The sequence below is a fragment of the Pelophylax lessonae genome (assembly GCF_965119305.1).
Source record: "Pelophylax lessonae genome assembly, chromosome: 1".
Lineage (NCBI taxonomy): Eukaryota > Metazoa > Chordata > Amphibia > Anura > Ranidae > Pelophylax > Pelophylax lessonae.
Window position 1 is genome coordinate 656,604,532 of NC_138768.1, and position 72,089 is coordinate 656,676,620.

The 72,089-nt window shown below is 44.0% G+C and overlaps 1 pseudogene across 1 annotated transcript; it reads right to left on the minus strand.

Moving 5' to 3' along the window:
• Window positions 1-28,090: 28,090 nt before the first annotated feature.
• LOC309544760 (E3 SUMO-protein ligase ZBED1-like) lies at window positions 28,091-30,148 on the minus strand (annotated as a pseudogene). Its single transcript has 2 exons — window positions 29,277-30,148; window positions 28,091-28,757 (listed from the first exon to the last, which is right to left on the minus strand). The product of its transcript is annotated as an E3 SUMO-protein ligase ZBED1-like (transcript).
• Between the last annotated feature and the right edge of the window lie 41,941 nt (window positions 30,149-72,089).

Genomic DNA, 72,089 nt, shown 5'->3' on the forward strand with positions numbered 1-72,089 from the left:
TTTTCAGAAATACTACCTGTACCTTGAGACACACCAGAGAGGCAGCGGGAGATTAGGGAAGTTAACAAGTGGCTGAGGAGCTGGTGTAGTAAGGAGGGTTTTGGGTTCCTGGAGAACTGGGCCGACTTCTCAGTCGGCCACCAGCTCTATGGTAGGGACGGATTGCACCTAAATGGAGAGGGTGCAGCCGTACTGGGTGAGAAGATGGCCGAAAAGTTAGAGGGGCCTTTTTAATGAATCTTTATTTAGTGTACATGAGAACAAACAAAAATGAGACATCAACAACAAAATGCAGAGTAGGGGAGGCAGCATAACAGAGCCACACCCCAGGGGCACAAAAGTGCAATATGGTACATAACATATGAAAAAGAAGTAGCGTGCATCAACACACCATAGTGCAAACCATCCTTCAGTGGAAAAAATAAGAGGGCGGCCTGCCGGGTGCTACGCGTCGCGGTCAGCGTCAGACATCTGTGGGTCCCAGAGGGTGCAATAGCAAGCCCGAGGGAGCTCCAGGCGGAAGCACGCCGCCGGGGGAGGGGGGCATCAGCCTTCATCAAACCGCCCCCAGTGCGACGACCCCAGCCGGTCCCCCCCCAGGCACCTCAAACCTCCCCCAACTAACCGCGGGGGGGGCAGTAGGCGACTGGGAGGGACCACACAGATGAGCCGCGCCGACCTAGGACCAGCTCCGTGGGGAGAGGGGCCAAAGGGAAGGAAGACGCTTCGTGTCTAACTCCGGCAGACCCTCCAAAACACTAACTATAATCGCCCACTCGAGGTAGATGGGGCAGCATGTAGGGAAAAAAAACAAGGAGGAAATCCAGAAACAGGGATACCGGAGAGAGGAAACCAGAGGGAAGGGTAAGGAGAGGGAGAAAAGGAAAGGAGCCTAGGGAAGAAAAAGAAGGAAGGGGGAGGGAAAAGCATACCTGCCAGAATCCGGAGCACTGCCAACACCGCACCACCACGGGATCCTCCATTCCGTCTGAGAGCCAAGGGCAGCCTATGGGAAGGGCCTTAAGGGCTGGGCCTGGGAAGGGCTGCTAGGGAAGGGTAGGCCAACACCAGCAGGGCATGGTCCAGGCTCGAGGGCAACGTGGACAGACCACCAAAGTGATCGGTCCACGGCTGCCACCATGAGTCATTGTGCTCCCGTGTCCCACGACATCTAGCGATCCAGTCCTCCGCATCTCGGATAGTGTCCACCATCTTCCGCCACTCCGCCCTGCCCGGGACCTGCGGCCGCTTCCAATAAATCAGAATCAGTCTCCTCGCAGCATTGAGGAGATGGGGTAGCAAGCTACGTCTATAGCGGCTGAGCGGCATGCAGGGCATGTGCAGGAGAAAATGGAGGGGGCTAAATGGCCCATCCAGATCCAGGATAGTTTTGACCTGGTCTCGGACGTCGTGCCAAAAAGGGGCGATCACCGGGCACTCCCACCACAGATGCAGCAGGGCACCGGTACCACCGCAGTTTCGCCAACATGCAGAGGAAGCCGAGGGGTAGATGCGTGCCAAGTCCGCCGGCACTCGGTACCAGCGCGTCAGGAGCTTATAATTTGTTTCTTGCATCTTAGAGTCCGCCGAACTCGAGTGAGTCAGTTGGAAAAGGCAAGAAAGCTGGGCAGCAGTAAATTGCATTGCCAGGTCCCGCTCCCAAAGCCTAGTACATATGGGCGCAGAAGCGGAGGATGCAGCTCCCAATAGTTGGTACAACTCAGAAACCATGTGAGGGATGGGGTCGTCCTGAATGAACAGACGTTCAAAGGGTGTAAGAGATGCCTGAGGACGAATCGCCGGGCCGTGGACAGCGAAGAAGTGGTGAAGCTGCCTGTACCTCCAAAAATTCATAGGGGACCCGCCGTGAAGTGCCTTCAGGAAGTCATAGGACAGGAGTTTACCACCTTCCATCAGTTTCCCGCAACTGGCGTTGCCATCATCCACCCAGGGGTCAAAAAAGGCCATCTGTTCCCCCGGGGGGAACCAGAGATAACCCCCCAAGGGTTCCAGTGGGGACACAGGGTCGCCAGGTCCAGAAGCTTATTCACATGGTCCCACACTTTCAGCGCGTGGACCGTGAGGGGGGAGACATTGTCTGACAGCCCCCAGTGTTCCCGGGAAAGCCAGGGGGCATAGGAAAGGTTCCTACCCGCCATTAACTTTTCGAGAGGGGCCAATAGCTTGGAGCGTGTGTGGAAGCGCCAGTTGAGGATGAGCTGAAGGACAATAGCGCAGTAATAACGCCGCACATCCGGAAGGCCAAGGCCTCCCAAGTGTTTAGGACGTTTCAGGGTGGCCAGGGCAATGCGGGGGCGCTTACCATGCCAGTCGAAACCCGTAATTAGGCCGTCCAGAAGCCAGAAGACTACGAGGCAAACTACGAGGCAAAGGTATAGGCAGCATCTGGAGGTAGAACAACACCCTGGGGAGAACATTCATCTTAATAATGTTTACCCTTCCTAACCAGGTAAAGGCCGTTTTGGTCCAATGCAGGAGGTCTTGTTTGATGTCTGCCAAGAGGCGGGGGTAATTAGCCTTGTAGAGTGTGTCAGCGCGGTCTGTAAGCTGTATGCCCAGGTACGTCAGGGAAGAGTCAGTCCACTTAAAAGGGAAGGCGGCCCGGAGGGAAGCAGACAGGGGTGGAGGCACACAGATGGGGAGAATCTCAGATTTGCCAAGATTAATCTTAAAATTGGAGACCAGGCTAAATCGCTCAAGTTCTCACATAAGGACCGGCAACGAGAGTAGGAGATCCGTAATGTGGAACAGGATGTCATCGGCCTAAGCCGAGAGCTTATGCTCCATTGTCCCAACACACTCACCTCTGATGTCCCCGTTCGCCCTGACCTTGGCCAAAAAGGGCTCCAGGACCAGGGCGAAAAGAAGGGGCGAGAGAGGGCACCCCTGTCTGGTGCCATTCCGGATCCGGAATCCGGCGGAGAGACACCCATAAACTCGGATCTAGCACTAGGGTCTCTATATAGTGCCATGATCCATGCCAACATGTGCGGCCCCAGGCCCAACGACTCCAGGACCCCCTTCAAATAAGTCCAGTCCACCCGATCAAACGCCTTTTCGCCGTCGGTCGAGAGGATCAGGTAGGGCGGGGAGTCAGAACGGGTGGTAGCCCAGTGGATTAACTGTATCGCCCGGATGGCATTGTCTCTAGCCTCCCGACCAGCAATAAACCCGGTCTGGTCTAGGTGAATAATCTGGGGCATAAGATGTTTCAGGCGATTTGCCAGGAGTTTAGCGAAAATTTTGATATCCACATTAAGCAATGAAATGGGGCGGTAGCTTTGTGGAGCCATGGGATCTTTGTTAGCCTTCGGGATCACCGCAATGTGGGCCAGTAAGGCTTCCGAGGGTATCTCCCCGTCTGTGGCCAGCGAATTGAAATAGTCACACATGGGTTTCTGCAGGAGAGGGAGGAACGTCTTGTAGTAGGCCTTCGTGTAGCCGTCAGGGCCAGGGGGTTTTGCCGTTAGGCAGGGAGAGTATTGTGCGTTCCAATTCATCCAGCGTAATGGGAGCGTCCAGGTCAGAGCGCTGGTCAGAGGACAGGGAGGGGAAGACATGGTCTGAAAGGTAGTGGGCGTCAACTTAGTCGTGTGGGAGTCCGCCGTGGTGGAACCGGAGAGGTCGTAGAGGTCCGCGTAGTAAGCGCAAAATTGGTTAGCAATCTCCGAGGGTTTAATAATGGGGTCGCCGGAAGGGGAGCGTAGTTTTTGTACACACATCTGGGCACGTTTCCGACGTAGGGCTCGGGAAAGCATGCGGCCACACTTGTTGCCCTGTTCATAGAACTTGTGAGAGACATGACGCAAGTGGGCACGGGTATGCCTGTCTAAAAGACGTGAGAAGAGGAGGCGTAGTTCGACCAGTTTAGTCAGCGCGTCGGGGGTACCCGTCTGCTTATGGGAAAGTTCAGCCTGCTGTAAAGAGGTCAGAACGCGGTTAAAGTCCGCCTGGTGCTCCCGTTGGAGCTTAGCGCCCAGGGAAATGAGCTCACCCTGCACCACCGCCTTGTGTGCCTCCCATATCAGCCCCCCACTCAGATCCTCAGACGCATTCTCCGCAAAATAAAACCGCAAGACCTCCGAGACCCTGGAGACCACCTGCGAGTCGTCCAACAAGTTTTCGTTCAGCCTCCAGGTCCAAGACCTAGAAGAGCCATGGGGCAAAGATAGCTCCGTCACGACCGGAGCATGATCTGAAATTGTAATGTTACCAATGGACGATCGCAGGAGGGACTCCAGGGTGGGGTGATCGATGTAGATGGCATCGATCCACGTATACACCTCATGCAGAGGAGAGAAGTAGCTAAAGTCTTTGTCCTGGGGATGAAGTACCCGCCAGGAGTCAATAAGGAGATGGGATTGAAGAGTCTTGCGGTAGTGTTTCAGGAAGGAGAATGAGTGGGAGGAGCGACCATGAGAGGTGTCTAGGAGTGGATCGGAGCAGACATTGAAATAGCCGCCAACGATCAGGGAACCTTCCCTAAACGAGGCCAGGCGTTCGAGTGTCGCGTCTATAAAAGTGAGCTGACCCGTGTTGGGGGCATAAACAGAAGCAAATGTGTACATCTTACCCATGATCGTGCCCTTCAAGAACACGTAGCGGCCTTGGGGGTCTACCAGGTGAGCCACTGGCTGAAAGGGACATGCCCTGTGCATAGCAATAGCCACGCCCCGGGATTTGCTAATCGAGGAGGTGCTGTGGAACCACTGAGTGAACAGGTTGGAGGGAAGCTTCGGGAGAGATCTAGGGGTGAAGTGGGTCTCCTGTAAGAGGACCACCTGTGCTTTGAGCCGTTTCAGCTCCCACCACAGGCGGTTGCGCTTATGCAGAGAGCACAGCCCACGGACATTGTATGATATTACCTTAAGCGACGCCATCAGTAGACAAGAGGAGGAGGAGGATCCACGGGAGGCAGCAGGCTCGACTCAGAAGGCAGGGCAGCGGTCGGATCCAAGGTGGCAGGCACGGCAGGGGAACCGAAAGAAATAGGGAGGAAACAAAAGTGAGAGGCATGAGAGACCAGGAGAAAACATGTAAAACACAAAAAACATACAGAGCTAACAGAGCTAGCCTATAGGCGAGAAACCATCTAAGGTTCCGACCAAGGGTGGGCCCCCTGAGGGGGACACATCCTGGGCCGGAGCCATCGTCCAACAAAGGGGACTATAGAACCCGTAAAGGTAGGGCCTACAGGGGGGTATCGTGGGCCAACCACAGAGGCGGGGGGGAGGCACGGCTCCCTAACACAAAGGAGGGAACAAGGGGGGATACCCACCCCACACCCGCCTGCTCAACACTAGTGTGTCACCAAACCCAGGGACCGTGAAAAGAGTTCAGGCCAACCACACCCGAGTCCGAAGCAGTCCCACCCAGCACAAATCCAGGGCAACAGGAACAGGGCCCCGAGTTAGGGGGACCGGGGGCCGAAGCAGTAGGGACAAGGAGCCTCAGTCAAATCAGAGGGACAGGGAAATAGATGCAATGGGCCATCCGGGTCCCCGGTCAGGGATCCTCAGCCGGGGCTGCGGAAGGCAGCACACCCGTGGAGCGCGGGCGGTTCCGCTTGCATTGTCTGCGAGAGGCCGACTGCCAGGGCTGGGGCAGAGTCACTGCAGGGAGGTCAGAGACATTTCTCCAGTTGGGAAAATCCACAGGGTCCAGGTCCAGGGAGGACAGGAACTCAGGGACATCATCCTTGGTGCGGAGGGTAGCCGAAACCCCATTCCTAGAGGCCTGAAGATAGAATGGGAAACCCCAGCGTTAGGTTATGTCAGCAGCATGGAGGGACTCCCGGAGGGGGCGCAGGGCCCTGCGCTGCATCAGCGTGCGACGGGACAAGTCTTGGTAGAAATACAGGCGGGTACCATCAAATTAAAAAAAGGGCTTGGTGCGCATTTTCCGCATGATGCTGTCCTTAAGAGTGAACTTGTGGAGTTTGCATATGATATCTCGTGGATTGTCCATGTCTTGTGAGGGAGGCCGCAGGGCCCTATGAGCTCTGTCAATCTCAATTGGAGCAGTGGCGGGGAGTTCCAGGATGGCTCGGAAGACATCAACCAGAGTGGGAATGATGTCTCTCGGCGCTGTGGCCTCAGGCAGACCGCGGATTCGGATATTACCGCGTCTACTGCGATTCTCAAAGTCGTCAAGTTGACTCAAAAGGGCCTCTATCCTCCTATCCTGGTCCACACACTGGGCCTGTAGCTGGGAGATGACAGGAAGGGCTGCATCCAGTCTCTGTTCCACCGTTTCCAAACGGGACCCCAGGTGGGATGTGTCAGTTTTGAGCTGTGCAATATCCTCCTTAAAGGCAGTTTCCACCCTGGTGATAAACCTGTCCAAGTCAGCCTTAGTAGGCAAGGCCCAAATGTGCTTCCTCAAATCCCCATCCCCTAGAAAGCCAGCTGTCTCAGAGCCCCCTCCCTGGGACTCCTGAGGGGAGGGGGGAGGTGGAGGGGAGAGGTGTACTCACGGACCGCTGTGGGGAGAGTCCCTGGTCAGTGCTCCACGATGGGCTCGCCTCGAGGTGTGGAGAGGCTGGTGCGGCCAAGCCGCCATCTTGGATGTCCGGGCCTCCCTGCCATGGGTCTCTGGGAAGAAGGCAGGAAGGCATCCCTGCTTGGACCATTGGGGTCGTGGAGGCTGTGAGGCGGTCCGGCGGCGCTGGGGCATCACTAGGTGAGTTCTGTGAGCCGGGGGATCCCGGGTTGCTGGATGATAGCGGTGGCGGGTGCGGAGCTCAGGCAGCGTGCGTCCTCACTCCTCCATAGCCAGGCCACGCCCCAGTTAGAGGGGCTTTTAAACTAGGTGATGGGGGGAGGGTACAGATGTAGAATTAGCCAGTGGAAAGCAAGATCCAGAGGGCAGAAATGGGGACATTAGCAGTAGGGTGTTCGGAGCTCCTAAACCCAGGGGGGGTGTGGGGAGAAATCACAAGAGCAGCCTAAAAACATCAAATGAGGATATATGTAACCGGTCAAAATTACAAGGCTTGTATACCAATGCCAGAAGCCTGGCCAACAAGATGGGAGAGCTGGAGCTGCTGATGTTTGAGGAGGACTTAGATTTTGTGGGGATAACTGAGACTTGGTTTGACAGCTCTCATGACTGGATGGCGACCATTCAGGGGTATTCCCTTTATCGCAGAGATAGAGAAGGTAAAAAGGGGGAGGGGTATGTCTGTATATTAAGAACAGTATACAGGTAAATATGAGGGATGATATTAATAATGGAACTATGGACAAGGCAGAATCCCTATGGGTAGAACTTCAAAGGGAAGGCACTGTGGGGAAAGTAATATTGGGCGTATGCTATAGGCCCCCCCAACCTGAGGGAGGAGGGGGAGGCGGACCTCCTTTTACAAATAGGATTGGCAGCAAGGATGGGAAATGTCATTATAATGGGGGACTTTAATTATCCAGATATAGACTGGGCAGAAGGAACCGCGCATTCAGCCAAGGCTCGGCAGTTCCTAAATGTTTTGCAGGATAATTTCAGGGGTCAGATGGTGAATGCACCGACAAGAAACAATGCAGTTCTTGACCTACTGATTACCAACAATACAGACCTGCTCACGGATATAGAAATATGGGAGAACTTAGGAAACAGTGACCATAGGTCAATTAGTTTCAGTATCAATTACAGTAATGGGAAACACAAGGGCAATATAAGGAAACTGAATTTCAAAAGAGCCAATTTCCCAAAACTGCGCTCTCTGCTAGAAAATATCAAATGGGATGGAACCCTGGGAACAAAGAACACTGAGGAAAAATGGGAGTGCTTCAAAAGCATACTTAACAAAGGGATTGACCAGTGCATTCCAAAGGGAAATACATTTAAAAGAGCAAAACTAAACCCTGGGTGGCTAAACTCCAACATAAAAATGCATATTAATGCTAAAGGAAAGGCCTTCAAAAAATACAAGACTGAGGGGTCATTGGCAGCATTCAAGCATTACAAAGAGTGTAATAAGAAATGTAAAGACGAAATCAGGGCAGCTAAAATAGAACACGAGAGACGTATAGCGGAAGAGAGTAAAAAGAACCCCAAGAAATTCTTTAAGTATATAAACAGTAAGAAAGCGAGGCCAGAACACATTGGCCTCATAAAAGACGATAAGGGAGTTTTGGCCACAGAGGACAGGGAAAAGGCGGTAGTGTTAAATAATTTCTTCTCTTCAGTCTTCACAAAAGAATCGGGGGGGGGGGTTACACTAACCCAGCTTGTAAGGCCAAACTAAACAACACACCTCAGGAAATACTGCCGTGGCTAACAGAAGATAGACTTAGAACTAAACTAGAGAAACTTAACATAAATAAATCACCGGGACTGGATGGCTTGCACCCGAGGGTTCTTAAAGAGCTCAGCCAGGTGATTGCCAGACCATTATTCTTGATCTTTAATGATAGTTTACAGACGGGCATGGTGCCAGCTGATTGGAAAAAAGCCAACGTGGTACCAATTTTTAAAAAGGGGTAACTATAGGCCGGTCAGCCTAACATCAGTAGTCTGCAAGATTTTGGAGGGGATGTTAAGGGACCACATACAAGACTTTAGTAATGAAAACTGTATTATTAGTAGTAATCAGCATGGATTCATGAAAAATCGTTCTTGCCAATCTATTAACCTTCTATGATGAAGTGAGCTGCCACCTAGATAAAGGTAAGCCTGTGGATGTGGTGTACCTGGACTTCGCAAAGGCCTTTGACACCGTTCCCCACAAACGCTTACTGTTCAAACTAAGGAAGGTAGGTATGGACCATAAGGTGAGTACCTGGATAGAGAACTGGCTCCAGGGGAGGTTGCAAAGGGTGGTGATTAATGGGGAGTACTCAGATTGGGCGGGTGTGGAAAGTGGGGTCTCCCAGGGTTCTGTCTTGGGGCCAATCCTGTTTAATTTATTCATAAATGATCTAGAGGAGGGGATATCGAGTAAAATCTCAGTATTTGCGGATGATACTAAACTAAGCATGCCAATATCTTCTGTGCAGGATGTGGAAACCTTACAAGCGGACCTAAACAAAATTATGGGGTGGGCAACTACATGGCAGATGAGGTTCAATGTTGATAAATGTAAAGTAATGCACCTGGGTGCCAGAAACCAGAAAGCAAGCTACTCACTGAGGGGGGAACCTCTGGGTGAGTCTAGGATGGAAAAGGACCTGGGGGTACTGGTAGACAACAGGCTTGGCAGTGGCATGCAATGCCAAGCCGCTGCAAGCAAAGCCAACAGAATACTGGGATGTATAAAAAAGGGGATTCACTCCAGAAATAAAAAGATTATTCTTCCACTCTACAAGACTCTGGTCTGGCCACATCTGGAGTATGCTGTCCAGTTCTGGGCACCGGTCCTCAAGAAGGATGTGCTGGAACTGGAGAAAGTCCAGAGAAGGGCAACAAAAATAATTAGGGGAATGAAGGACATCAGCTATGAGGAAAGACTACAAGCACTGAACTTATTCTCTCTGGAGAAGAGACGATTGAGGGGGGATATGATATCAATGTACAAATACTGTACTGGAAACCCTAGCATATGGAAAAACATATTCAGAGAAAGGGAATACAATAAGACGCGTGGCCACTCACTAAAACTAGAGGAAAGGCGGTTTAACCTTAAAATATGCAGGGGATTCTTCACTGTGAGAGCAGTAAGGATGTGGAATTCTCTTCCGCAAACAGTCGTATCAGCAGGGAGCATTGACAGTTTCAAAAAACTATTAGATGGGCACCTTAAAGACCGCAACATGCAGGGGTACACAATGTGTGGTTAACAGTAGACACACACACACACATCATAGGTTGAACTGGATGGACTGATGTCTTTTTTCAACCTCACTAACTATGTAACTATGTAACTATGTAACCTGATCTAAATGAATGATAGGGAAGATAACTGACTGAAGTCTAACCGCTGTTATTTTTGCATAAATATTAGGATCAACCATAATTAAAGAGATTGGGCAATAACTTATACATTCAGTGGAATCTTTCTGGTCTTTATGACTAAGGGTAATATGGGCTTCCTGGGATTGACAGGGGAAGGAACATGAATCAGAAATCAAGTTAAATGTAGTGTCTAGGATAGGGGCTATTGTCCATCACGCTATAGCGGCCTCCCCAGGGGGCACCAAAAGTGAATAATAAAGCTTAACAATATTTCTATAAATAGTCGCACACCTCATAAAAATGTCTATACTGTCATTCTCCTGCTCTTTAATAGTGATGAGCCAAAAAACACCCCTGTTCGGTTTGCACCAGAACATCTCAAACATCTAAAACAGGGGAAATGTTCTAGCGAACATGCAAACTCCATTAAAGTCTATGGGACACGAACATGAAAAATAAAAGTCCTAATTTTAAAGGCATAAAAATGAAAAATTCCTTTAATTATCGTGCCTGGGGGGCCCTCTTAATGTGCCTGTAAAGTGGAGCATTTGTGCGATGTATGTAGCCTGCTGCAGCAATACTGACATTTCTAAAGGAAAAAATTTAATTTAAACTCCATACCAGACCCTTATCCAAGAACACAGCCTGGCCAGCCAGGATGGGGGTGGGGGCGAGCGCCCCCCCTCCTGAACCATACCAGGCCACATGCCCTCAACATGGAGGGGGTGGGTGCTTTGTTGTGCCATGTTGATGGGGACAGTGGTCTCTTCCCGACAACCGTGAGCTGTGGTTGTGGGGGTCTGATGGGGGGAGGCTTATTGGAATCAGGAAGCCCCCTTTAACAAGGGGGCCCTCAGATCCCGCCCCCCTATGTGAATGGGTATCGGGTACTTCGTACCCCTATCCATTCACTAAAAAAGTGTACAAAAAAAAATAAAGACAAAAGCCATTTTTAGACAAGTCCTTTTTTAAAAAATAAAAATACAAAAAAGTGTCTACCCCCGATGATCAGTCGCCCGCCCGCAACCGAAAAAAAAAAAAAAAAAGAAGGCCCTGCCTCTTCGGATGCTTCCCGGGCTAATGAGCTGTTTGAGTTTGACAGCTCTTTTATAGGGATCTGACGTGATGAGCTGCCCCATAGTGCACTGCTCAGGTGCAGTAAATAAATGACATGATGTCATGTCATTTATTCACTGCACCTGAGCAGTGCATTATGGGGCGGCTTCCAGATTCCGATAAGCCTCCCCCCTGCAGACCCCCACAACCACAGCCCATGATTATTGGGAGGAGACCCCTGTCCCCATCAACATGGGGGCAAGGTGCTTTGGGGTGGGGGGGCAGAGCCTCCCCTGCCCCAAAGCACCCACCCCCCCATGTTGAGGGCATGTGGCCTGGTATGGTTCAGGAGTATTGGCCAAAGGCATCTTCTGGAGCATAGCTTCCATACCGCTCTTAGTAGGAAGTAATTGAAGATATTTCTCTAACATGTGTGGAATTTCTCTGGTTGTCACTGCCTGAATCTGAGCGATGATCTGCACAATTCTGCATCAACTTCTCCCTCACTGTCTACAAAATGGGCAGGTGATGAGGCTTCATACTCTGCACAACAGGTGGCCACCTTAGCTAAGTGACGGGATTGCCAGAAGCTTGATGATTCATGGAAGAATTCTCCAATATTAATGCTTTTATCGCCTGTTGATGCTTCGATCTAGTTCCCATGCTTTTCCTCTTGCCAGATTTACTCATGGCTGAGCCTGATGGCAACTTATAGATTAAGTAAAGATTTGCAGGCAAATCATGTTCAAGCAGTGTGTTTTGCTATTTATTCACAGTGTGCTCAAGGGGCTAAGTTAACAGACAGTCTGTGATATAAATAAATAGCAGTGGCTATATCAGAAATATTATTTGAATATTGTTATTTTGATATTACACTGGTATTATGGTGATGTACCATTGATTGTACTCCTTTGTTGTCCTGTTTGATAATTACAATCAATTCTAGTCTGTTCCAGCAGGGGTCAGCATTCCAACCTTCAACTGTCCTCTGCACCTGATCTAAGCCACCTACTATCCCCAGGAAGACCCGAGGCCAGCAAGACAGACAGGCAGGGTAGATAGAATGCAGGAAAGGCATACATGCCCGTGGTTGACCAGGCTCAGACGCACCAGCCGCCAATAAACACCAAGAATCTAAAAGCACCAACAAGCTCCAAGTGAGGTTAAGTGCAGCAGATGACACTGGACAGATAGAGAACCCCAGGCAATCCAGACACACTGGCAGAGCTAAGTCTATATGATACCCACGTGACAAGCTTAAATGTCAAGTTTCCCAGCAATGTCCCAGCATTGTCGGTCCGGTTGTGGATAGTAGACAGGTGGCCGTAGTCGGTAGCCACCACAGCTGGTTACAGGCTATTAGCGGGATCAGGTGCAGCAGTATAGAGGCACAATTGGGGGTAATAGTGTGGAGAAAAATTCAGTTATTCACCACTTAATTCCTGCTGCCAGCTTCACATAAGCAGGAGCTGGAGCAGGAGCTGGAGCGGGAGCCATTGGCAGGCACCTCCCCCTTGGATTTTAAGCCTGCATTAAAAATAATGTATCAATTAAAAATGGGAAGCATTTGAATCCCTGAGACTTTTTTTATGTTGTGGACGTTTCTGGGAGATTCTGCTCACTTTCTACTCACTTCCTTCACAGTCACAAGGACAAGAAGACCTAGTGGGTGCACAGCCAGTAACAAACTAGTGACAGTTTGCTAACCTATCCAAAACTAAAAAAAACTACATTTTATCTGGAGGTGGAATTTAAAATACACATGTAGTAGAGAAACCATTGCTAACCTTCTGAAAATGGCAGTTTCCTGGCTGTCTATAGCTGAATCATTGAGCAGGAACAAATATAGAAATTGGGATAGTCAGAGTGCAGTCAGAACTCTTGAACTGCATATTTGAGCGGTTTGAGTGACTCTGAATATACTAAAGCTCTTAGGTTGGCATAATAGCTTAGATCAGCATTGTGGCCTTTATACTGCGCCAATACAGGCTTACTTTAACATGGATTCTGTTCTTGTGAACCTGAGAGGACCATTAACATTATGAGAATATCTTTTGAAGAGGAAAATCGAAAGTCATTGGCTGAAATGTTCATTCCCACCTTTTGCTCATAACCTTTCTTTTAGATAGCTGATTCTGACCTACACATCTACGGCATGCTAAAAAAAGGAAAGGACGATGGAGCTTCAAAATGTTTATCTATTTGTGTATAATTATTAAACCAAGGGAATACCAGTTGAATATATTACAAATGGACTTATTAATTTCAACACTGATCTTATTACAGATGCGTAAGTTAGAGACAAGTTGAGTAATATTGATCTTGTTGTAATCACATTTGCCATAAGTTACAGGAAAAAGAAGCATGTTGGTATGGCCAGAAATCTAAATTAAAAAAAGCTAACCTCAATAAGCTTTGGTCCTTATTGCATGACATTCAGTCTGACTTAATATTTGTAACAAAGAGCACACAAGTCAAGTGGGAGCGCTTTAAAAATGAATTAAACAAGTGCATTAGTCATTGTATTCCATTGGGTAACAAGCATAAAAGAACAAATGAAAACCTATGTGGTAAATGATAGTGTAAAAAAAAAAGCAAAAAACAAATCATTGAGAAAAAAAACCTGGCCCTTCAAAAAGTAAAAAAGTAAAAGGAACACCTTTGGCATTCCAGATTTACAAGGCATTTTAAAAGAATTACACTGGAACAATCAGGACAGCTAAAAAAAATAAATAAAAGAAACACATTGCTAGAGCAAGTAAAACAAGTCCCAGAAATGTTTTCAAATATATCAGTATAGAAAAGGTTATGAAATGTCTAACGGAACACGTTGGGGATGCCCCCTATCCCCCTAATCTTCGTTCTAACCATGGATCTGTTACTACGTTGGTTGAGACTAAACCCAGGTATTAAAGTGATCTCAGTTTCGAAGCACACCTACAAAATTGCTGCCTTTGCAGATAATATACCTCTATCCCAAATTTACTTAAGGACTTTTCCATGTTCAAAGACCTTAGCAACCTACGGATCAACTTTTCAAAATCAGAAGCCTTAAATGTCACCTTGAATCAAGACCTACTCAAACAATGTAAGTCCAACTTTCATTTTAGTTGGATGCAGGATGCGATCACTTACCTAGGAGTCCAACTTCCCTCTAGGTTATCGGATCATTACACCAAAAACTTCCAACCAATCATTCAAAACATCCAACGTGATTTAAAAAACTGGTTATCAGTAGGGATGGCCTTGTGGTTCGCCTGGCAGTAGGTTCGCTAGGAAATTTGCTTGCTCGCAGCCCTCCAATTTTGCGAACACATGGTGTTGTTCGCGGTGGCCATATTAGTTTACATTGGGGAGAACTTTGACCCATGACACAGCCGTCAGGTGGATCGGGACAGCCAATTGAAACATTTCAGCACATGGATATGCCCCCTACCTTATAAATAGACCAGAGCTGGCGGCCATTTCACATTCTGCTTTTTGTCAGCATAGGGAGAGGTTGGCGAGTGCATCAGGGACAGATTGCCAGTGACACAGATAGCTCTGTTAAGATCCACAAAAGTCCTTTTCAGGGCTGGTATTTGGTATAGGTCTACAGTCTCTTTTCAGTGTAGGGACAGGTATGCTGTGTTCATCAGGGACAGATTGTCAGTGACACAAATCGCTCTGTTAAGGTCCACAAAAGTCATTTTAAGGGCTGCTATTTGGTATAGGTGTGCAGTCTTTTGTCAGTGCTATTTGGTATAGGTGTGCAGGTGTCATATGACGTTCAGCAGGATAGGCTGCTCTGCACACCCCCGGGGGACACGCAGAGCTGCAATCGGTGGTGCGGTGTGTCACTCTGACACACCACATCTCCAATCCCAATAAAGAGCCTATGACGTAGGCTCTTTTCCATGTGATCAGCTGTGTCCAATCACAGCTGGTCACATAGTAAATAGGAAGTGCCGTTGACAGGCGCTAGTAGAGGAGAGCCAATCAGTGTCTCTCCTGACAGGGGGGGGTGGGGAGTCTGTGCTGGTAATCAGAGCATTCATTACCAGGGAAGACCCCTGGGGGATGCCACTAGAGCCACCAGGGATTGCCCACCCATGGCCACCAGGGATGCCAATCAGTGCTCAGGGAGCCTGTTAGTGCCCTCCTCGTCAGTGTTGCCCATCATTGCCATCTATCAGTGCCACCCACTAGTGCCCATCATTACCATCTATCAGTGCTGCCCACCAGTGCCCATCAGTGCCACCTATCAGTGCCCATCATTGCTGCCTATCAGTGCCCATCAGTGCCGCCTATCAGTGCCCATCAGTGGCACCTATTAGTGCCCATCAGTTCATCCTATCAGTGCCCATCAGTGCCACCCATAAGTGCCAATCAGTGCCGCCTGCCTATCAGTGTCCATCAGTGCTGTCTATCAGTGTCCATCAATGCTGCATATCAGTGCTACCTATCTGTGCCACATATCAGTGCCCATCAGTGCTGCATATCAGTGCCACCTATCAGTGCCAATCAGGGCTGCATATTAGTGTCTCATCATCAGTGCCACCCGATCAGTGGCACCCCATCAGTGCCTCCTCATCAGAGCCTGCCAGTGCGGCCTTATCAGTGCTTGTCAGTGCAGGAAAAAACATATTTATTTATAAAATTTTATAACATAAACAAAAAAACTTTTTTTTTTAAACTTTTCAATCTTTTTTTATTTGTTTAGCAAAAATGAAAAAAAACTTGCGGTGATCAAATACCACCAAAAGAAAGCTCTATTTGTGGGAAAAAAATTACATAAATTTGGTTTAAGTATTGAATTGTCATTCAAAATGAAACAGCGCTAAAAGCTGAAAATTGGCCTGGGCAGGAAGGGAGTGTAACTGCCCTGTATGGAAGTGGTTAAACTTGCTCGCAATTGTAATGCATTGCCATCTCCCGGCAATACAGATAAAAAAATAATGAAAAAAACGGCGTGAAGTTCCCCCCCAGTCCATATCAGTCCCTTATCTGCGCATGCAGCCTGCCAGGTCAGGAAGGAAAAGGGACGAGTGAGCGCCCGCCTCCTGAACCGTACTAGGCCACATGCAATCCTATTGATGGGGACAAGGGCCTCTTCTCGACAGCCCTTAGGCTTTCTAAGGGCTTAAATTGTTGGTTTCACTTCTCACTACCTATCACAGTTTCTGAGTCCATGAAATGCCAAGACAGCACAAAAGCCCCCCCCCCCCCCCAATGACCCCTTTTCAGAAAGTAAACACCCTAAGCTAATTTGTAAAATGTGTAATTTTCCCGAAACCTGTTGAAAAATATAAAATATTCCAAGGACTCAACATGCCTCTCAGCAAATAGCCTTGGGTGTCTACTTTCCAAAAAGAGGTCATTGTGTGACCCCCTCCCACTGCTTGTAAAAGCAGTCTAGCAGCTAATTATCTGCTAGGATTGATTTTACATGAAAAAACCGACCACTGGCTGTAAAAAATGATATCAGAAAGTGTGTGGTATGCCAACCATTAGACCTTCAATCATCCACCCACTTCTAATTATAGGCATACATGCAATATTCTTTTTTTCATTTAGCCCAAGGGCTGAACGAAAAAAAAAAAGAACATAGCAGATTCCTCCATTCACATCGATTGATGTGGATGAAGAAATCTCTGCCAAGAAAAGTGTCAAAAAATATATGGGAAAGCATAGGGGAGATCCGTCCTCTGTGTCTACCCCATCCCCTATGCTTTGCCATATATGCTTTTTTTTTTACTGCTGTGGTAAAATCACCTCCTACAGTGCTGCAATCATGGATTACGTATATGGTGAGAGAAAACGCTGTTGCTGTCAGAATAAACAAATCTGTGCTGTAGCTGATGGGCGTACCTGCAAAGCAAACAATGGTTAAAAATAAAACACAGTAACAATAAAACTCTGCAGTATAACAGTATATGATAGGAGAGCAAAGAGTAGAAAAGTAGAGTAAGAACAGAAAATTAACTAAAAAAAAAAAAAACTACTTTTGGTTTTTTTATTTATTTTTAAATTTTTAAAAAAAATATTTTGTAACTTTTTTTACACTTTTTTTGTAACTGTAAAAAACTGTTCCGGGCTGGGGTCTCTCAAAATGCTTCTCAACGACACAAGCAGCCGTTGCAATTTGGACTGTCGTATCTGTGTGAAAAGAGGATAGAACTAAAACATTACATGTGTCCCTCCACTTCACTGCAAGCAATTTATTACACTTCAAGCAGGCTCTCTCCCACAGTCTAAGTTGGGAATCTACAAGCCATTGGGGGAAGCCCCGGCGATTAGGTTGCATGGTGCCACATGTGCCAATTCCAAAATCAAAAAGGTGACTAAAAAGTGGCACGCTAGTGTAATAATTGTCCAAGCATAAATGGTACCCCTTTCGGAATAAGGGTGACACCAAATCCCAAAGAATCTTGCTACTGCTCCCCATGTAGTCTGGGCAGTTGGGGGGCTCCACATTACTATCTTTTCCCTTGTAAACCCGGAAGCTACATGTATAGCCTGTTGCCCTGTCACAGAGCTTATACATTTTGACCCCATATCTGGCACGCTTACTGGGGACAAAAATCATTGGCCTGGACCTGATGACTGATCGGTTTTGAACCGAATCAGAACATCGCAGAGTCAGTGGGGGCGTGCCTGATCACCCCCTAGCCCTGCGCGACTGACTTACAGGTATGTCGATTCGCGCAGCCAAGCCACCTTGCCTCAGTAAATCTGCAGTGGGCGGTCAGCAACTGGTTAATAAAGGACTTGTCAGAAACTCTTTCCTGTGTTTCTTACTTTTGTACGAAGTATCCGATACACATTCACATGGGAAAAGGCGGTATCTGAGGGCCCCCTTGTTAAAGGGGGCTTCCAGATTCTGATAAGCCCCCCATCCATAGACTTCCACAACCACAGCCCAGGGTTGCCGGGAAGAGGCCCTTGTCCCCATCAACATGGGGAAAAGGTGCTTTGGGGGATGCCCCAAAGCACCCTCCCCATGTTGAGTGCAAGGGGCCTGGTATGGTTCAGGAAGGGGGGGAGGTTTTTTTAATTTTGGTGTGGAGTTCCCCTAAAACCTAAACCAGCCCCAAAGGGCCTGGTATGGATTTTAGGGGGGACTCCACACCATTTTTTTTTTAATTGTCATAGGGTTTAAATACAGGGCACTTTCATCCCCTTCCTGCCCAGACCAACTTTCAGCTTTCAGTGCTTATTGGTGTCTATGGGAAATCTTGATCAGCTTGACATGGCACTGCTCCCTGTCTTTAACATTGGCGTCTATGGGAAATCTTGGTCAGCTTGACATAGCACTGCTGCCTGTCTTTAACATTGGCATCCTTGGGAAATCTTGGTCAGCTTGACATGGCACTGCTCCCAAACCATAAGTGACAGGGACACCAAGCTTGGGGAGCACCGAGAGGGGGCCCAGGACTACAAAATATCCATACATTTCAAAACTGGGGTATGCCTAACTATCCACTAACTACCTGCCTAATCTCCATTGTCACACACTATACACGGCTGCCGTGTAAGCAGCAGCACTCTGCCTTTGGCCACTCATGGCTCTCACACACACACATGAACAGCTGATGTTCGAGTCGAACTTACGTTCGACTCAGACACACAGCCCATCCCTAGTAAAGGATTGTGCACTGACCCAGAATAGTTGACCTCAGGCTTAACAGCTAATTCATTCTTCACAGTAAGCTGCTGAGGAGATGAATGTAATTGCAGAGCTAATGGTGCAGGCACATCTAGCATATGCAGCCTAGATGCAGTCCACTCCTGTTTCCTAGCGACCGCTAAAGCTAGCTGAGCTGCTGGTCTTCTTATGGAGGATCGCCAAGACTTGTCCTGCCCCAAGCTTCTATGTGGTGGTGATGGGGAGAAAGCCTGACGTGTCTTCGGGCATCTTCGGCTCAGCCTGGAGATTACGTCATTCACCTTCTCCTCTTCAGGGTGCTGGTTTCCCTCTTGACGCAAAGCCTCAGAGTTATCTAAGTGTTCCAGAGGAAGGCTCCACTGAGGCAGCTGGGATTGAACGCGTAGACTTCCAGGGCGCGGCAAAGCAGGTGCTGTGTTCAGCAAGGCATCCTGCCCAGGCTCTGGTGAGGCTTCTCTCGGCTGTAGGCCGACCTCCTCGTTGGGTTTTCCCAGCGCCGGAACATCCTCTTCTTCCTCCAGGCACTTTTGGAAACCAATCTTGGCCTCCCACTCCTGCCGCCATCTCAAGGACTCTCCGGACCAGGGTCTTCAGGACTGGATACTGCTCAAATTTAGCCCGCTAACAGTCCCAATCAACTGCAGAAACCCCATACTTCATATAGGGGTACAGAAAATTCCAGAGGGGCACGTGGATTTCCAGCCTTCCTGCCACTATACATGCGAGCACCGAGAGGGGGCCCAGGACTACAAAATATCCATACATTTCAAAACTGGGGTATGCCTAACTATCCACTAACTACCTGCCTAATCTCCATTGTCACACACTATACACGGCTGCCGTGTAAGCAGCAGCACTCTGCCTTTGGCCACTCATGGCTCTCACACACACACATGAACAGCTGATGTTCGAGTCGAACTTACGTTCGACTCAGACACACAGCCCATCCCTAGTAAAGGATTGTGCACTGACCCAGAATAGTTGACCTCAGGCTTAACAGCTAATTCATTCTTCACAGTAAGCTGCTGAGGAGATGAATGTAATTGCAGAGCTAATGGTGCAGGCACATCTAGCATATGCAGCCTAGATGCAGTCCACTCCTGTTTCCTAGCGACCGCTAAAGCTAGCTGAGCTGCTGGTCTTCTTATGGAGGATCGCCAAGACTTGTCCTGCCCCAAGCTTCTATGTGGTGGTGATGGGGAGAAAGCCTGACGTGTCTTCGGGCATCTTCGGCTCAGCCTGGAGATTACGTCATTCACCTTCTCCTCTTCAGGGTGCTGGTTTCCCTCTTGACGCAAAGCCTCAGAGTTATCTAAGTGTTCCAGAGGAAGGCTCCACTGAGGCAGCTGGGATTGAACGCGTAGACTTCCAGGGCGCGGCAAAGCAGGTGCTGTGTTCAGCAAGGCATCCTGCCCAGGCTCTGGTGAGGCTTCTCTCGGCTGTAGGCCGACCTCCTCGTTGGGTTTTCCCAGCGCCGGAACATCCTCTTCTTCCTCCAGGCACTTTTGGAAACCAATCTTGGCCTCCCACTCCTGCCGCCATCTCAAGGACTCTCCGGACCAGGGTCTTCAGGACTGGATACTGCTCAAATTTAGCCCGCCAACAGTCCCAATCAACTGCAGAAACCCCATACTTCATATAGGGGTACAGAAAATTCCAGAGGGGCACGTGGATTTCCAGCCTTCCTGCCACTATACATGCGACAGGTAAGCTGAATTCTTAAAGGGCCATTAGCCCATGAATTTACCTCAAGAGAATTTTTTTTTTAATTTATATTTGACAAAAGATGCATTATAAAATTAGATGACATCCCCTGTCCCATGTGCATGGACCCTAATTCTGTGGCCCTATTACCATTCTGCTACTTCTCCTGAGTATGGTGATATCACGTGTGTGAGACTTTTTCACAGCCTGGCCACATACAGAGGCCCAACATCCAGGTAGCACCTTCAGGCGTTCTAGGAGCATAAATTACACATATAATTTCCTGACAGCCTATCACACTTTTGAAGGCCCTGGAGCACCAGGACAATATACTGCCCACAAAATGACCACATTTTGGAAAGCAAACACCCAAACAGATAATCTAAAATTTTTGGAAAATGTGGAAAGAAAATGAAAACGCATTTTTTTTTTTACACAAAGTTGTCTATTTATAAGATATTTCTAACATTTACATAACAAAAATGACCTTCCAAAATACATTCTGCTTCTTCTCCTGAGTATGGCGATACCACATATGTGAGACTTTTACACAGCATAGCCACATAGAGAGGCCCGACATGCAGGGAGGACCGTTAGGTGCTCTAAGGACATAAAATTACAAATCTAATTTCCTAACTACCCATTACACTTTTGTGAGGCACTGTAGGGCACTGTTAAGCATTTTAGTGGCACTGATGTGGCTTGGATGAGCACTAATGTGGCACAGATGAGCTCTGATGTGGCATGGATGAGGCATGGATGAGCACTGATGTGGCATGGGTGTGACACGGATGAGCACTGATGTGGCATGGATGTGGCACGGATGAGCACTGATGTGGCATGGATGTAGCACAGATGAGCACTGATGTGGTGTTGATGTGGCACGGATGAGCACTGATGTGGCGTTGATGTGGCACCAATGAGCGCTGATGTGGCATGGATGTGGCACGGATAAGCACTAATGTGGCATGAATGTGGCACAGATGAGCACTGATGTGGCATGGATTTAGCACGGATGAACACTGATGTGGCATGGATAAGCACTGATGTGGCATGGATGTGGCACAGATAAGCACTGATGTGGCATGGATGTGGCATGGATGATCACTGATGTGGCATGCTAGTAGTTAAGCACAGATTTGTATGAATGAGGCACAGATGGGCATGAATGAGGCACAGATGAGGCACAGATGGGCATGAATGAGGCATGAATGAGGCCAGGATCAGGCACGGATCTGGCACGGAGCAGAAACTGATCAGACAGGGATGAGCACTGCTGCAGTCTCCCTCCTTTCCTTGTACGCTGTACTGATCTGTGTGTACAGTGTACGAGGAAAGAGCTGAATGTCCCAGACATGCGCCGTTTTTTTGATAACTGATCCCTCCATTATTGGACAGAGCAATCACGTGGTAAAGAGCTACTGTCATTGGCCCATTACCTGTCATTTGCTGCTGTCATTGGTCTCTGTACGCCCTCCCAGAATTAGCCAACCGCGCTGTTGCCCTCATTCGGCTATGGCCCGGTCGGCAAGTGGTTAAAGAATAAAACTCATGCACACAACCACACACACACACACACAGATTGAATTGGATGGATCTGTGTCTTTTTTCAACCTACTAAACTATGCAACAGTAACCACAAAGGGTTTTTGCTTTCCTGAAATGGCTTTGGGGATATTTTAAGAATTATTTTTAGAAGTAAATACTGTAGGGATTATGAAAGCTATGCTAGTATAATACTTTCCTATGTGTAATGTATAATATGTATGATATAAACAAAATGCCCTAAAAGTATTTTGGTATACAGTAATATCTTGGTTTGCTAGTATAATTCGTTCCAGCAGCATGCTTGTAATCCAAAACACTCGTATATCAAAGCAAGTTTTCCCATAAGAAATCATGGAAACTCAGAAGATTCGTTCCACAAGCATTTAATGGTATGAATAAAGATTCACTACTATCATATATAAAGTACATTACTGTACAGTATAAGCATGCCATCTCCTCTGTTAAATAACATTATGTGTCCCTCGGTCTGTACTGTATATAAAGATGCCGATTTATACTGTATCAGAGCGTCTCTGGCACTCGTGTGACTCCTCAGCTCTCTGCTTCTCTCCTCCCCTCCTCCTCAGATGACGTCAGCGGGAGTGATCGGCCCCACCCGCCGGGGAGAGCAGGGAGACGAGCAGAGAGAGACGAGGAGTCACACGAGCATCGGGAGACGCTCTGAAACAGTAGAAATCAGCATCTTTATATACAGTACAGGCACAGGGACACATAATGGTATGTAACAGAGGGCATTAACAGAGGGGATGGCATGCTTATAGTGTACTAAACTGCTCGTATATCAAGAGGGTGATCGTATATCAAGACAGATTTAAAAAAAAAAATGTGCTCGTCTTTCAAAATGCTCGTAAACAAAGTTACTCGCAAACCAAGGTATTACTGTATTACACATTACGGCTTTTCAACAAATATTTATACTCTGTGAGTGAATGTGTTTTTTAATGCTAAAACTGTAATAAACAGTCTGAAGATGAACCTGTGGGGTTGATTTACAAATAGACTGTGCACTCTGTAAATACAGTTGCTCCAGAGCTTAGTAAATGAGGTAGTTTCACTTTATGAAGAATACCCAATCACATCCAAGTAAAATAAAAATAAAATAAAAAAGCATTTTTGCTTGCATATGATTGGAAGATGGAATTCAGCAGAGCTTCTACACACAAAGTGCCATCTGCATGCTGGGAAAGTTTGTTTGTAAACAAACTTCCAGTGATCACTATGAGTGACTGTCATGATCACATGATCAGGAATCATGTTCATCCATGATTTTCTGTTCTGAGATATGCTGCTGTCGGTGATATCTCATACCAAGGAGTATGCACAGATGAAGACTGTATGTGGCCTGTTGACTAGCCCATTGAACCACATATGAATGCCCTTGACCTGTGAGAAAAATGCAGTTCCCATGATTCAATACAAGCTTGTTAGTGGGTTTGAGTCAACATGATGTAATGAAGAGATGGCACATCTTTTTTAAGTCAAATAGGCTGCAAATGGCCCATTCTGTCACTGCACACTATTAGGTAAAATATGAACTAGCTGTTTTTAAGAAGATATCAATTTAAGATATATTTCTTGTTTGAATAAACTGTTTTTCTTCTTTAAAAGCTAGCTAAAGATACTGTACATAGATCTGAGTAGTAGGGGTACAGAACTGCTTTAAGGTAAAGGGAAACGTTGTCCTATATTTCTTTATATAAGAGTCTAGATGGTAAGTTTGTTCCCATGTTTGTGTTTGATTTATTATCTTTGTGACCAATAAAACCTATGGGAGCCATTGGAGGTTTACCAGAGTAAAAAAAAAGGAAAAAGAACACACTTTTCACAGCAGCTGTGAGCTCACATTTTATTTTGTTTTAACCTGCCTAATCATACAATAGCCATTGTTAAAGTATAACTAAAGGCAAAACTTTTTATTTTGATTTTTGGATAGAGTGGAGAGGGAATAGAACCCCTGTTAGCTTTTATTTCTGTCAGAGCCCCCAAGAGGGAGATTCACCCTCTCTATTTTTGCTATTTACCATTATCATTAAAAGTGAAAGTAAGAGAAAATCCCAAATTAGTGGTTTGTCCCCAGAAAAGTAATATAGGGAAAATCTTCCAATGGGGACTCTGGGGGTCCCCAAGGAATTCCATTCATTTGCAGGGATTTCCTCTCACTTCCTGTTTTGGCTATGGGATAGGAATTGAAAGAAAATCTCTGCAATGGGACACAGATGGCAAAAAAAAAAAAAAACCTGATAGGGATTATAACCCTCCCTTACTCAATCCAAAATTTAAAAAAAAAAGTTTTGCCTATAGTTCTACTTTAAGTAATACAAATATAAAGACTTAGAAAAATTTTCTTGTTTGTCCCTTCAGATAATTTCGGGCGAGCTGTGATTGGCTCTCAAACACTATGTACTAACCGTTAGATTATCGTACGATCACTTTGAAACAAGTAATTTTTGTTGAATTTTCTGATTATGTGCACTAGGCTTTACAGTTGTCATCAGAACTAGTCAGCACAAATGTTTCAATGGGGCATGTGTTGTGGTGACAAGTATTGAAGGCTGGATCAGTTTTTTTTTCGATTAGCCATAAGGCTGATCGAAAAACTGAACAGATTCCCCCCATACACATAAGCAAGGTGGATGTAGGAATCCTCCCTGCTGTGTTATCATGTTCTAACAGTGGGGATTTCGCTTAATTAGCTGAATTTCAATCCATCTATGGCCAGCTTATGAGGGGAATTCCCTTCACTGTTGCTTCTCTGGGAAAAGAAGTGAAGAGAATTTACATCAAGACATAAGTGGCAATAAATGAAAGGAGATGTAACCATTTCTTACTCGTATTTAAAACAACAGGAAAAAAAAAGTTTGGCCATACATACACTCTAAGGCATTGCTGCCCAACCTCTAGCCTAAGGGAAATATCACATTTGGTACAACAAAAGAAAATGAACTACCCAAATAGTGCCATCATCCATAAATGAGAAGAGAAAAGGTTGTGAAGAGCTACAGGCCAAAGGATAAAACTAACAGCCTGTTCTGCACAAGAAAAGGACTGGACTTTCTGAGGCACACCATAAGATGAATCATTGCGACTCACAATTTTTAGTAAAATTATAAAGTTTATTCAAAACAGATTAAAAAATGAGGACAAAACAGACAATCCTCATTCATCACATATATAACACAGAACCAAAACAAAAAAACATTCTTAAAATTGATAAATAACTTACTACTATTTCTAACCCAGATGTCCTCAAGGAATCACTGGGAGAAATTGTGTAGGTTATTTTTAGCACAATCACAATATTGTAGAATATATATATGTAGATTTGCAGAATCATATCTGAACTGTAGGTCTATGCGTTTCGCAACGTGCTTCTTCAGGACCACATTTTTTATCAGAGATTTCTTAAATATAAGCAAAACAATAGTTAGTGACATAGTACTCAGATTCACATTATCACATTGGCGTACTACACGTCGAGCGAGAAAGACACACCTGTCTGGGGATATAGCCAGTGCCTCCCGGGCCGACATAGAAGGCGCGAGAAACAAGGGGGGTGTGTGTGGGGACAAGGAAGGTAGGTCAACAAAATGATCCTAAAGTGTCATAAAGACAGAATATTATTCAAGATATATTCCTTGCATAACATATAGTAATGTAATATATTTATGCAGGTAAAGATTTGTTACCTTAAAACAGAAGATAATTAGTTTCCAAGGTCAGACCAGTAATTACACCAAGAGGATCAGTCAATCCCAAGGTGAAAGAATCCTACAGAGGATTACAAGATGGTTTATATAGATCAATATGTTTCCAAAAAAGGGGGGAGGAAATAGACCATGTAAGTAAGGAAGGGCTGAAGATTTTAATAATTACCTTAGAGGATGTAGTTATCTTTGAATAGCCAAAAAGAAAACTAATAAAGTGACCTTCTTCCACAAGGAGGGATCATTTGTGGGTCTGTATAAAGTGAATACAACGTTGTTTTTGTTTGCAAAAAATAAATAAAATAAAGATAGAAAAAAATAATAAGGAATGGGATTAAAAAGAATAAGTTGATTACCTTTGCTAGTCCAATCTCATATGTCCATGGTTTTAGAGGGTAAGGTGAAAACCCTTAGACCCAACCTGTCTTGCAGGAAAGGGGTTTAAACCTATGGTTGAGTCCGGTAGGGCTCTAAACCTATGAAGATACATGGTATTTTTATTAATTATTAAGGGATCCTCCTCTGCATACATCTACAGAAAGACCATATTTTGCTGACTAGATAGAAAAATTGTACCTGTAACAGTAGTAGGATCAGTTTAATCCTCCAAGAGTACACAGATCATTAAAGTATTCACTTCAGACCCGAATGTGGGACATTCATCCCGCCTCCTAAAGATATAGTATAAAGCATATTAGATAATCCCGTAGGCTGCCAGAGCTTGTATGTCATGGATTAGAATATTCAATGCCATTACCTTGTGCGGAAAGTATCCCCGAGACTCCCGCCGCCATGTCGGATAGCCATGTCGGTTACCTCCCTTGGCTCATCACTTCCAGTTTCGGAGGACAAGCTTTTGAAGCGCACACACCGCTGTCACGGGGAGGAGGCGTGACACGCCTCTTCTGACATCAACATGGGGCGACTGCCCCTTGACGTCTCGGCTCGTGATTGGCGGTGTGGAACGCGCGATATTTAAGGGCCAGACTTGCCGCTAGAACGTATGTATATATATATATATATGTATATATATGTGTATATATATATATATATATATGTGTGTGTGTGTGTATATGTATATATATATATATATATATATATATATATATATATATATATATATATATATATATATATATCTATCTATATAAATAAAATGGAAGTGTCACTGCGTCCGTCCCTGTGTCCGTGGGAATGTGCTACTGCGCATGTGCCGCACGAACAGCCGTTGGGACGCAGAGAGACTTCGGGCGGCCGGCCGGCCGGCGCTGGGTGGGCGTGTTAGACAGGAGCGGATCCCCGCCCACTTCACTTCCTCCTCAGAAGAGCGCGGCTCTGGAGGAAGAGGCCTGTAGGATGATGCCTCGAAGGCATTATCCGACATGACAAAGGCATCATCCAACAGGCCTCTTTCTCCGGAGCCGCGGGGGGAGCCAGCATGCACACAGCGAAAGAAGCAACAACAACAGCAGCAGAAGGTACATCATAGCGAGCAGTCTCTCCGATCTGTCCCGGCTCCTCCGATCACTTCCCTGCCATAAGTTCCAGCAAGTCACCGGAGTCCACCAAACTTCCCACACACCTGCAGTAAATCCACACTGACAGCCCCGGGATCTCACCGATCACACACAGATCACACACCGCACTCCCAGCGCTGCACTCTGCTACGATACATGCCGACCTCATAAATATTTATAGAGGGACCGGACAGGCCCGCCCCCGACCAATCCGATTATCCCCCTGGAGGGAGGCGGCAGTTGAAAATGTGGTGTGTGTATATATAAATGTATGTATAAATACGTATATATATATGTGTATATATATATATATATATATATATATATATATATACATGTGTGTGTGTATATATATATATATATATATATATATATATATATATATATATATATATATACATGTGTATATATATATATATATATATATATATATATATTAGGGCTGTCAATCGATTAAAATATTTAATCGCATGATTGTCATGAGTTAACTCGCGATTAATCGCACATTTGTATCAGTTCTAAATGTACCTTAAATTAATACTTTTCAAGTTTTGAATACATTAATCAACATGGGAGTGGACAAATAGACGCTTTATGCAAATGCATGTTTATTATTAGTGAAACCATACTTAACATAGGATGAAGACTGGACATCTATCAAAGGGACCATAGTATCAAAAGTCATATGTTTATCAAAGAACTTGTTCATGTCTATTATACACATGAAAAAACAACAACATAGAAATAAACGGTTCCCATTACTTCTCTTTCTTTACTCAATTTACTTACACAAACCTATTTACATTTTTGCACGATAGGGCAGCTCACTTCTTGTAAACATGCTAACCTAAATGTACATTTATTATTACTGAAATCACCCTAAACAGAGCATAAAGAACATTGACATGTTTTACAAAGAACGTGTTCATGTCTATCAAACAGGTGGGAAAAAGAATATAAAAAACCCACAGGTTCCTCACAGATTATTTCTCTTTCTTTGCACTGAGCCAGTTGCTCAAACAGACGAGCCTGTTTACATTTTCAGATGACAGGGCAGCTCGCTTTTTCTGAACAACATGTCCTGAGAGTGAAAACAATCTTTCACAAGGTACGGATGTGGCAGGTGTTGATAAGTATATGCGTGCAAGGTAGGCCATCTCACTGTGTGCCCCTTCATGATTGGACCACCACTGCAGGGGACAGTCCTCTATGCCAATAGAGGGCTCTGCCTTGTAGCGCTCCACACATTTCTCAATACAGTCCTCTTCATCATCATCAGATGAAGATTCTGGCACAGACATGAGACATGTTATCTTCTTAGGTGGTTCAGTTGTCACTGGTTTATCTGGCTGTGCAAGCTCCTCCCTCTTGAGCAAGGCACAGACTGAACTCCACACCTCAGCTCTGTCAGCCCTGCTCAGACATTTGAGGTCCTTAAACCTAGGGTCCAGTGCTGATGCAACCCTCAGCCATGTGGTGTTGGTTTTTTCCTTCCGTTTGTCCATGTCAGTTGTGAAAGTTTCCTTAAACTTAATCATGTAGGCTGGGTCATCTTCTGAGACCTCCATCACACGTGATAGATGACACAACGCGGGCAGCACAACTGAGCAAGAAACAAATTTCTCTCCTCCTAAAAGTTCACTCACATACCTGGAATAATAGAGAAAAGCACTTTAGTTAGACATAATGAATCTCTCACTCACTTTCAATCTCTCACTCTTAACACACGCACGCGCACACACACACACACACACACACACACACACACACCTAACCATCACAGAAAACTTTCTGCATTTTTACATTTTCAATACAACTTATTCTGTATGATTTATAAGCTGTTTAACTGGACCAACAAATGTCCCCACAAAAACAAGGATTTCAGACATTTCTATTATATTTTGTCCCCATACTGTACACACACACACACACACACACACACACACACACACACACACACACACACACACATCAGAACATAAATCCACTCTATTATAAATGTCACACACACACACACACATAGTCAAGACACATCAGAACAACATAAATCCACTCTATTATAAAAATGTTACACACACACACACACACACACAGACGTCCCCACTTTTGACACAACCTTACTTTGACTGAGAGACAAATATAATAATAATAAGAGTATCAATAAATTACCTGCAGTGTTCCAGCACAGTCTCCAACCTCTTCAGTTTATCAAATTCAGCTGCAGTTGGCATGTTGATGTTGCCTGCATGTAGGGCCAGTGCATCTCTCAATGGTTCTTGATTTCTCTCAACACGCTTTATCATTTCTAGGGTGCTGTTCCACCTAGTAGACACCTCCTGTACGAGTGACTCTTTCTTTTGAAGATGTTTGACTTGCTGCTGTTCAAGCTCGGCTGCGTTAGCAGGGCTATGCTTGAAATGACCCACTAACTTCCTGCATTTTGCCAAGGCGCCATCAAATGGGCTGTTTTGGAGAGAAACTGTGATGGCTCAGTGGAGGCTGTGTGCAATGCAAGGCATATGCTCGAACGGGAGCTGCCTGGCCGCTGCAATCATGTTGCGTGCACTATCAGTGGTCACTATTTTAATTTTGAGTTCAATGTTCCACTGTCTGGCTACTTGAAGAAAGTGCTCAGCGCAAACGTCAGCATAGTGTCTATCTTCTGTCTTCATAACGGTCAAAGCGTGAGACTGATGTTTCCAGTGCGCGTCAAAATAATGTGCTGTGACGCCTAGGTAGCTATGGTTACTGAGGGAAGTCCAATAATCTCCGGTGAGCGCAACCGTGTTTGTCTGTCTCAATGCCTCCTGAACTTTAGCTTTCTCCTCTTCATATAAGTTGTGAATCTTGGTTGTAATGGTGGCTCTTGAAGGTAGTTCGTATGTAGAATCGTTAGATGCGATGCAAATAATTTCAAGTAGACCCTCGTCCTCGACCACATTAACTGGTCTACATGCTGTAGCCACCCATTTAGCTATAGTTGAGGTGAGTCTATTAGTTGTGGACTTATCCATCGATCTCCGCTGCAAACTTTGATCCATTGTGGTCTGCCTTTGACGAGGGGGAGGGGGGCTCTCCGTGTCAGTTGTATGCTTGACGTGCTGCGGTGATAACTTAATTCACATCGACAATAAATGCAGATAACTTTTGTCTTGTCGACAGAACCATCAGACCTCGTTTTGTATATAAATTTTCCGTTCAGAAGACCCCTTTCTTTTTCCATTTCTGTTTGCTGCTGCATCTCTATCTCTCCAACTACGGGCTAGGCCACGGGTCAAACAGGTGATGCGCGCTGCATTAATCGTGCGTTAAAAAAATTATCGCCGTTAAAATGAATTTGAGTTAATGCGTTCTTAACGCGCTAATTTTGACAGCACTAATATATATATATATATATATATATATATACATGTGTATATATATATATATACATGTGTATATATATATATATATATATATATATATATATATATATATACATATATATTATATATATACACACATATATACGTATTTATACATACATTTATATATACACACACCACATTTTCAACTGCCGCCTCCCTCCAGGGGGGATAATCGGATTGGTCGGGGGGGCGGGCCTGTCCGGTCCCTCTATAAATATTCATGAGGTCGGCTTTATTGAAGACATCACACATTATTTACTATTTAATAATGATATCACATATTCTTTACTCTTAATTGATGATATCCAATATTATTTACTCTTTATTGATGACATAACACAGTGCTGACTCTGCACTGATGACATGACACCTCCCTCCAGTGATCGGAGTGTCTGGAGGGCGCCACGCTGTCTCTCTGAGGTGATGCTGAGCTGGGAGAATTCTGTGACGGATCTCCATGACAACCAGCAAACCTTGCCGCGCAGGGGGGAGCCAGTGGTGCCTTTTAAAAGCGTGACGTCGTGACGTCGCTGTTCAGGCTCCTCCTCCCCGTCACCTCCCACCTCGCAGAGACGGAAGCCAGCAGGGTCCGGGCAGGTCCGGGTGCTGCTGGCGGAGGAGAGATGAGCGACTCCAAGGTGAAGGTGGCCGTCCGTATCTGGCCTGTGAACCGGAGAGGTGAGCCCGGGGGGGAGGGGAGAGAAGGGTCACACCCCCCCCCATCAACTGGTAGGGGATGCCCCCGCCAATACAGAGGCGGATGTTGAAAGGTGGGCGGGGATCCGCTCATATACACGCCCACCCAGCGCCGGCCGGTGTTCTCTGCGTCCCAATCCCAACGGCTATCCGTGGTGCACATGTGCAGTAGCGCATTTCCACGGACACAGGGAATGGACGCAGGGACACTTGGCTTTTATTAATATAGATTACTGAGTTTCTTTATTTTTCTCTTTTTTGGTTTTGGTTTTTCTTTTCTATTTTAATTATTATAACAGTTTTATATGAATTTTATATTCATAATTTATTTTAATAATTTGATCATTTTTTTACTGAGATTCCCAACCTATCAGACGTTTATGATAACCCATGTGTAATGTTCTGGTACCTTTGGTACCCTAATTCCACTTTTCCTAAGTGTATGCGCCCCACCATTCTCTTTTGGTAAGGTGCGCATACACCTTTAAGACCGATGCTGTCATCACTGAGCGCCGCTGGAGCGGCTATTTCAACCTCCGGCGGTCTCACTCACATGTTCGTTCAACGCCGCATAATCTGCCTTGAAGCTCTCATGCTTGCAAGCATACCTCGCTATCGGAACCACGCTGCTGATCCCTGTATCCCGCTACCGGATCATCCGCTCTTGCCGAACCTCTACTACATTGCTACTAGTGATAAGTTCCCCACAGGGGAAACCTCTATAACCTTCATACTAAAGCTTACACTATCTAGCTCTGCATACTAAGGACTATTACTACATCTGCATTAACTAAGATTGCTAGCTCTTGAGCCTAATACCATCTGCTCTTGCACTGGGTTGGTCTATCCTGTATGTTCACCCAGGGCTGCTGTTAGAAATTACGGGGCCCCCTACAGCCTACCTGATAGGGCCCCCCCCCCCCCCAAAAAAAAATATCAAATTTCATTTCTGCTAAAATGCCATGGTCACAATGCGGTTTTGCAGCCATGACAGAAATCATACCCTTGCTAACTCTGCTTCCTGACACCTGTATTTTGTTATACTTTTTTAAAATTGCTGAATGGTAATTTTACATTGCGAGACCACGCTGCAACTGAGTCAGGTGTTTGGCTTGCAGTTGCAGATCAGCCCCTTTTAACTGAAAAGGGGGGTAAGGCTGGGTTCACAATGATGCGAATTGGACGTGGGTTTTTCTGCATCCAATTCGTATGTCAGGAGAGTGTGACTGGCTCTTAATGCACCCAGTTCACAAAGCTCTGGGGCGGCTGCAGAGCGGTTTGCAGAAGAGTCCTGTGCGTTTTCTGGTCTGTTTCAGGTCTGAATTGAGCCAAGAATTTGGGCCTGATTCATTCCTGAAATGGAGAACAGGGACGCACTGAATCCCCTATTGTGAGCCGCTCCACACAACAGTGTGAACCCAGTGTGATAGGTGGTGCTACATGTCCAACTCTGCAGCAGCTGTGTAGTAAAACATTTCAGCCACAGCATGTGTACAGCCCTATGTGACTGCATTGTTAGGATTCGGATACACAGCCAGGGGTGGCAGTAAATCCATGGCTCAGCCACCCATGTAAAAGAGTCCTTAGGCTGCATTAACACTCTGCATTTCCTGAACATGTGTATGGGAAACGCATGTTTTCTCACGCATTTTAAAAATGTAATGCAAAATCACATAGTGATTGTGGTGCCATTCATTTTTAATCATGTGGTAAACTTGCAAAGCCGCACACCTGAAAATGTTCTAGACCTTCTATGGTGTGTTTGTCAAAAGGTAGGGCAGCCCATTCAAGTGAATGGGCTTCCCTATGTGTAAAAAACAAGCTTAAAAAAAAAAAAAAATAATTATATATATATGAGCGGTAACATGCATTCCTGCTCTGCTTAGTGTGAATGGGATCTCAGGGGTGTCTTATAGAAATGGCCTGGTGGAGATGTGCATCAGCAGGAATTCTGAACTTTTTTCATCTTCACCCCCTCCCCCCCCACTCACCCCGTTTTCAGCAGATACATACAACATTCAAGCCCTTCAGCCACTGCAGGTTACAGTGCACAAAGTGCATGGTGAGGTCAGGAGAGCAGAGCTCGGGATTCAGGAAGGAGGAGGGGCAGGTAAAAGACTTCTTCCTCGCTGCAAGAGTACATTACCGATCACAGGGGGAGGGGAAGTTGCAGGACCCAGCACCAGCAGTGTAACAATTGCAAGGCAAATGCAGAGAGAGAGAGAGATAGTCTAGCTGTCCCCACTGCTCCAAAATCGGGATGCAGCCCGAGAACAAAGCCAGCATAGAACAGCTGGTTAAATAAAGTGACTGGAGAACAGAGGGAGAAAGCTAGCAGCAGTGCCGGGGGTTTCACAGGAGTCACAAGACAGTACAGCCGCTCTCCTCTCCTGCAGGTGCCCGGGCCCCATTTTGGACTGATGAGGCTCGGGCCCCCTACAGGAGGGCTGGCTGTACTGCCTTATCAGCGGCCCTGTGTTCACCTGCTACTCTATCATCTGCTACCATACATGATTGCTTAACCTATCTGCATCCCATCTGCTACTATCTTACTTTCAAGAACATTCCTTTCAAGTGTCTGTCACCTACCATCTCTACCCAACCTGTCTCTTCAGCCTATCATCACTATATTACTATACATATAAGTCACTCTAGGAACATCTTATTGAGTGTGTGTATCTACTTGCTGAATTGAGACTATCCACACATGATGAGTCTTGGGTGTTGGGATTGGTGTCTCAGCGTTTCTCTACATGACTACTGAAGTGGAATATTTCTGCAGCTGTAAATCCACATTATACATAAAATGCAGGAGCGTTACACCATGCCGTTATGGATAGCAGATTGCCCCCCTGTTTTCTTTCCTTCTGGGTGTAACTACTTTTAACAGCTAGACATGAATTCAGGGCCATTCTAATCATTGCTATTATGGTCTATATGAGACATCCATGCCCAAAGTAAAGCTTGGTTTGTGCTTACTAGTCATTCGTCATTCTGGTCCGTGGGATGGTGACTATTGTGCTGAATCAATTCCAGCACCTGTGCAACAGGGGTGTTCGGACGATGCATGTGCAGCCTTCTCAGTTAGATAGAGGGGTGACACCCACATATAGAAGATGATAGAGAGGCTTGGAACGCACTCCATGACGTCATGTTTGCCATCAGGAAGTAATGATTCAGATTACAGGTACATCATGATGGATAACAATTAAGGTAATCACTAAGATATGTTATATATATACAGTATATTTGCAATGACCAGAATGCTCATAGACCCCCAGATGATGTCTTTGAGGGGGAAACACGTTGGGTTTCCTATCATTCATGCCATTACATTCTGATTTTCCATGATGGATGTTGTTACAAGCTCTTGTTTCTTGGATATGATGTAAGTTTTTTACCTTTTAAACATAATCAGAAGTTACAGTTTTACATCTTTATGGTTCAGCATGATACAACTTTGTGAGTGGCGGTCCCATCGTGGATTCACATTTGAAAATCTTCAAACGACTTCCTAATTATGTCACTTCTTGTTCGCGCTGTCTCCACTCCTGTCCCTACCCATTATGTCATGGCCATGTGACTTCATCAGGAGGACAATGAAAACCCCACTACTGTTCCCCATCCTTCATTCCTAACTGCATCTGCATGTCTCCCCTGCTGTCATCACCACACCTTACCCCATTTTCCCCTAATACTCATTACAGCATTGCCACTAATCCAGCCGGACCTTGCCTGTTAAGGCACACCTTTTCTGGTATTTAATAATATGATTATTATATTGATTATTATATTGACACAGATTTATTTTGAAGCTAGCAGGACTGGTCACCTTCAAACATACTGAAATGTACAATACGCCTAAAAAATGCACAACAAAATATGTTTCACTGAAAATGTAGGTAATTTTCAGGGCAGTGCTGCTTTAAAAACAATTAATTAGGAAACTTCCATTTATCAACCTCACAAGAGCATGAACTGACACTTAGCTCTTGTGTTTTTAAGTGTATTATAAGTAGGGATTCCATCCTTCCAATCAAAAGCAGCATTCAATGGACTGTCTCTGTCTATTTATTCAGAGAGCTCACTAACCTTGATTAATCCATTAAATGAGTTCTCTTCCAGCAAATAACATCATTTTGACAATGTAATATGTATAATTGGCAGTCATGTTTGATGACAGGGCTAATATTAAAGCAGCAGAGCCTAACAGACTCACCTTTTGTTTGAGCCCACAGCGGCACAGACTATCATGTCAAAGATGGTCTATTCATGTTTTCAGTTAAAATTGGTGCCATTATTCAAAAGCTACTCCCCTAAGTGCATTAAAATATATGCTAGGCTTTTTTTTCTGAGTAAAAAAAGTGAGTGGAATGCTTCCTTGGCTCTTTTACAGTTATGATATTGCATTGGTACAGTCTGCCGTAATAGAACAAGTAGTAAAGTATAGTCAAGAATACCTGAAAGCATTTCAGATGGTAGAAAATTCAGGACAATTATTGTTTAAAAGAGAAGTATGGGTTTCTATTTTAGCCATTTATACCTACCTAGGTGCATGCAGCATCGGTTTGATGCTGTATCTGTCCCCTCTACACTGAGAACCGAGCGATCGATCACTGACGATCGCTTGGTTCTCACAGCTCCGTAAGCAGACAGCTGCTGCCTGTCTTTCTGCTCTGCCACTGGGCTGGGCTGTGGAGGGGAGAGGGCAGGGAGAGGCTCCCTGAGAGGCTGAGCCGGATGTCAGTTCAGGCACCTGGTTGATTCCCACTCTGTGGTCGTGATGACGCGGTGCCTGGACCGACAACTGTGACATCAGCAGAAAGTGGACTTCAGACCGCTATCTGCTGAAAATGGGTCACAGGAGTATTGAACAAACTGCTTTTCTGTGATCCATAGAAGATGTACAGTCAAATGTTTTTTTTTTACATACAGTGACCAAAGCAAAACAGTATTTCCATAGTAACAATGTACTACTCTGGGGAGGTGATCAGAGTTTTTACAGTTATAAGCAGCAGTAATTTTTTCGGAACTATTCAATCAGTGTTTACTGTTAATTGGCTGTGATTGGCCACAGTTTATCACATCGTACAGATGGGCTGTGATTGGCCCTGTCTGTACAATGTGATTGCTGTGACCAATTACAGAACTCATCACAATAGTACACAACGAAAGGCATGAATCAAAGCCTTTCATGGTGTACAATTGTCATGTGATCTGCTATGATTGGCCACAGTAAAAACATGGTACCGGCAGTGAAGGATGACAAATCATGCCGAAGCGTGGCCTGTGGAGCACATGCGAGGTGTGATCCTGGTAAGACTTCATATGACCTTTCAGAACAAAGGGGGTTAAAGTGTTATTAAACCAACATCATTAAAAACTATCAAAAAATGCTGTATTACATGCTGTTCATGCTCACTCAGTCACTATGGGATTCATTTTCTGTATTCTGCAAAAAACCTGGTTGATCCTGCTCTTCTCTATTCCCATTCTTTGTGTATTTTCTACCCTGAGATTTTCCTCCCTATCACATCTGAGCAGCCCATGTGACTATAGAGTCACACATGTGGGCATATACACAGTGGTAATTGACAGCCCACTCCCTTCTCTTCTATACCCACTAACCAGCTTAACACAATAGGGGTGGGATAATGTATCTTAGTTGATGGTGACTACACCTCCCTCTTATTCTAAGCACAAAAAAACAATAGACACAGGGCTGGAGGGGGGTTACACAGCCTGTGACTGGCAGTAATCCACCCACACCATGTTTTTGCAAAAAAATTATCATTGCATTTCAAATAAATATTTGTATGCCTATCTTAAACAGTTTATTGATATTAATTACTATTTACTCTGTATCCCAAAGGCTGATTTTGTTTTTTGAGCATGCGACCAACAGCAGAGGACTAGAAGCTCCTCCTGCCATTGTTTCCCTGCAGAAAAGCTGGGAAAGAGTTGGGTCATGTTACAGCTGTATATCAGTTATGAAAAAAGGTATTTATGTTTTTCTTATGATTAAAATAATTACAGTGCCATCATCCATGTATAGAAAGAAAAGGGATACTATAAATTAAACAGTGTGTGTTTAGTATCACTTTAATCACAACTTTACAAGTATGTATGAATACCATTCTAGAATGCCACAGTATACAGCAACAGTATAATTTTTCAAAAATAAATGTTTTATATTTTTAAAAAGCAGTTCTTAAGTGCACATATCCTTCCTGCTAAGTTCCCCTAACCTATAGAGATGTACCAACGGTTCGCCGGCGAACGGTTCCCGGCGAACTTCGAACGTTCGCGTTCGCTGCTGCGGGCGAACATATGCGATGTTCGGTCCGCCTCCTATACATCATCATTGAGGCAAACTTTGACCCTGAACATCACAGTCGGCAGACACATTCCAGGCCAATCAGCATACCTCCCTCCCACACCCTCCCACCTCCTATAAATAAGCAAGGGCAGCATCCATCTTAGATAATTTCTGTGTTACTGAGAGCAGGGAAAGTGCTGGTGCTGCTGCTGCTGTTATAGCTGGGGACAGTTCCCGGTCTTGTTAGCCAGTGTTCTTGGTACACTCCTGCTGTAAGGACAGCACCCCAAAAAGCCCTTCCTAGGGCTGGTATTTGAGGTTTTTTTTGGATATATATATATATCTATTGTCCCCAAAAGCCCTTTTGAGGGCTGGTATTTGTGTAATTTTTTTTGTTCTGTGATATATATATATATATATATATATATATATATATATATATATTGTCCCCAAAAGCCCCTTTGAGGGCTGGTATTTGAGTATTTTTTTAATATATATATATGTATATATATGTAGCATGTCCAGAACCAGAAAAAAAAGATCATATAGGTGTAAAAGGGGTTCCCCCCATCCCTGCTCTACTGAAAAATTATCTTTTTTTTCTGGTTCTGGACATGCTACAGAGCTGAAACTTCACAGGTACACTTTTTAGACCCCCTAGACACTAAATCACACAAAAAAAGTTCTTAAAAATTGTCATTTTTGATAGAGAGCCAATTATTGGAAAACTTAAAAAAAAAAAAAAAAAACTTAAAAAAAAAAAAATTTCTTTGGATTTATTGTCCGGGGGGGTCTAAAAAGTGTACCTGTGAAGTTTCAGCTCTGTAGCATGTCCAGAACCAGAAAAAAAATAGAATCAGGGTTAGGGCTAGGGTTAGGGTTAGGACTAGGGTTAGGGTCAGGGCTAAGGTTAAGGTTATTTTTAGTGCTTAGGGTTAGAGTTAGAGGGGTAGGGGTAGGGCTACTAACTCTAACCCTAAGTATCTCACCGTAACCCTAACCCTAGCCCCTAACACTAAACCTAACCATAACCCTAACCCTCTAACCTTAACCCTAACCCTCTAAGCCTAGCCATAAAAATAACCCTAACCCTAACCCTAACCCTAACCCTAACCCTAACCCTAGCCCTAGCCCTAACCCTAACCCTAGCCCTAACCCTAACCCTAATTCGTATTTTTTTCTGGTTCCGGACATGCTACAGAGCTGAAACTTCACAGGTACACTTTTTAGACCCCCCAGATGCTAAATCCAAAGAAATTTTTTATTTTTATTTTTTTTTAATTTTTCCAATAATTGTCTCTCTATCAAAAAATTACAATTTTTAAGAACTTTTTTTTGTGTGATCCCTCTCCGGCATGCCACAGTCCAGGTGTTTGTCCCTTTGAAACAACTTTTCCATTACTATTGTGGCCAGAAAGAGTCCCTGTGGGTTTTAAAATTCGCCTGCCTATTAAAGTCTATGGCGGTTCGCAATGTTCGCCGGTTCGCGAACAGCGAATTTTATGTTCGCGACATCACTACTAACCTACAGTAACCTATGCTCCCTCGTCCTAATGCATACTTAGCACAATTTCACATCCACAGCCTGCCACAAAATCTTGACGTCCTGTAGCCAAAATGTTCCTTATTTTCCAATAATAGTATATGGTGAAATATCTCTTCTATAGAAACAAAAGAAAAGTAGAAAATGTCCACAACTCACAGAAAAATCCTATTTGACAGTTAATCCTGAAATAAGTGTAGTGCTTTGCTCCGAAAGGGCCGCTGAGAATGTACCCAGGTCTCCCACAATAGAGTACAATAGGCTACCAGTTACAAGCACAGTTCCATGCACATTGACAATTGAGGCTCAGTCTACAGGTGTCTTTAGATTTATTGCTGAATAACTGTAACAGGAGAGAGGTTAAAGGAGTTGAAAAGGCAGGAAGGTTTTTTATCTTAATGCATTCTATGCATTAAGATAAAAAGCCTTCAGTGTGTAGCAGCCCCCCAGCACCCCTATTACATACCTGTACCACCTCTATGTCCAGCAATGTCCACGAGTCCCTCGGCCATCCTGGGACTCTCCCTCCTGATTGGCTGAGATACAGCCGTGGCGCCACTGGCTCCCGCGTCTGTCAATAAAAGTCAGTGAGCCAATCAGAAGAGAGAGGGGGTGGGGCCGAATGGCAGTGAATGTCTGAATGGACAAACGGAGCTTCAGCTCAGCTCCGGTGCCCCCAAAGTAAGCCACTTGCTGTGGGGGCACATAATAGGAAGGAGGGGTCAGGAGCAGGAACGAGGGACTCGAGAAGAGGAGAATTCGGGCTGCTCTGTGCAAAATCAACTGTATATAGCAGGTAAGGACTCAGAATATGTTTTACCCCATTAGAAATTATACACAGTCTCCTGGCCCAAGGGCCCCCCCCCCTCTGTATAGACCATACCAACAACCCCACCATTCCCCATATAGAGGTCCACCACCCAAAAGATCGCATGATCGGCCACCAAATTCACCTTATTGAGGGGATTTTTGGGGCAGGGGATATGGGAGACCCCCATGGAGAGGACACAGAGGGAGGGGGAATTATTGGGGTCCCCCAAGGGGACAACCCCACTACTGGAGACTGAGAGGTCAATATGGAGGACATCCGGGAACATCAGAAGAAAGAAGAGAGAATGTAGAGGAGGCAAGAGAAAAATGGAAAAGAGAAAACTAGGCCAAGGAATTTTTAATCTTAGTAAAATTGTTTTTAATGAAGAGGAACTGGAAATATTGGATTTGGGACTAAAGTATGCACCTCATAAGAATATGGACAAATTTAAAACATTTATTGATCTACACAAATCTGTAAGGAAATTGAATATAAAGAAACATTTCTTCAATAAGGAAATAGTAATGGAAGAAAGAGATGACCCCTACATACATAGTGGACTTAAAAATAGATCTAAATTTAACCCAAAGAACAACAGTAACCAATGTCTGGATGTATTTCAATTGATGGTGGAACAAGACTTGGAGAATATTGACATACATTCCCATTAGAGGAAATCGTGCAATTAAACAAGGAATTCGGGCATTAGAGAAAAAGAACATTATCATTAGACCAGCAGACAAAGGGGGGGGCTTAGTAATTATGGATAAGGAAGATTACATAGACAAATTAAATCGACTAGTGGAAGATAGAAACACATATGTGAAATTGAGAGGAGATCCCATTAAAAAACTGAAGGCCATGCTTATTAAGAAAATTAAAAAAGCTCAGAAAGATGGTATTCTAGATAAGAAAGAAGCAAAATATTTAAACCCAGAGGCACCTAAAATGCCTATTATATATCATAACCCAAAGATCCACAAAAGCCTTAGTAAACCTCTGGGAAGACCCATTATTATTGGGGTGGAGTCGATTTATGCAAGAGTGGGCGAATATGTAGATCACTTCCTGCAACCACTGGCCCAAAAGTTTCCAGCATATCTGGAAGACAGTAGACTTCTCATCAATTACATCAAGGATTTGAGAGTTTCAGAAAATACTATTTTGGCCAGCATTGATGTCAATTCACTATATACAAGCAGAAAGATGTTATTGAGGCAGTTAAATGGGCTTTGAATAGGGATGGACAACTCCCCAAGCAACAGATTGCATTCATATTGGATGTGCTAGAGACTGCGATGAAAAATAATTAATTTTGACACGACAAACAATTTTATAATCAAAAAAAGGAGTTGCCATGGAAGCTAAATTTGCTCCCACAGTCGCTAAGTCGTGGGAACACGAAAGTATCTACCACACAATACACCCAAATCTTATAGCCTACAGGCGATATATCGATGATATTTTTATCGTTTTGGAAGGATCACAACAATCTTTTTTAGAATTTATTGAATTTATTAATGGGAATGCATATGACTTATCTTTTACTGCAAATTTTAGTATATCGGAAATAAATTATTTGGATCTTGTTATTTTTAAAAATGGAAATGAACTATTTACAAAAACATATTTTAAGGAAACTGATAGGAATAGTTACATCCCCACCAAAAGTGGGCACCATCCGAAGTGGATATCAGCAGTTCCTAAAGGCCAGCTTCTGAGGATCAAGAGGAACTGTAACCTGCAATCATATTATGAAGAAGAGACTAATATTGTGATAAATAGATTTGCAGAAAAAGGATATAAGAGGCCCTATTTAGAAACAGTACTATGGATAGAGAAGAACTGCTGAAAACAAAACATAAATGACAAGAACCATTTGAGATAGCATTCTGCAAAGAAAAAAATAGGCAATATAAAGAATTGGAAAAAATTGTGAAAACACACTGGCCGATACTGCTGAGAGATCCTATATACAAGAAAATATTACCGGCAAGACCAAAGTTCATTTATAGACGACCACCAATTTTAAAAGATACTATAGTGAAAAGTATTCCCAATCCCCCAAAGAAACTGCTCACGTTTTTAGATCAGACTGGATTTTTTAAATGTGGTAGTTGTGTCACTTGTAGGACCTGTAAAAAAAAATAATAGAAAGATCACAATGTAATTTTAGATCAAATACCACTGCACGGAGCTATGAGATTCCCCAATTCATTACGTGCCATAGCACGCATGTAACCTACTTACTGGAATGCGATTGCGGACTCCAGTATGTAGGTCGCACGACTAGACAGTTAAAAGTAAGACTAAGGGAGCACGTCAAGAATATCAAGAAAGGCCTTAACCACTTAAGCCCCGGAAGATTTTACCCCCTTCCTGACCAGGGGGTTTTTTGCGATTTTTTAGTGCGTGACTTTAACGGACAATTGCGCGGTCGTGCGATGCTGTACCTAAACGAATTTCATGTCCTTTTTTTCCCACAAACAGAGCTTTCTTTTGGTGGTATTTGATCACCTGTGCGATTTTTTGATCATGCGCTATAAACAAAAAAAGAGCGTAAATTTTGCAAAAATAACAATATTTTTCACTTTTTTTTATATGAAATTCCCCCCAAAAAAATGTAAAAATCAAAATTTTTTAACATTTTTGGCCAATTTGTTTTATGCTGCATATGTTTGGTAAAAAAAATAGCAAAAAGCGTATTTTGATTGGTTTGCGCAAAAGTTATCGCGTTTACTAACAAAGGGAAAGATTTTTGTCATTTTTGGTGTTTTTTTTTTTAAACGAGTAATGGCGGCGATCTGCGATTTTTTTTGTGGTACTGCGACATTGCGGCGGACAGATCGGACCCTTGACTGACATTTTTGACACTTTTGGGGTTACCAGTGACATTACTGCAGTAATCAGTGCTATACATATGCACTGTTACTGCAAAAATGACACTGGCAGGGAAGGGGTTAACTGTATTGGACAGGGAGGGGTTAAGTGTGTCCTAGGGGCGTGTTTCTAACTGTAGTGGGACAGGTCTACTATTGTAATAACAGAGATCAACGGTTCTACATAGTAGAACCGTCTGATCTCCATTTTTACACAGGGGAGAATGACAGGCAGCTTGTTTACATAAGCCGCCCGCCTTTCTCCCGCTGTACCGACGATCGTAGTGTGACCGGAGGACATTGGGTCCGCCGGTCACATGCCCGCACTCCTCTGTGAACGAGCCGAGGTGGGCGCGCGCCTCAGCGGGCGCGCGCTCGCCCGCTATTGGCTCAAAACCCGGTGACAGGCGAGCGATGTAGACCTACGTCACTCTGCCTGGCTGGGGCTGACTGCCGCAGTAAATATACTGTGCGCAGTCGGCAAGTAGTTAAACAACATATTCTATCTAATCACTTTAGGACCCATCACAATAGGGATCCGAGTAAACTGACATTTTGTGGGATTGATAAAATGAATGCACACTAGAGGGGTCAGAATATGAAGCGTGTGATATCCCAAAATGAGACGAAATTGATTCATCAGCTAAAATGCATGGCGCCTTTGGGCCTGAATGTAGAGTTGGACATTAATTGTTTTATCAGTGATTTTTAAATATATATTTATTAAGTTTTAAGAAATGATCTAGATAACCCTTTCCCATAGAATGCAGTAGATAAATGTTTTAGAACCACTTTTGCACTTTAGTCCCCTTTATAACAGTAGCTAAAATGAATAATTGAATATGAGTAATGTAATTATAATGATAGTATATCAATGAATTCTAGGTATGGATATATTTATATAGTATAATATAGTAGACATGGCCTATAATGTAATACTGTATAGTCCCCCAGTAATTTATTTGATTATTCTAAATTGCATTTAGCCCTTTATTTAGTTCCTGACTTTTTATGCACCGCAGTTCCTCATAAACACATACACAACTAACTGTAAAGAGGCAATTACTGCCCCCTAGTGCACACATATGACATTTTTAGAATTTTATATTTTATTTTATTATTGAATAATATTGACAGTGTTATATATGTAGGTAGACTTTTTAATGTATTGAGACTCCCTTTATTTATTTGAAGAATTTCGTAATATTTATATATTTTTTTGATTTAGTAAGTAGAAGATACATTGTATTGAAAGTATAATAACTTTGATGTAGTCAGTAATAGCGAGAACACACTAATAGTATATAATGTGTTAATATAATCCAATTATAAATTCAATGGGAGAGTTAATAATTTATATAGACTTGGAATAGAAATTGTACTATTAACCATATGGAAATATTTTCATGGTGCCATATATTTTTCCGGGAGTAGTAAGATGGCGAATACCCCACTTCCGGTCGGACGCTTAATGATAACCTCCTGTAATTAGTTAGGCGGAGTAAGCCAGTTCTACTTTTATTTAAGTCAGGGAGATGCACAGCCTTGTAGATTCAGAAGACGCCAAGTGGGTGTGGCGAAACCGGTCAAGCTACGAGCTGTGTGTATGACGTTACTTCCGTTTCCGGTGGTTGGAGCGCAGGATGGTCACAGCGTCCACCAAACCAGGAAATTTTAATACGAAAAAATTGTGAGTGGAATAATCCTTTTATCTTAAATAAACGTGTTATTACATATTACAGTATGGGAGTTTGCCTTGTTTTATATGGCTGGTATGTGGAGGTGAGGAGGTATAGCCCTGCAATATCGGGATTGGGAGGAGGATACGCTGGAGAGACCCCTATCCCTGGAGGAGGTGTTGTGCAGTATCATCAGTGGAGAAATATAAGGCACACATCCAACCTACTTCTGGTGAGTAGGGAGGAAAAAGGGGAGCATGGTTCACAGCACTGGGCACAGTGTGAACTCACGAGCAAGATTGTATGGCACAGAGGACACTGATCACTTTATGTATTTATTTATGAACTGCTCAAAGGACTACAATATATAAGAAGGAGGGGTTCATTGATGTGTTTTCACCAGCACTTGTCACTTTATTCATGTTGTATAATTAATTGTGGATATAATACCATTATTTTCACTTTATAAATTATTTAGTACCCATCGCAGATAGGGTGGGTATTATTATTGCAATAGTATTATTATTGCACAGGCATTATTAACTTTGCACCGCACTACGAACACTTTTCCTTATATTTGCATTTATATATTGATCACGTATTTATTTATTTAGTATAAGGAGGGTGGCACTTATGCGCTTTTTATCACTTAATATTATTTATATTTTTACACACTTAGTTGTTTTAAAGCAGCGCTGATTAATTCTTACACAGTCACTTTATGTGAATTCATTCCTGTATATCAGCAGCAGCCTAACAAGATACTTCACTACATAAACAATATACATATTATTTTTCCTAAGCACAGGTAAACCCCCCCCCCTTTTTCTTCAAAGTATAACATGTTTGTTATTTTTTTTTTTTTTTTATACAAGACTTTACAATCACTTTAAGGGTCACAGGATGCTCCAAAATGATAGTTGCAATCAATGGGAGGATAAATTCTCACTAATCTTCTCCATAGCAACTTTTTTTTAGAGATAACAGGGAATGGCCAGTAAATCTAGGACTGTTATCAGTGCAGCCCCAATCTATATATCATCCTTTGGCTCTCAGTTCCCTTCTGGCACTTGATCAACGTACAGTCCATAGCAAGGTCTTTACTCACAATGTCGCAGGAATGGTCTGCCACCCAGCATCCACAGGTAGAGTCTCAGTGAGGGAGATAAAAGATCCTTCTTCAGACCAGAACGTCAGAACAGCAGCCTACTACATCAAAATGTCCATTAGCAATCTCTTCCCAACCCTAAGCACAGCTCCCTCTGACGCCCACATTTCAATCCCTTGTCTCAGTAGCTCTCTGCTAGGGGCAGAAACCCCAGAAGAACAGGAACCCTCCCTGGAGAGGAATGAACACTGCCCAGTCCTCTCACATATTTATTACCTCCCTAGCCACTTTCTGGATGCCTCCTTTCAGGTATTGGCTGGAGCATGATAAATATTAATGCTGGCTTTTTCAATCTCTCTGCTCTATATTCTGGAGGCTTCTTCAGGTGAAATAAATCAAAACACCCTGCTCGGGAAACCCTAAAAATGCAAAAACAATCAATTGCTGTACTACTGATTACATTGATGTCAAAAAATAAATTTAACCTAGCAGCCTAACTAGAATAGGGCACTAAACAATTGTCCTATTCTGGTGATTGATGTAAATGTTTAATTCTTTTTCAAATTCTGTTTTGACAGCTTCTGACATCAAGATAAACAGGAAGAGTTATTCTGCCTAATGAGGACACATATGGACAATAGAGTTTCCAAGCTTCCCTTACTCTATGAAAAAAAATAAATAAATAAATAAAATAAAAATGACTGGAATTCTTTTATAGGAAGAACTAGAAGCTTAGGTGAATGCAGGGTTGTCTGAGAAGTGCCTGGCTGCTAGTGAGCTGGCTAAACAAGAGTATGGATCTGTAGCTTTAAATGTACCATGTGCATACACCGAGAGACGGCATAAAGGTTTGGTTTTGGTTTGCTTTGGTTTGGGTTGGGGGGAAGCTGAGCACTGACCTGGGGGACATGTACTAAAAAATGTTTGTACTAATGCAAAAAAAAAAAAGTTTAAATATAATATGGTGGGGAACACCAATTAATAATAATATTAATGTAAAACATTAAAGCAACAATATCAAAATAACCTGCTTGAAGGGATGGCTTGAACCTCCCAGTTTGGTTTTCTTTGTAAAAAATGCCATGGGGACCCGACCATCAAAATACATACCACACTCTTAAGGGGAACCATTACCTGTTAAAAAAAAAAAAAGGAAATAGAAATGAAAGACACAATTTATTTTCTAATGTATACTTTGTTTAGCTACATCCTAAAGAAAAAATAATCAAAAATAATTTTAAAGGGGGTACCCCATGCAAGAAACAAAAAACAACAATGTGGCACCCCCAAAAACCTATACCAAACCCTTATTCAAGTATTTAGTCTGGCAGGCAAAGAAAGGAGGATGGCGAGCATGCCACCTACCGTCCTGAATCATTCCAGGCCACATGCTCTCAAAATAGGGAGGGTACCTTGTCAGAGGGATCCCTAGCAAAGTGGGTAGGGGGCTTATCAGAATATGGAACAACTTTTAAAAAAGTGGGCTCCCAGATCCCCTCTTATGTGAATGATTGGGTCTTACATAGTACTGCTACTCAGTCATGAAAATATGTAAATAGTGAATAAATACACACTTTATTAATTCTTTATTAAAAATAAATAACCCATAATATAAATCCATCATCAATCACATAATTTAGTGATGCAAATCCTCATTCATGATGAATGGGTTTACAAACTGAAAGAAAAACATGCTTACTGTTGAGATGATTGACTCCCATCACTAATCCCCACCGAATTACAGATCTTTGGTTGACAGGTGAATGTAAATAGAGATGGCCTTGCGGTTCGCCCGGCGGACGGTTCGCGGCGAATTTTGCTTGTTCGCTACCTGCCAAATTTGCGACCACATGGCGTCGTTCACGGTGGCCATATTAGTTTACATTGGGGAGAACTTTGACCCATGACACAGCCGTCAGGTGGAACGGGACAGCCAATTGAAACATTCCAGCACATGGGGTGTCCCCCTACCCTATAAATAGACCTGACCTGGCGGCCATTTCACATTCCGCTTTCTGCCAGTGTAGGGAGAGTTTGCTAGACACATATAGTGCTGTGAAGATCCACAAAAGTCCTTTTCAGGGCTGGTATTTCGGTATAGGCCTTCTACAGTCTGTTTTCAGGTTAGGGAGAGGTATCCAGTCGGCAGTTAGAGATCGGCTGCAGTCACACAAATCGCTATGTTAATGTCCACAAAAGTCCTTTTCAGGGCTGGTATATCGGTATAGTTCCAGTCTCTCTTCAGTATAGAGACAGATTATTCAGTCTGTGCTGTAGGGGCAGTTAGAGATCATCATCTGCAGTGACACAAATCGCTCTGTTAATGTCCACAAAAGTCATTTAAAGTGCTCCAATGTCGTTATAGGGTCTATTACAGTCTCTTTAGTATAGGGAGAGGTATCCAGTGGTTGCTGTAGGGGCATTTAGAGATCGTCAACAGTGACACAAATTGCTATGTTAATGTCCACAAAAGTCATTTAAATTGCTCCAATGTCGTTATAGGGTCTATTACAGTCTCTTTAGTATAGGGAGAGGTATCCAGTGGTTGCTGTAGGGGCAGTTAGAGATCGTCAGCAGTGACACAAAGCGCTCTGTTAATGTCCACAAAAGTAATTTAAAGGGCTGCAAATTTTTTGGTATTGCTGTGCAGTGCACTAAAAAGGGGGGGGGGGTTACCCATGGTATAATATACTTTGTAGAAAGCATATTATAGTGGATTAGTAGTATTATTGTGCACTGTGCAGCATTGTGACAGGTGTGGTGGTGAGACTGAGGGTTTCTGCAGCAACACTACACACAGTGACAAAAGCACTTATAATGTATTATAACTGGTGTGATAGACCAATTGCCCCCCCCCCCCAATACCACATATTGAAGTGGGGTGTTATCTGAGTATATTTTTACATGTTTATTTGTGACATGCAACAATATTGCCTCGTTTGCTGAGTGAAGTCTGGTACACACAGGGCCAAACTCACTGGCCAATTTTTTGAACTGGTGTGATAGACCAGTGGCCCCCCAATACCACATATTGAAGTGGGGTGTTATCTGAGTAAACTCTTTCAAGTGTACTTGTGTCATGCAACAATATTGCCTTGTTTGCTGAGTGAAATCTGGTGCACACAGCGCCAAACTCACTGGCCAACTTTTTGAACTGGTGTGATACACCAATGCCCCCCCAATACCACATATTGAGGTGGGGTGTTATTTAACAGTATATTTTTCTAAGAGTGTATTTTAGTCCTGCAAAAATTTGGCCTCTTGCTGTGTAAACAGTGCTACACACAGTGACAACTATTACTGGCCATTTATTTGTAGAACTGGTGTAATAAACCTGTGGCCCCCCAATACCACATATTGAAGTGGGGTGTTATGTAACAGTATAATTTTCTAAGAGTGTATTTTAGTCCTGCAAAAATGTGGCCTCTTGCTGTGTAAACAGTGCTACACACAGTGACAACAGTTACTGGCGAATTATTTGTAGAACTGGTGTAATAAACCTGTGGCCCCCCAATACCACAGATTGAAGTGAGGTGTTATTTAACAGTATACTTTTCTAAGACTGTATTTTAGTCCTGCAAACATTTGGCCTCTTTTGCTGTGTTAACTGTGCTACACATATTGAAGTGGGCTGTTATCTGAGTAAACTTTTACAAGTGTATTTGTGTCATGCAACAATATTGCCTCGTTTGCTGAGTGAAGTTTGATACACAGCGCCAAACTCACTTGCCAATTTTTTGAACTGGTGTGATACACCAATGGCCCCCCAATACCACATATTGAAGTGGGGTGTTATCTGAGTAAACTTTTACAAGTGTATTTGTGTCATGCAACAATATTGCCTCGTTTGCTGAGTGAAGTCTGGTACACACAGCGCCAAACTCACTGGCCAATTTTTTGAACTGGTGTGATAGACCAGTGCCCCCCCCCCAATACCACATATTGAAGTGGGCTGTTATCTGAGTAAACTTTTTCAAGTGTATTTGTGTCATGCAACAATATTGCCTCGTTTGCTGAGTGAAGTCTGGTACACACAGTGCCAAACTCACTGGCCAATTTTTTTTAACTGGTGTGATACACCAATGCCCCCCCCAATACCACATATTAAAGTGGGGTGTTATTTAACAGTATAATTTTCTAAGATTGTATTTTAGTCCTGCAAAAATTTGGCCTCTTGCTGTGTAAACAGTGCTACACACAGTGACAACAGTTACTGGCCAATTTTTTGTAGAACTGGTGTAATAAACCTGTGGCCCCCCAATACCACATATTGAAATGGGGTGTTATTTAACAGTATCAGTTTCTAAGATTGTATTTTAGTCCTGCAAAAATTTGGCCTCTTGCTGTGTAAACAGGGCTACACACAGTGACAACAGTTACTGGCCAATTATTTGTAGAACTGGTGTGATAAACCTGTGGCCCCCCAATACCACAGATTGAAGTGAGGTGTTATTTAACAGTATACTTTTCTAAGACTGTATTTTAGTCCTGCAAACATTTGGCCTCTTTTGCTGTGTTAACTGTGCTACACACAGTTACAACAGTTACTGGCCAATTATTTGTAGAACTGGCGGACTGACGGACCGGCAGATAGGGAGGAGAGGCAGGCAGAACTCGTATTGCACAAGAGGTACAAAGCAGACTGCAAATGTATCAGGAGTGAGCCATCAACCATGTACAGTCACATCTGGGGCTCCCTGGACGCCGGCACATGGCTCCGCAGTGTGGGCATTTTTTAATGCGTCCGTTGCTGACACCAGTATTGCCATCTGCAGCCTTTGCAGTCAAAGCATAAGCCCAACACCCACCTAGGAACAACCGCCTTAAGAAGGCACCTGAAATCTGCCATCACCAAGCCCAGTGGGAGCAACACCATCAGAACCCACAAAGCCACACTCCATGCTCTCACCATCCAGCCTCTTCTCCTTCTCCAGTCTCCTCACAGTTGTCTAACACTCCACCTTCCATGATGCCGTCGTTGTTCTGGAAAAAGGCAGGCTTCTGTGGCTCAAATGTTGGAGCGTAAAAAAGGTGTCCGAGTACATCGGGTTAACGGCCGATGTGGACGCTCTGAGGAGTGATGAACCCCCTTACCACTGGGTGGGCAGGCTTGACCTCTGGCCAGAGCTTGCACAATTTGCAATGGAACTGTTGGCTTGCCCCCCATCCAGTGTCCTGTCCGAAAGGACGTTCAGCGCAGCAGGGGGGATCGTGACTGATAAGCGCACTCGCCTAGCTCATGACAGTGTAGACTACCTCACATTTATAAAAATGAATGAGGCATGGATCTCTGAGGAATTCAACACATGTGACCACCAGTAGACCATGTTTCATTCAATTCCTCATCACAGGCCACAAATATCTGCCAGACCGCCATCAACCCACAACAATTCCTGGTCCTTGTCTTCGCTAAATACAGCGGCATAAAAGGCATTTCATGTCCATTGAATGGCTAATTTTTGGGGCCTATACAGGCCGACACTTACTGTTCTGTGTACTGTGAATGCCTACTGTACCTCTAGCCATCATATACTATGTTTTTTGCTGTCAGTTCAACCCATGTGAGCTAATTTTTGGAGCCTATACAGGCCGACACTTACTGTTCTGTGTACTGTGAATGCCTACTGTACCTCTAGCAATCATATACTACGTTCTTTGCTGTCAGTTCAACCCATGTGAGCTAATTTTTGCAGCCTATACAGGCCGCCACTTACTTCTGTATACTGTGAACGCCTACTTAACCTCTAGCCATCAAAAACGAAGTTCTTTGCTGTCAGTTCAACCCATGTGAGCTAAGTTTTGCAGCCTATACAGGTCGCCACTTACTTGTGTATACTGTGAACGCCTACTGTGCCTCTAGCCATCATATACTATGTTCTTTGCTGTCAGTTCAACCAATGTTAGCTAATTTTTGCAGCCTATACAGGCCGACACTTACTGTTCTGTGTACTGTGAATGCCTACTGTACCTCTAGCCATCATATACTATGTTCTTTGCTGTCAGTTCAACCAATGTGAGCTAATTTTTGCCGCCTATACAGGCCACCACTTACTTCTGTATACTGTGAACGCCTACTGTACCTCTAGCCATCAAAAACGAAGTTCTTTGCTGTCAGTTCAACCCATGTGAGCTAAGTTTTGCAGCCTATACAGGCCAACGCTTACTGTTCTGTGTACTGTGAATGCCTACTGTACCTCTAGCCATCATATACTACGTTCTTTGCTTTCAGTTCAACCCATGTGAGCTAATTTTTGCTGCCTATACAGGCCGCCAGTTACTTCTGTATACTGTGAACGCCTACTGTACCTCTAGCCATCAAAAACAAAGTTCTTTGCTGTCAGTTCAAACCATGTGAGCTAATTTTTGGAGCCTATACAGGCCGACACTTACTTATGTATCCTGTGAACACCTACTTTACCTCTAGCCATCAAAAACAAAGTTCTTTGCTGTCAGTTAAACCCATGTGGGCTAATTTTTGGGGCCTGGAATGGCCGACACTTACATCTTTATCCCGTGAATGCCTAATTTTTCAGACTGGAAATGAAAAACAATAGGTCTGTAAAGGTTCAGCCAAATTGTGGAATGGATGTGGACCCATTTTACAGATGTGGAATGGACCCTATATGTATTAGAAAATGTATTTACCGGCTGCTGTCAGTTCTGGCTGATTTATGAAAAAAATTAATTTAGGACAACTTTTTCAATTGCAATACTTCTGTTATGACATTGTCCATGTGCTGGGACTATTTGTGCACAGCTAGTACGTCTTTTGTGGCTGCAAATATGACCTAAATGTTTTTAAAGTTCGCCTCCCATTAAAGTCTATGGGGCCCGCCGCAAACTCGCGGTTCGCGGACTTTTGAGAAAATTTGCGGCTGGCGTTCGTGAACCGCCCGGCCGATGTTCATCCATCCCTAAATGTAAATAAATGGGTGGAGATGGTGTCTGAACTGGAGAATAAATATTTCCATGGCCATTACCCAAATATGGTGACGTCAGCCACTATCCCTGCCTCTTTGATTACATTCACCTGTTAGTTGGGAATCCTCAGCTGGCAGCTGAATGGGCTGTTGGGGATGTGTGACTGTTTGATAGCAATATGGCAGCTCCCAACAAACAGCTGTAGTAGTAATGCCTCTGAGCGAGTGAACATTTTGCTCATTCATTTGTCACTTATTAAATAAATAAAATAACATTACTTAAACCAGCATTTAGCACTAAATTAAGTGGGGATACAGAAGTCAAATTATCTTGAAAAGGTTGAATCTGACATGGAAGATTAATAGAAAGCATATACATATTATGAGTCAGATGAATATGTAGTGAATTTGGTAATCAAACCTTTGGTAAAAAAGCAAGAAACTTCATCTCTTTCAATGAGAACAAAGATGTTCTCATTTCTTTGACACATATTTTGCAATTTAGCCCAAGTAATTTTTATCCTGCAAGGCAAAGGGTTTATAGCAGATTTGTTGATAAATCACATTCATGACTATTTGTCTTCAGTGTCATTGGTGTAATGGTAAGTTACACCTATGGCCATCTCTTTTTGTCTTTTTTTTTTTTTTACAGTTAGATTTAAGTTCATTCTTTCAGCTTTTATTTTAGTCACTCTAGAAAGTATGGAAGATTTAAAGGCCATCATGGCAAAAATAGTGCACAGAATCAGTTTACAATCGCCCTCTCCTGTACATCCAAGTCTATATGGATTCCAGCTTGTATGCTGGTCTGAAAAGCAGTGTACAACAAGCATTTATAAAGCTTCAGAAAGCTGCAGCTTGTATTCCTGAATCCCTGTGGGTGTCTCCCCATACATTGAGGAATTTTTCATAAGTGCCCTAGAACAAAAAGTTCAATACAAAGCTTAACATTTCCTTGCAATGTAAGTAGCTGCCCCCCCCCCCCCCTCTTCCAACTTCTATATAGAGATGGGCCAAATTACGGCCTGTTTGGTTCATGCCAGAACTCTCCATTATCACAAAAATTCGGACCTGAATGACAAACCCGATTAAAGTCTATGGGATCCAAACAGGAAAATTTATAGCCCCCATTTTGAAGGCTTATATACAAGTTATTGGCCATAAAAATGGTATGGGGGCCCGGGTACATGTACCAATGCAAACAAAAACTTGTAAAAAAGATAGTTTTAATCAAGCAGTGATTTTAAGGATGCTTAAAGTGAAACAATAAACATGAAAAATTCCTTTAAATATAGTGCCTTTAAAATTGTGTATCTGTACCATGAATAGAACCTGCTCTAGCAAAACTGACATTTATAAAGAAAAAAAAAAATAAAGTTTAAATTTATTTTCCCTGCAAGCTTTCTTTATTTAGTAAAGAATGGCTTGGGGAGCCAGTCTGTTTGATGAGACTACATTTTAGTGCACTCAGAACAAGTTTAGAGATTTGGGGGATACATTCTGGTGTCTCTTTGGCAGACTTTGGATGAAAATAACAGTTTTGCACCACAGTGAGCAAGCCTTATTTGAGGAAGCCAAATTATAGTACACTCAGGGCAAGATTTTTTTTTTTTTAGATAAAGTCTGGTGTCTCTTTTGCAGACTTTGTATAGAAGTAACATGTGCGGAACAATTGGTGTTTGGGTGTTGTTGGTGCCTTCAACCTGTATCCTTCTAGAGATTGTTTTGATGAATGCATTAATTAGCCTTGCCTTAATTTTTTTTTAATTTGATGCATCTGTCAAACAGCTGCAGAAAAATTGGTCTTTGGGTGTTGTTAGTTCCATCATTCCGTAACCTTCTAGAGATAATCTTGAAGAAAGCAAGAATTTGCCTTGTTGTAAAAAAATATAAATTTGACACCCCTGTCACTAAATTGCAGAAAAATTGGTCTTTGGGTGTTGTTGGTGCCTTAATTCCATAACCTTCTAGAGGTAGTCTTGATGAAAGCAAAAATTGGCCTTGCTGTAAATATTTTATTTGATGCTCCTGTCACACAGTTGTGGAAAAATTGGTCTTTGGGTGTTGTTAGTGCCATCACCCCATAACCTTTTAGAGGTCTTGATGAAAGCATTAATTGGCCTTGTCATAAAAAAAAATTACATTTGATGCACCTGTCAAACAGATGCAGAAAAATTTGTTCTTGGGTGGTAATTGTGCCCATAAAACCGATACCAAAAATTAATTTAAGATAAAATAAACACCCACAAAGCTAGGCAGCCTAGACAGTCTTGCAGACATTCCACATCCCAAAAACACTTAATCAGCAGCATTGGCATCAGGGGCTTGATAGCTGCTGCTAATCCAGGACTGATTCATTGTTATAAATGTCAGTCGATCAATGGAGTTTGTGGACAATCGTGCTCTTTTATCTGTCACAAAACCTCTGGCAGCACTGAATGGCCATTCAGAAAGCATGCTGAATTGCATACTGGGCAAGTTCTGGCCAATGGTCTATTCTCATGACGCAGAAACTCAGTGGATCATCTACTTATATAGCTCAGCATGTCTGTTTTCGCCACTAGATAATCTTCCACCATTTGATACAGATGCTGCCAATGGGATGTTGAAGCTGACAGCTCTGAATGCCGAAGACTAAAAAAATTTTGAAATGCATTTCTTCTCCACTGCTCCTCCTTTGACCACCAGAAGCCTCAAAACTAGCTTTTCCATGAGACTGTAACCTACCAGAGTCTGGAAAGGTGTTACATAAACTCCTCTTTAAGGTGTCCTCAAGATATTTCATAATTTTCTCCCTCTGTGAGGAAGAGATGAGTTCTGAGACTTTACCCTTGTAACGGTGGTCAAGGAGGGTTGCCAACCAATAATGATCCTTATCCTTGATGCCACAAATTCTCAGGTCCTTTCAAGGGTCACCAAGGATTACAGTATCTGGAACTGCCTCCTTCCAACCACATACTACTCCCAAGGTTTCTGGGGACTGAAAACCATCTCTAAGGGTTTGACATATGTCTTTCGTACGTCCCTCGTCAGTGCCTGTGGAGCGCAGAGCCGACCTCCTCTTCCTGTTGGGGGCGGGCCCTGCGCCCCAACGGCAAATGACCCCGTTGGTCTGGGTCGGGACATGCGCACTGGCACACATGCCAGTGCGCAGGCGCCAGCGTCCATGGACGCCTTATCTTCAGCCGGTCTCTGCAAGTCAGTGCAGAGGCCGCCAGCTCCCACAGGAGGTTACATGTAAGTACGCCATAACTTTATTAATGGAATGCTTGGATCGACACTACCCTAGCCCTACCTACCATTTATAGACCATCTTTCTAACTTTGGTATTTGGGTCATAATTAGGGTTGAGCGGACACCTAGATGTCCGTGTTCGACGGGTTCGGCCGAACTTTAAAAAAAAGTCCGGGTCCGTGTCCCGGACTTTTACCGAACTTTTCCCGGACACCGAACCCCATTGAAGTCAATGGGGACCCGAACTTTAAGGCACTAAAATGGCTCTAAAACACCAAAGGAAAGGGCTAGAGTGCTGCAAATGGCAGCAAAACGTAATTAAGAGCATGGCAAGTGCTCTGCAAACAAATGTGGATAGGGAAATAACTTAAAACAACAAAAAAAACCAGAAAAATAAAACAATGTTCTTCTTCATCTCTGAAGGACGAGGCCCATATGGAGTAGGAGGGAGGTTGAGGTGGTGGTGGATGTGGCGGTGACATAGGCGTGCGCACAGGGTGTGCTGGGTGTGCCTGGGCACACCCTAATCACCTAGGGCACATAGCATTGCCAGTGAGGAGATGGGAAAGATCTCCCTGGGACCTGCTCTGCTCTATTTCTCCTTGCCTACAGGTACATGGCCCCGATACATTACTCTCCCTGCTGGCAAACACATGCATGTGTATTTCAACTTTGGGGTGCACACCTTAATGCAATAGGCTGCGCACACCTATGGGCGGTGTAGGTGGAAGCGGCGGTGGAGGAGGACCAGGGCCGGATTAACAGCATCATGGGCTTGGTGCTGAGGATTTTGAAGGGCCTTAGGGCCGTGCCTTGCCATGCACCCAGAGGAGGAAGGGTGCAGCCATGCATGCCTAATTCAACATGGGATGCTGTCTCTGAAGCCCATAAACACATCCATGCATCGCCAACTGTCCCTCCTTGTCCGGCCTTCACGCTGTGTGGGGAGGTTCTGAGGGTGCTGCCTGGGGAAGCGAGCATAGAAGCCAGACTTCTGTGTTTACAAGTGACAGAAGAGCGGTAACAGTGAATATGGCCAACCCGGGGCCTATATAAAAGGTAGGGGCCTGGAGCTGCAGCTCCAATAGACCCTACATTAATCTGGCCCTGAGGAGGAGGACGAGGTAGCCAACACTGCTTCTTTTCACAAATTTTAAATGAGGGTACACCCCAAAAGAGTGAGAAAGAGCAAAAATGGAACAATGGGTGGGTAAGGTCGGTATCCATTGCTATTCTGCATAAGGTACGGAAAAGTCCCGTGGGATCCATGCCTGGTTCATTTTAATGAACGTGAGCTTGTCCACATTGTCTCTGGACAGGCGGCTGCGCTTGTCTGTTATAACGCCCCCAGCCGTGCTAAATACCCGTTCAGATAATACACTGGCTGCAGGGCACGCCAGCACCTCCAAGGCGTAAAGGGCAAGCTCAGGCCATGTGCCCAATTTGGAGACCCAGAAGTTGAAGGGGGCAGACCCGTCATTCACTACATGTAGGCGTGTGCACACATACTGCTCCACCATGTTGGTAAAATGCTGCCTCCTGCTAAGACGTTCCATCTGAGCTGCTGGTGCTGCTGTTTGTTGTGGCGTGCTGACAAAGCTTTTCCACATTTCGGCCATGCTAACCCTGCCTTCTGAGGTGCTGGCGGTGCCCTGGTTGCGTTGGCGACCTCCTCCTCCTCCTCCTCTGCCTTGTGCTTCCACTGTGGCCCCGCTGTCAGATGGGAATGCCAGCAGCATGGCGTCTACCAGCGTGCGCTTGTACTCGCGCATCTTGCGATCGCGCTCCAGTGAGTGAATTAAGGACGGTACGTTGTCCTTGTAACGGGGATCCAGCAGCGTGGCCACCCAGTAATCAGCACAAGTTAGAATGTGGGCAACTCGGCGGTCGTTGTGGAGACACTGCAGCATGTAATCGCTCATGTGTGCCAGGCTGCCCAGAGGCGACGAAAGGCTGTCCTCTGTGGGAGGTGTATGGTCCGTGTCCTCTGTATCCCCCCAGCCACGCACCAGTGATGGCCATGAGCTGGCCTGGGTGCCACCCTGCTGTGAACATGGTTCCATCTCCTCCTCCAGCTCCTCCTCCTCCTCATCCTCCTCATCCTCCAGAACTGTGCCCCTGCTGGACAATTGCGTCCCTGGCGTTTGCGTGTGCAGGAACCCACCCTCGGAGCCCCTTGCGAATGACTGCCCTGAAAGCCTTGGAAATGTTACCTCTTCATCCTCCTCCTCCTCCTCATCCTGTGCCACATCCTCTTCCATCATCGCCCGAATTGTTTTTTCAAGGAGGCATAGAAGTGGGATAGTTAAGCTGAGAACGGCGTCATTGCCACTGGCCATGTTGGTGGAGTACTCAAAACAGCGCAACAAGGCACACAGGTCTCGCATGGAGGCCCAGTTATTGGTGGTGAAGTGGTGCTGTTCCGCAGAGCGACTCACGCGTGCGTGCTGCAGCTGAAACTCCACTATGGCCTGCTGCTGCTCGCACAGTCTTTCCAGCATGTGCAAGGTGGAGTTCCACCTTGTGGGCACGTCACATATGAGGCGGTGAGCGGGAAGGCCGAAGTTACGCTGCAGCGCTGCCAGGCGAGCAGCAGCAGGGTGAGAACGCCGAAAGTGCGCACAAACGGCCCGCACTTTCTGCAGCAGCTCTGACATATCGGGGTAGTTTTTAAGGAACCTCTGCACCACCAAATTCAGCACATGCGCCAGGCAAGGGATGTGCGTCAAACCGGCTAGGCCCAGAGCTGCTATGAGATTTCGCCCGTTATCGCACACCACCAGGCCGGGCTTGAGGCTCGCTGGCAGCAACCACTCATTTGTCTGCTGTTCCATGCTCCTCCACAACTCCTGCGCGGTGTGTGGTTTGTCCCCCAAACAGGCAAGTTGTAAAACTGCCTGCTGTCGTTTACCCCTGGCCGTGCTGAAGTTGGTGGTGAAGGTGTTACGCTGTCCGGATGAGGAGGCGGTAGAGGATGAGGAAGCGGAGTAGGAGGAGTTAGGAACAGGAGGCAAACTGAAGCGCCCTGCAATCCTCGGTGGTGGAAGGACATGCGCCAAATTGCTATCCGCCTCAGGCCCATCCGCCACTGCATTTACCCAGTGTGCCGTTAGGGAGATATAACGCCCCTGACCGTGCTTACTGGTCCACGTATCCGTAGTTAGGTGGACCTTGGCACAGATGGCGTTGCGCAGTGCACACCTGATTTTTTCCCCCACTTGGTTGTGCAGGGAAGGGATGGCTTGCCTGGAAAAGTAGTGGCGGCTGGGCACGACGTACTGTGGGACAGCCACCGACATAAGGTTTTTAAAACTGTGCGTCTCCACCAGACGGAATGACAGCATTTCAAAGGCCAATAATTTTGAAATGCTGGCATTCAGGGCCAGGGATCGCGGGTGGGTAGGGGGGTACTTCCTCTTCCTCTCAAGTGTTTGGGAGATGGAAAGCTGAACGCTTCCACGGGACATTGTGGAGATGGTTGTTGGTGACCCAGGTGGTGGTGTTGCTGACAGATCGTCTGTTTGCGGGGTGGCAGGTGCCGGTATCACTACAGATGTGGCTGGAGCGGCCGAGACTGCAGCAGAAGAGGAAGCAGGATGAGCCAGAGACGTTTCTTGGTTTTGAAGGTGTGTACTCCACTGCAGCTCGTGCTTTGCACTTAGATGCCTGATCATGCAGGTTGTGCTCAGGTTGAGAAGGTTCATGCCTCGCTTCAAGCTCTGATTGCACAGGGTGCAAACCACTCGTGTCCTGTCATCAGCACATTTTCTAAAGAACTTCCACGCTAGAGAACTCCTTTGAGCTGACTTTGGTGCGCTCGTTCCCTTGCTGCGTTGGGCAGTAGCGGGCGTAGTGTCTAGGGCACGGCCGCTCCGCTTCTGCACCCTGCTCCCTCGTCTGCTGTGCTGGTGGCTCTGTGCGACCACCGCCTCTTCCTCCAAACTACTCAGTTCACCTGCATGACGTTCATTCCATGTGGGGTCGAGGACCTCATCGTCCTCCACATCATCTTCCACCCAGTCTTCACCCCTGCCCTCCTTGTCGGTCTCCACAATGCTGAACGCCGCAGCAGTTGGCACCTGCGTTTCGTCATCATCGGAGACGTGCTGCGATGATCCTTGCATGTACTCATCTTGAGGAATAAGTGGTTGGGCATCGCTGCACTCAATCTCTTCCACTTCTGGGGCAGGGCTAGGTGGATGGCCCTGGGAAACCCTGCTGACAGAGTCCTCAAAAAGAATAAGAGACTGCTGTATGGCTTGGGGCTCAGACTGCTGGCCTGATTTGCAAGGGGGTGAGGTGAAAGACGGTTGGACATTGGCTGCAGGTGCCAACTCTGACCTTTCTGCAGTAGACTGGGTGGGAGACAATGTGAAGGAACTGGAGGCACTGTCAGCAGCAAACCAATCTACTATCGCCTCAACTTGTTCTGGCCTCATCACTTCTAGGGGCGTTTGATGCCCTACCAAATACTGATGCAGGTTCTGTCGCCTACTCACACTTGAGGAAGGTGTTTCACTTGTGCGTGTAGCTGGCACAGATCGACCATGTCCTCTCCTTGCAACAGGAGCTCTACCAGCAGCACCACGACCCAGGCCACGGCCCTTATTTGACGGTCTCCTCATATTTCTGTAATTTAAGATCTTGCCCTAGAAAGGTTTTTATTGAATAGCGGAATAGAAAATATGATCCAAAAAAAGTGTATGTATATCACACGTACACAACCACACTAGGCCCCAATTACTATTGTTTGTACCCCTAAAAGGCTAGATGAGGAGTAGGGGGAGTATGGAACAGGCAGCACCCTCAAACCTTCAGAAGTATGAGATGAACCCCAACAACTTGGAAAGGTGGATCTCTCTCACACGTACCGACACAGACTATCCCGCAATTCAATTGATCCTCAAAGGTTTTTATTGAATAGCGGAATAGGAAATATGATCAAAAAAAGTGTATGTATCTCGCACGTACACAACCACACTAGGCCCCAATTACTATTGTTTGTACCCCTAAAAGGCTAGATGAGGAGTAGGGGGGGTATGGAACAGGCAGCACCCTCAAACCTTCAGAAGTATGAGATGAACCCCAACAACTTGGAAAGGTGGATCTCTCTCACACGTACCGACACAGACTATCCCGCAATTCAATTGATCCCCAAAGGTTTTTATTGAATAGCGGAATAGGAAATATGATCAAAAAAAGTGTATGTATCTCACACGTACAGAAACACACTAGGCCCCAATTACTATTGTTTGTACACCTAAAAGGATGGATGAGGAGGAGGAGGAGTATGGAACAGGCAGCACCCTCAAAGCTTCAGAAGTATGAGATGAACCCCAAAAACTTGGAAAGGTGGATCTCACACGTACCGACACAGACTATTCCGCAATTTAATTGATCCCCAAAGGTTTTTATTGAATAGCGGAATAGGAAATATGATCAAAAAATGTGTATGTATCTCACACGTACAGAAGCACACTAGGCCCCAATTACTATTGTTTGTACACCTAAAAGGATGGATGAGGAGGAGGAGGAGTATGGAACAGGCAGCACCCTCAAAGCTTCAGAAGTATGAGATGAACCCCAAAAACTTGGAAAGGTGGATCTCACACGTACCGACACAGACTATCCCGCAATTTAATTGATCCCCAAAGGTTTTTATTGAATAGCGGAATAGGAAATATGATCAAAAAAAGTGTATGTATCTCGCACGTACAGAAACACACTAGGCCCCAATTACTATTGTTTGTACACCTAAAAGGATGGATGAGGAGGAGGAGGAGTATGGAACAGGCAGCACCCTCAAAGCTTCAGAAGTATGAGATGAACCCCAAAAACTTGGAAAGGTGGATCTCACACGTACCGACACAGACTATTCCGCAATTTAATTGATCCCCAAAGGTTTTTATTGAATAGCGGAATAGGAAATATGATCAAAAAATGTGTATGTATCTCACACGTACAGAAGCACACTAGGCCCCAATTACTATTGTTTGTACACCTAAAAGGATGGATGAGGAGGAGGAGGAGTATGGAACAGGCAGCACCCTCAAAGCTTCAGAAGTATGAGATGAACCCCAAAAACTTGGAAAGGTGGATCTCTCTCACACGTACCAACACAGACTATCCCCCAATTTAACTGATCCCCAAAGGTTTTTGATTAAATAGCGGAATAGAAAATATGATCCAAAAAAAGTGTATGTATATCACACGTACACAACCACACTAGGCCCCAATTACTATTGTTTGTACCCCTAAAAGGCTAGGAGTAGGGGGAGTATGGAACAGGCAGCACCCTCAAACCTTCAGAAGTATGAGATGAACCCCAACAACTTGGAAAGGTGGATCTCTCTCACACGTACCAACACAGACTATCCCCCAATTTAACTGATCCCCAAAGGTTTTTGATTAAATAGCGGAATAGAAAATATGATCCCAAAAAAGTGTATGTATATCACACGTACACAACCACACTAGGCCCCAATTACTATTGTTTGTACCCCTAAAAGGCTAGGAGTAGGGGGAGTATGGAACAGGCAGCACCCTCAAACCTTCAGAAGTATGAGATGAACCCCAACAACTTGGAAAGGTGGATCTCTCTCACACGTACCAACACAGACTATCCCCCAATTTAACTGATCCCCAGAGGTTTTTGATTAAATAGCGGAATAGAAAATATGATCCCAAAAAAGTGTATGTATATCACACGTACACAACCACACTAGGCCCCAATTACTATTGTTTGTACCCCTAAAAGGCTAGGAGTAGGGGGAGTATGGAACAGGCAGCACCCTCAAACCTTCAGAAGTATGAGATGAACCCCAACAACTTGGAAAGGTGGATCTCTCTCACACGTACCAACACAGACTATCCCCCAATTTAACTGATCCCCAGAGGTTTTTGATTAAATAGCGGAATAGAAAATATGATCCCAAAAAAGTGTATGTATATCACACGTACACAACCACACTAGGCCCCAATTACTATTGTTTGTACCCCTAAAAGGCTAGGAGTAGGGGGAGTATGGAACAGGCAGCACCCTCAAACCTTCAGAAGTATGAGATGAACCCCAACAACTTGGAAAGGTGGATCTCTCTCACACGTACCAACACAGACTATCCCCCAATTTAACTGATCCCCAGAGGTTTTTGATTAAATAGCGGAATAGAAAATATGATCCCAAAAAAGTGTATGTATATCACACGTACACAACCACACTAGGCCCCAATTACTATTGTTTGTACCCCTAAAAGGCTAGGAGTAGGGGGAGTATGGAACAGGCAGCACCCTCAAACCTTCAGAAGTATGAGATGAACCCCAACAACTTGGAAAGGTGGATCTCTCTCACACGTACCAACACAGACTATCCCCCAATTTAACTGATCCCCAGAGGTTTTTGATTAAATAGCGGAATAGAAAATATGATCCCAAAAAAGTGTATGTATATCACACGTACACAACCACACTAGGCCCCAATTACTATTGTTTGTACCCCTAAAAGGCTAGGAGTAGGGGGGAGTATGGAACAGGCAGCACCCTCAAACCTTCAGAAGTATGAGATGAACCCCAACAACTTGGAAAGGTGGATCTCTCTCACACGTACCAACACAGACTATCCCCCAATTTAACTGATCCCCAGAGGTTTTTGATTAAATAGCGGAATAGAAAATATGATCCCAAAAAAGTGTATGTATATCACACGTACACAACCACACTAGGCCCCAATTACTATTGTTTGTACCCCTAAAAGGCTAGGAGTAGGGGGGAGTATGGAACAGGCAGCACCCTCAAACCTTCAGAAGTATGAGATGAACCCCAACAACTTGGAAAGGTGGATCTCTCTCACACGTACCAACACAGACTATCCCCCAATTTAACTGATCCCCAGAGGTTTTTGATTAAATAGCGGAATAGAAAATATGATCCCAAAAAAGTGTATGTATATCACACGTACACAACCACACTAGGCCCCAATTACTATTGTTTGTACCCCTAAAAGGCTAGGAGTAGGGGGAGTATGGAACAGGCAGCACCCTCAAACCTTCAGAAGTATGAGATGAACCCCAACAACTTGGAAAGGTGGATCTCTCTCACACGTACCAACACAGACTATCCCCCAATTTAACTGATCCCCAGAGGTTTTTGATTAAATAGCGGAATAGAAAATATGATCCCAAAAAAGTGTATGTATATCACACGTACACAACCACACTAGGCCCCAATTACTATTGTTTGTACCCCTAAAAGGCTAGGAGTAGGGGGGAGTATGGAACAGGCAGCACCCTCAAACCTTCAGAAGTATGAGATGAACCCCAACAACTTGGAAAGGTGGATCTCTCTCACACGTACCAACACAGACTATCCCCCAATTTAACTGATCCCCAGAGGTTTTTGATTAAATAGCGGAATAGAAAATATGATCCCAAAAAAGTGTATGTATATCACACGTACACAACCACACTAGGCCCCAATTACTATTGTTTGTACCCCTAAAAGGCTAGGAGTAGGGGGGAGTATGGAACAGGCAGCACCCTCAAACCTTCAGAAGTATGAGATGAACCCCAACAACTTGGAAAGGTGGATCTCTCTCACACGTACCAACACAGACTATCCCCCAATTTAACTGATCCCCAGAGGTTTTTGATTAAATAGCGGAATAGAAAATATGATCCCAAAAAAGTGTATGTATATCACACGTACACAACCACACTAGGCCCCAATTACTATTGTTTGTACCCCTAAAAGGCTAGGAGTAGGGGGGAGTATGGAACAGGCAGCACCCTCAAACCTTCAGAAGTATGAGATGAACCCCAACAACTTGGAAAGGTGGATCTCTCTCACACGTACCAACACAGACTATCCCCCAATTTAACTGATCCCCAGAGGTTTTTGATTAAATAGCGGAATAGAAAATATGATCCCAAAAAAGTGTATGTATATCACACGTACACAACCACACTAGGCCCCAATTACTATTGTTTGTACCCCTAAAAGGCTAGGAGTAGGGGGGAGTATGGAACAGGCAGCACCCTCAAACCTTCAGAAGTATGAGATGAACCCCAACAACTTGGAAAGGTGGATCTCTCTCACACGTACCAACACAGACTATCCCCCAATTTAACTGATCCCCAAAGGTTTTTGATTAAATAGCGGAATAGAAAATATGATCCCAAAAAAGTGTATGTATATCACACGTACACAACCACACTAGGCCCCAATTACTATTGTTTGTACCCCTAAAAGGCTAGATGAGGAGTAGGGGGAGTATGGAACAGGCAGCACCCTCAAACCTTCAGTATGAGATTGTGTTCACTGTACCCCACAAAGATTGAGTTCACTGCACCCCACAATGATTGTGTTCACTGCACCCCACAAAGATTGTGTTCACTGCACCTCACAAAGATTGTGTTCACTGTACCCCCCAAAGATTGTGTTCACTGCACCCCACAAAGATTCTGTTCACTGTACCCCACAAAGATTGTGTTCACTGCACCCCACAAAGATTCTGTTCACTGTACCCCACAAAGATTGTGTTCACTGCACCCCAAAAAGATTGTGTTCACTGCACCCCAAAAAGGATGTTGTTCACTGCACCCCAAAAAGGATTTTGTTCACTGCACCCCAAAAAGGATGTTGTTCACTCCACCCCAAAAAGATTGTGTTCACTGCACCCCACAAAGATTGTGTTCACTGCACCCCAAAAAGATTGTGTTCACTGCACCCCAAAAATGATTTTGTTCACTGCACCCCAAAAAGGATTTTGTTCACTGCACCCCAAAAAGGATGTTGTTCACTCCACCCCAAAAAGATTGTGTTCACTGCACCCCAAAAAGATTGTGTTCACTGCACCCCACAAAGGATTTTGTTCACTGCACCCCAAAAAGATTGTGTTCACTGCACCCCAAAAAGGATGTTGTTCACTGCACCCCAAAAAGGATTTTGTTCACTGCACCCCAAAAAGATTGTGTTCACTGCACCCCACAAAGGATTTTGTTCACTGCACCCCACAAAGATTGTGTTCACTGCACACCAAAAAGGATTGTGTTCACTGCACCCCAAAAAGATTTTGTTCACTGCACCCCAAAAAGATTGTGTTCACTGCAGCCCAAAAAGATTGTGTTCACTGCAGCCCAAAAAGATTGTGTTCACTGCAGCCCAAAAAGATTGTGTTCACTGCAGCCCAAAAAGATTGTGTTCACTGCAGCCCAAAAAGATTGTGTTCACTGCAGCTCACACACAGAAAAATGGATGTGGATCACTGACACCTGCCTATCTCCAATCCCACACCACACAGCAATATCGATTGTAGTTTGTAGAACACAGTTTCCCTAAAATTCAGCAGACTCTGTCCCTAACAGGATTGAGAAGAGATCGTAGATCAGGATTGAGTGCAGATTCACCCCACCCCCCACACAGCAATATCGATTGTAGTTTGTAGAACACAGTTTCCCTAAAATTCAGCAGACTCTGTCCCTAACAGGATTGAGAAGAGATCGTAGATCAGGATTGAGTGCAGATTCACCCCACCCCCCACACAGCAATATCGATTGTAGTTTGTAGAACACAGTTTCCCTAAAATTCAGCAGACTCTGTCCCTAACAGGATTGAGAAGAGATCGTAGATCAGGATTGAGTGCAGATTCACCCCACCCCCCACACAGCAATATCGATTGTAGTTTGTAGAAGACACTGACCCTATATAATTCAGCAGACTCTATCCCTAAAATGCCTACAACTCGCCCTGCCTAAACACTCCGACCTGTCCCTCAATTCTATCCGGACACAAATGGTTTTTTCCTGCCTATCTTTCCCTAATCAGCAGCCAGCACGTTGATGTGTGCTCTGTCCCTGAATCTAAGCAGCATAATGACGCCGCTGCGGCTGCCTCGAACTTATAAAGACTTGGTCACATGCTTCAGACGGCCAATCACAGCTACTGAGACATTTGCAGGCATGGCTGGGATGTCTTAAGGCACACCAGTTAAACGATTGTTGATTGGCTGTTGAAAGCCCGCCATGAAAAGAGCGCCAAAGCATGCAAAACCCGGAAATAAAACGACCGAACACGGATTTTTACCCGAACATACAGTAAAGTGTCCGTGTCCGTGTTCGGGTACAAAAAATCCAATTATTCGGTACGAACACGAATAATACAGTCCGTGTTCGCTCAACACTAGTCATAATACTGCATCCTCTCCTGCACCTTACACCTGCTCCGTGTCCCCCCTCTTTTGTCCCCCCTCCCCTCCCTTATATAACTTAAACACTGCGCTTTACTCACCCTAACTCTCTGTTATATGGCGCTCTATGGTACATTGGTGCATCAGCTACTCTTAATCTGGATATAGTGAAATCTATACTCTGTGGTGGTTGTGACCCTGTAGGGTATCACTATATTGCTATAAATGAGCATAAACTTTTTTACTATCTGTTGATGGGTCTACATTAGACAATACTCTGACATGAGATGCCAACTTTCTCTTGTCACTCCACTTATGAACTATATGTGAAGCCCATAGGAATACAAACCAACAGAGTTTCATTTCAACATCACTACACTATTTCAGGGGTATAAGTTTCCATTTCGTTCCTTTGTACCTACACATATTCCACTTTTGAATTCCCTCTTCTTTGGGGTACACAATTCCTCAGATTTTCTCCAACACATGGGGCTCGGTACTTCTTCTGCTCACCACGGCATTACCTCACTAGATCATTATATATATTCATGACGAGTAAGAATTCCCCCTTCTTTCATATATTAGACCTCCATCTTTGAAATACTCCATATATTGGATGGATACTCCTACCTTACTCTGTTGACCTCTAGCCACGTTGAATACTCATCTATAACAGGTATGGTGTATGCCCTATTCCTTCCTTTCCTTCTCATAGGGATTCTTTATATTCTGATACTGAATATTCCTATCTTTTAAACCTGCTCATCTTGGGTACCCGATACTGGCCCATACATATATGTAAGGACCCTTTTGGACGAATTGTGGATCACTGTGGCGCTCATGGACACCCTATGCGGATGCCAGCTCTCATCTTTTCATCTTCTTACCCAGTGAACTATGTATATGGGAGACTCGGCATTCCTCTTTCGGTATACTTACCGTTTTAATTGACAGCCCATCTCTCTTTATATGAGGACTCCTCTTGGTAGGTACTATCACTCAATAACCATGATACTTTATAGGAAAATATGCTTTCTCTGAGTATACCTTTACTTATATAACACTAAAAGAAAATGTATTTATAAAGGCACAATTAGTGTTTTGAACTCTGGTTGACCCCTGAAGAAGGGTATCATACCCGAAACGTGTAGGCTTCTGTCCGGTTCTCTCCACCAGCTGTACCTAGGAGTCTTCTGCACTGAAGATGGTCTGTTCTTGCATGCAATTTTAAATTTTGATGTATATCCAGTCATCTACTGTTTGGAATATGCATTTATTGTATAATTAATTTTCTCCTTTTTTTGTGTTAAATAAAATTTGATCTTTTTTAATACTTTAGTGTATACTTTTTTCAGTGTTCAGTGGCATTTATAGTCCAACACAATTGGGGGTATCCTCCTTGTCTCTATGTCTTCCTCTGCTTCAATGACTCCAAAACTTCCATACTACTCTTCCTCCCTCTCCTCTTGTGGGTTCTGTGGCTTCAAAAGGAAGTCCTCCTCTTCTCCCCACTGCTCTGCCTCAAGTGCCCTGCCCATAATTCCACGCTGAGTATGCTCCAGCAGGAACACAAGAGGGATAGTGTCACTGATGCATGCATTATCACGGCTCACTATCCTTGTCGCCAGCACTAAATGTAATATAATGCTGTGTTAAGCACCGCATTACACTAACATGCTACACTGACATGCTATTCTCACACACTAAACTAACAATAAACTAACACTCAACTCAATAGTCACAGTCAGTAAACAGTGAACACACTAACTGACTAAAATGAGCCCTGCTCTCTGTATCTCCATTCCAACACACTACAAGAGCTGGCTATGGGAAGTTAACTGGTATAGTGGGGGGTGGGACTATGAATACTGAGCCGTGATTGGAGAAAGTAACCATCACTTTGTCTAATCAGGGCTCTGACAGTGGGCCCTAAAATGCACTGTGAAGTGCATTGTGGGGTGCTCGGTGGGCAAACATCCCGCGGAGCTACCTGCAAATTCAGATGTTCACCGAACGAGCTAACAGGTGAAGTTCGGGCCAAAATTATGCTCGGCTCGAACTGTTCGCCCATCTCTACTTCTATACATTCTCTTCTGACCATGTCTATGGTGAGTAGCTATTCAAGATGATAGTAAGGTGTGGGAGATGGGAGATGGGAGCTCTTGACAATGCTCAGTCGGGTCCAAATTTGGTAAATTAAAGTTCCCAAGCTTTAGGGGTGGTCTTTGCAGAAGCAGTGTTACTTTGCTCAGTATGGGTAAGGTAATAGTGTCTCTTTAAACAAGCTGTCAGCAGGCTTTAAATGTTCTTAAGCCTTCTAACAAATTGTTTAAAGCAGCAATCAACAACCTTATATGCAGCAACTTAAGATTGCTTTCGTTCATGATCTTTCTCAGATTGTGATACTGGAATAATTTCTACAACAGAAATTTTAAACTGGAAGGATTTGTTATGTGACATCTCATCATATTAAGCCACCATCACATTTCACATACAATTTCAATTGTATACACATAATATGCATTAGTCTTTTATATAGTTATAAGCATTTATTTATAGAAGGCTTTGATTTCAACATTGTACACATCACGGAAACAGAATTCAATTATAATCCACCATTTTGTTTAAGTACTACCTTATTTATTTAAACCTTGGTTCCAACTGACCATTTTGGTTCCCATTTTGTGATATTAATAAATTTTAACAAAATGCCTGTGTCAGTCTCTTTTCCATCAGCACTGAACCAGTTAAGCCAGTTCTGCTTGCTGTCAGAGTATCACAGCAAATGAATACATCAATCAATCAGGGAACAAAGATTCATTCTGTGCTACTTACAGGCACAATAAAGCACAGCTCTTATGTTGACATTACAGAAATGGATATCATGCTGACATACAGTTAGACAGAATCATATATATTAAATTGAATGCAATCATATTATTATGAAAGTAGCTTTTATTTTTGCATATTTATTAGGAAATAAAAAGTATTTTTTTTTTTACTATGTATTGCATCATTTGGCATGTGGGCTCCAGATATTAGCAAGGGTTATCAGTTATAAGTGCAGTTATGGATAGATAGATAGATAGATAGATAGATAGATAGATAGATAGATAGATAGATAGATAGATAGATAGATAGATAGATAGATAGATAGATAGATAGATAGATAGATAGATAGATAGATAGATAGATAGATAGATAGATAGATAGATAGATAGATAGATAGATAGATAGATAGATAGATAGATAGATAGATAGATAGATAGATAGATAGATAGATAGATAGATAGATAGATAGATAGATAGATAGATAGATAGATAGATAGATAGATAGATAGATAGATAGATAGATAGATAGATAGATAGATAGATAGATAGATAGAATAAAAAAATCTATTAGACTGTTAATAGGGTTTCTATTTTGTCACCTTAAACTTACAATTGACTAATCCAATGAATCCCCTTCCATTTCAAGTAATGGCAAATTTTACGCCTATAGTATATCCGGGTCTGGACACCTTCATTTGTTGCAAATCAGCAAGGCTAGAGGGTTTATGGAGCAATTCTCTACCAGGTAGCAGCATTTTGGCTGCAGGGTGCCCTAACTGTCCATGGTAAAGCTGTAAAATATCAAACGTGTTTAAAATTACCCCAATCATCCTAAGCATTCTTTAGAGCCATTGAAGTGGCTAGGTCACATGGCATAGTCACAGATAGGGGTCATTCTTTCTCCAAATGTCTTACCTTTGTTGCTGCCTAAGGCAATTGTTTAAATTATATTGATCTGGACATTCATGTTGAATGGAAAGTGACACAGGCAACAAAGATTAGCTCAACAGTAAACACTCTTTGCTTCAAGTAGACTTTCAATTTACTGTAGCTGAAAAGTTGATTTGGCTGTTTCTGTTGTTTTTTTTTTTTTTTTTTTTAACCAAGAAAAAGTTTATTGATAAACAAAGGAAAGTACAAACAGAGAAAACAAAAAGAATTCCCTTTGTAACAGAAAAATACAAAAAGAAAACTTTGAGTACAGAACACATCTCATAGCATCATTGCGGGAATGTACATACTCATGCCATGCATCATGCCGAAAATCCAGTATTTACCAGTTTAATAGCCAAACCTAAGCAAATCAAGTAAGACACTTTAACCCTCTAAAAGAGTACTGTTGGAGTATGTTGCCCACCAAGTGGTCAACGTGTGGGGCTCTGCGGCTGTTTTTGTTGTTGAACAAGGCCTGAAGTTTCTACATTTATACATTTTCTGATATGGATTTCCATACTGCTGGTTTGTTACTGGTTTGTGGCATGCATCCTTGCATCAAGTTTACTTTATGCCCATATCCCCCTAGCATCTAGAAGTTTTTATGCAAATATTACATTGAAGAGTACTGAATTGTTTGGCAATATATCCCTGTGTCTAGAAGATTTATTGCACCTCCTGTCCTATTGTAATTTGTGTGATGTGTGTTTAACACTTAGGAAAGGCTAACTTAGATTACTTTTACCTTGGTGGTTAGGTAGTTGTGAAGCATTGTTGGAAATATGTATGACATTACTGATTTAGTGGCTGCAACATGTAAACATATGAATCTGAATGTGTTCCTTTAGTCATACCTCAGATATTATTTCTCACTATTGCGAATGGTAAATTTAACAGGATGTGTTCTGTAAGCTCTGGGAACATATACATTTTTTTCTGGCGTTTTGATGTAGTTATTGAAACAGTGTGAAAAAATGTAAATGAATAGTTTACCTAACACCAATATTAGTTAAACCATCATATAAATTGCTATGTCTGTAATGTAATTATTTTGTAAGATCTTTGCATTTTAAATTCCCATTTTTTTCAAGGCTGCTGTGACCTTTGTGATGGGGACCCAATGCTCATGCAGGATATAGTATTGACTTTATATTATGAAGAATACAACAGAGAGGGCTTGAAGACTTGAAGGTGGGTAGGAGCACCCAAAAGTCACAGGTGCACAGAACAAATTTAGAATTTGGGCAGGGAGATCTCAACAATAGAGATTTAAAGGCACATCAGAAGCCAGGGGCTCACTAGCTTATCCAGTTCCCTCTACAACTAAAATATCATACTTAAAGCTGATTTCCAGCTTTACAGCCAAAGCTGGCCCAAATGAACTATTTCTCACACTAAAAGGTGTGCCTGCTGGAAAAGTGGTTGGATGACCTCACGGTCTC